Genomic DNA, 56,453 nt, shown 5'->3' with positions numbered 1-56,453 from the left:
CGATCAATTACTTTCACTTTCCTTAAAAACCCTAACGTAACTAAATGCATTGACAGAAGAGGAAGAAGCACCATGCGACATTAATTTTGTTAATTTCATGCTTTGTATCTTTTAAAAATAAAACTAACAAGAAATATGAAACATCTACAACAAGACATTGAACAAGAGAACTATATACGACAAGACATCATTGCAATCTTTTTGGCAAAATTTTCACTTTTTGGCAGAAATTAATATATATTATATTACATTTATTATTAATGTATGTTAAATTTATATAATAATCGAATTCGAATTTTAATTGAATTGGATCAACATGACTTCAAATTCAATAAACTAATTGGTATGATATACAAATTCAAATTTGATTGCTAAGTTTATCGAACCATTCGAATTCGACTCAATTACATCGGGTATCGAATTTAAAATTGGATAGTCGGATACCATTTACACCTTAGAGAGAGAGAGAGGATAAATTGCTAAAACTTCCTCTAAAGTTTAATATCGTTGCTAAAACCTTCCCTAAAGTTTGGTAATTGCAATCACCTCCCCTGAACTTTTTGATGCAATTGCAAGTAGACCCCATTGATTCTAACAAGAGGCACAAAGATGTCCAAAATAACCATGTTATTACTTTTGACCAAAATGTTTATTTTTCATATTTTCTCTTCATATCAATCACTACCCAAGCCCTTTCAATCTCTTTTCCGAAATTAAGTTATTTTTCAAAATTTTCTTTCATAATCATAAATTGCTCAAAGTTAAAACTACAACTTCAAATTCTCTTCTATTTTTTTTTTGTCATTCATAAAATTTATATTGTTTTTAGTGTATAAACCAGACTCAATAATAATTGCATGGGTATTTAAGACATTTTTATACCTCTTGTTAAAGAATTTTAACAAAGGATATGTACTTGTATAAAATTCAGGGAAAATGACAAACTTAGAAGGAGGTTTCAATGAGTAATACGACTAATTGTAACAGTTGAACCAAATGGCCCAGACAAGATAGACCAAATTTCATCTCAAACATTGTTTATTGATAGTTGATGGATGGCTAGCTGATATCATGGGATTGGTTGTGTCGGTTTGCTGTTGGCACTGGATTAGCCAGGATGAGTCTATTATTGTTATCTTTCGTTCGTTTCAAGTTCAACACAAAATATTAAAACAAGAGTGTGGGTGAGGGTCAGGGGGACGTTTGAAGGGTTTGTTGGTTTTGTCTTTTGAACTTTTGATGAAGAAGTCAGATACAAGTTTTTTAATGGCTGAAACACCCCTACATGCCATAATACCATCCAGTTACTAAGGTCTAAGGAACTCATGAACTCACCTCCTGCTTAAATGACCCCATCGCTAAAAGACAAGCTGACAACCCAATCAATATAATACTACTGCAAATTCCGCTACAATCAAATGGCCTTTAGTTGTTAGATGTCGACGAGAGTCTAGATCACCTGCTAATAAAACACGCACCAACCCCCTATTAATTGATCTCACACCATACATCTGATAAAATACGTGCTGTCGAGAAAAATGCATCATGTGGAAACAACTTTGACCAATAAACGCCTCTATGAGAAACCCCCTATAAAGCCTTTACTGCCGGGGTGTGGGGTGGAAAGATTCACATAAACTCTGAAACCCTAAAACCTCTATAAGAGTTTTGATAATACCACCTGGTTTATTACCATTTTATGATACCCATTAATTGATTATAACATTTTCAACTATCATAGTTTAACCCTTTTTTTAATGTGTCTTTAGCCCTTATAATAAGGGTGAGGTGTTATAGTCTAGACCCACTTAGTGGGTTAGTAGTGGTGATAAGAATAGGTGCATCGGCCCATTAGCATTCCCAAAACATTCAGGATGCCGAAAACCTGCCCTTCCACAGATTTTGACTTGTGTACTGAATTGAGGTAAGGATAAAGAAGAAACTGAATTGAGGTGGGATCTGGTCCCCACACAGGGCGTTTCACAGGCACATCCCACCGTGTATTAAGAATATTTTTTCTAAATAATAGCATACAAGTATGGGAAATATTTCCAATGCACGGTAGGATGTGCGTGTGAGGTGTTAAGTGTGAGAAGTAAATCCGGTCTCAATTGAATTACTAACACCTACCAAAGATTTCACTTCTCATCTTTCAAGGAAATCGGCTTCAGTCAGTGCAAGGCCCGTTCCAACAGCCTATACAGCCTTGCATTGGGAACATTTCCATACTTCTGTGCTTTATTTAATGGGAAGATATTTCCAATGCAAGGCTATAATTGCTGTTCAAACGGGTTCTGCAATGACTGAATCCAGTTTTCTCTTTCAAGACCCTTATCTCCTCTCAAAAAAAAAAAAAAAGTTTAACACGTTCCAACATGATCGGTATCTGCACATCTCATACATGATGGGTTCAAGTTTTATGATGAGATATGCATATAGGATCATGTTAGGACGGTTTTTGTTGGAAGGAGATCCCAACTCGATTTATTAAAGTTATTTAGCAAAAAAAAAACTATCTTTGGGAGAGTTTTTCTTTTGGATTTTGAAAGGGGGGAAAGTTGGTCAATGGAATTTTGATTCCTATTGACCAAAAAGTTAATGTTCTTTTTCTATATTTATGGAAAATCAGGAAAAGTTTATTTTTCTAAGTATCATGTCAAATAACTTTTTCACCTTTAGGGGGAAAATTGGTAACACATGAATGGAACAAAAATACCCTTTTTAACATAGATTTTTATGATTAAAATGATTATTGCAATATTTTAAGTGAAAAATAAAAAAACTTGTGTTAAATTATTAATCTTCAGCTTCATATTTTGTCCGCTTGAAAGAGAGTTTGGATCAACTGCGACAAAAAATCCCTCCCAGCACATTCCGATATTCAAATCTTTTTTGAATGAACTGTCTGTTCAAATCACATGAATTGTGTTTCTTTTGATTGGGACGGGATTTATTGATGATGTGCGGATTAATACGTTGAGTGGAGGAGTGGTATCTAATGTGTTCATGTAACTAATGCGCAGAAACTTCAATTCTTTTGATTGGGAAAGACCATATCAGCATTATTTTACCAGTTTTTTTTCTGGGAAATCAACAATTTCTCACGTTAGAAATTCAAGATCGGTGATTATTGAATAAATTAAAATGAGTTTTTTTTGGCATTCGATGATATGCACGATTAATAACTTTCCCTGATCTTTTTTTTCCAAATTACTGGTTGTGGGATTTGAACAAAGCAGCTAATCAGCTAACGCATCATCAACCAGTCAGCCTTCGATTGGTTATTGGTTAGACGAGTTATTGATTTTTAGGAATGAATTCCTCTTACCACACAACCCGAAAATCCAATGACCATCATACCATGGGCATGTCACACTGAGTGAGTGGATCTGGAAAATTTGTCTGCTGTGATCTCGGGTCACCAAACCATTTCACCAGGGTGGGTGGTGAGATGGATCCGGGACCCGACTATCCCTACCGGCTCATTTCGGGTCAATAGGAATGGAACATCCGAACCTATTGATCCGAAGAATTTGTCTATTGACGGTTGAGGCTGAGGCCTATGGGCTATGATGGTATTTTGGCAATTAAAGAGTCAAAGAAGAGCATTTAAGCTGTGCTTTGACTCTTCTTCGGGTTCTGGTCCCCCGTTTACTGGCGAATTCGTACCGGCGCCCCACACGCGCCCAACAGCACATCTATTGATAATATCTCCCGGTGACAACTATGGGAGATATTACCAACGCACGCTGAGATGCACATGTAGGGCGCCAGTGGGGCGCGATTATATGTAAATTTTCTATTGGATGTTTGAGAGGGATTGCTGAGCTGTTCGGTTTGGAGGTGAATTCAGTGGAAAGGGCACCAAATGCCTCAACCGTGAAAACGTGGATCGCCGCCATTAGCCTGCTTGCTCGACTGTAATAAATCATAGCTGAAGCTTGACCAGTTTGTCTGCAAACAAAGAAAAAAAAAAAGCTGAATAAAGCTTGAAATCTTAAATTATATTATCCAGCGAAAATAGGAAAATAAAATGGAAAAACAGAAAAGTGCATATGAATATGATACAGCCTTACATACGAACACGATTGGCACTTTTGCGGTAAGTGCTTTTCGAGTAAACATCTGGGAGGTCTCCCTATAGCTAGCTCTATTTCGCTCTCTGTAACTTTGCTTCATACAGGTATTAGTTGTCCAGAGATTCCAACTCTTTGCACTATAAAAAGCTTTCCAACTTTCGCAGGATAATCCGATCTGACTCGGAAGGTAGCGTCTTATTTTTCCCTTTTTCTTTTTCTGCCTACTTTTTCGTAATTCTTCTTCTCTCTGGTTCGCTTTTCTAGTTTCTTTTGCCACTCTTCCTGTTTTTCATTTGATTCTGATCTTGGTCTTTTGAACATTGGAATTGGTACAGTTCTTTAGTTTAATTTTTGGCTTGATTTGCTATATTAGATTTCTGTAAGATTACTGTGTTTTATGCAGGTGTTAGATGTTCTCATATCTTTTCATTCATAGAACTATGCTGAGAAAAAGATGAATTTATTTTGTTAGTTCTCTTGTTTGGGTAGTTTTTGCTGTCTCTGCTTGACGGGGAGCTATGGAATTACTTAGCACAAATGCCTTTACTTATGTACTCCAGTAGTATCGTCGGTTATGGGAGGTTGGGGAATAGATTCATTTTGTTGTTTTTTTCCTCCTTTCCTTCTTTATTTTTTGTTTTCCTTCTCCAACATTGGTGGTGGTGGAGGTAATCAAAAACCAAAACTTACTGTCAAACTTTAAACTTCAGTACATGAATCTAGAAAAGATATGTATAGAGGAACGAATGGAAACTGACATGAATGCAATTGAAGCCACAAAGGCTTAATATTACAGAATTAGTGAAGTCAAAATATACCATAAAAAAAAACACTAAATGTTACCAAGACGGGTCCATTCAGTAATCACACATACATAATTTGAGGAGGTTCAGTCACTCAACCTTTAGGCTACGAGATGTTTCACAAACTGCTGTGGTATTAAGAAAAAAGAGCAATAGATGCTAGATTCCATTTATTGGTTCTTCCCCTTGCCGCTAAAGAAGTGAACTTGGAGGCATGCCAGTGGAGTTTTGAAAATGTGATTCTATATTAAGTTTCTATCTAGTTCCATTTTGATCTTCTGGTTGAAGTTTAAGAAGCAATTAAATAGGAAGGTATCTGCACTCGAGGCACTATTTCTTTCCTTCCTATTTTTTCCTCTGTTTTACCCCCATTCTTTCATTCTTCTTTCCCATCTTCCCCTTTCTCCTCTTTCCCTTCCTTTTATTCTGTCTCTTGTTTTCTTTATATTTGGTACCAAAGTTTGTGGAACTTAGTTCCCTATACATAATATTTTTATGGACCTTGAAACTGGAAATTTTAGCAATTCTTTCAGAAGTAAAAACTGTGATGCTAAATGAAGGTCTTGATAGGTGTTTTAAAGTTCTTTCTTCTCATGGATATCTTGTATTTACATGTCCCTGATGCGTGAGGTTCACAACTCTTTGCAGAGAGGACTCTCGTTCAAGAATATATTAGAACTCAACTAGTCCATTGCATCAACTTCTGGGAATGATGTCAATGAAGATGGAATTGGCTTTTGTAGTTGTGTTGTTGGCTTCTCTGTATTCTTTTGTGGCATCTGATTCACAAGGTAAGAGATTGCATTTTTATTGTAAAGAAGAGAAAGTGGTTGTAAATAAAAGAAGGGTAAAATTGAAACCATATTTAAAATTAGATGTGATACTTTTTCTATTTTATATATACATATTTATCTCTCTTAATGTGGAAAAGTAAGAAAGAATGGTTAATTCTGATTTCTGAGAGATTGACAGTTAAGTAGGTATGTTTAGATAAGATTTCTTTCATTTGTTTTATGTATTTTCTTCTTCCATCTTCTTATCCTGAGTATAGTAGACTCCCTTATAGTTACTCAACTCAGCCTTAATCAAAATCTTTGTTGTAAGTGACACAAACCCTGTCCCACCATTTTGCTCTATCATGAGGCACACTTTCTCTCAAATTATAAGTCCTTAAATCATTTTTTTACCACTTCAGGCAACATTTTTCTTTGGCCTTCCCCTTTCTCTTTTGGAGCATTCTACTTGCAGCAATTCACTCATTCCTGTTGGTGCAGTCATTGGTTGTCTATGCACACCCCTTGTAATTAATACGTTACAAATAAATTACTCCTATGATCTAATATTTTGGAGAAACCAACTTTGTTTCACAGTTTATAATTAATATTCTCAAACATCTACTAACTAGTATTTTTTATAAAATGTTTCTGTGTATTATTATATATTAGAATGTATTTTCTATATAAGTTTATCTATATATAATTTATATTATTAATATAACATTATATGCTTATATATATGCATTAGAATCTTACAATAAATACAAATAAATTCCTCGTGAAAGACCATTATAGTTGATCTTTATGTAAAAGACTATTTTGTAATCTATTCTCTAAATAGAGGTCATAAAAGATGAAAAAGTAAAAGATACAATCCATTTTTCCTATAACTTTGTCTTCATTCTTAAAAATTAGGAAAGAGTAAGAAAGTTCTTTCTATTTCTCATACTCCAATCATTTCAATGAATTCCTATTCAAAGTTCAAGTTTAGTCTTTCTTTTCCTATCTGTGACATTTGTTGTATTGCCCATTTGGACTAGATTTTAGTGTTTTTAAGGATTGAAAAAGTCCATTTTAATTTAGTCTTACGCATGCATACCTAAAACATAAGTTGTAAATGGAAGCATTATGTTTGTTAAAAAAAGTAGAAAAACAATTTTCTTTTATATATGTTACTAATTACTGATAACCTTTAATAACTAATAAAATGCCTTGCCACCATGGTTAGTACTTATTAGTTACTAGAGGGCCTACTGTATCTTCATTTCTTGATGGTATGTTGATTATCTAGTAGTACTAGTAGCTCAATTGGATGATGACTGCTCCTAACTTTCGTTTCAGGAGATGCACTTTATGCATTGAGAACTTCATTAAATGCTACTCCAGATCAACTCATTGACTGGAACCAGAACCAAGTTAATCCATGCACTTGGTCCAATGTTAACTGTGACTCTAATAATAATGTCATTTCTGTGTAAGTTATGTCTGATGTTTTGTGTAAGTGAGTTGCTTCATCTATCTTTCCCATTTGTTTTGATTGTTAATTGGCATGTCATCTCATTTTGTTATATTTTACAAGGTTCATGTATCTAACAAAACATTTTATTGAGTGGCTATTTTTAATATGAAGGTTTTTGGCTTGATTTATTCTGATTTGTTGTATTTATATTTGTTTGCAGAACATTACCATCCATGGGATTTTCTGGATACCTGTCACCTAAAATTGGAGTTCTGAAAACTCTTGGTAGCCTGTATGTATGGAGTATGACAGTACTGGACATAGATTATTGACTACATTTAGTTTTCCCTAATTCATTATTTTCTTGTATATATATATATATATATTTGGTGAGTAATTGATGAAGTTAATCCATCAGATAAATTCTAAATTTATAATAGGAAGAGAGTGCAAAACCCTTATCCCAAGAGTTGGGGAAAGAAAAGAGCTAATACTTGCATTTCTTAAGACAATTAAGACTATTTATACATGGCATGTCATCTTCAAGCAATCTAATCTATTTATTTATTTATTTATATTTTTATTATTCATTTAAGCCATTATGAATTGCTTTAATAAATTGCTCTGCTTACTGTAGTATTTGTTTTACTTAATTGACACATTGGGCTGTAAATACCTCCCATCCCTCATCCACCCAGAAGAACAAGAAAAAAAGAAAAAAGAAAACAGAGACAAGATAGAAAGAATTCAAGTAAACTCAATTCAGTTCAGTAAAGCCTTATGTCAACCATATAGGGTTGGCTCTGTTCCTCTCTGTCGAGGGCCATATCCATTTTGTGAGCCTTCATATCATATCATTTCATTCATTTATTATTTTTTTTATTGGTAAAAATTTGGATGATTTCTCGATTTCTGCATGTCATCTTTGTGCAGGGGCCATCCTAATCGCCTAATCTTCTCTGTATCATTTCAACTCAAATAATTTCTGCTACTTTAATTCATGTTCTTTTTTGGCATGCCATTATCTCTTCTACACCTCTCAGCTTGCACCAGATCATATCTTAAAAGAAAAAAAAAGGGAAAGAAAGGAAATGATTTAGTGATGTAACATGCACACATTTTTTACAATATAATATGTTCAAACGTATCATTTTACTTATTTAAGAACTGTTTATTGGGTAAGTATTGTGTCCAACTCCAATAGATTAGGCATATATGGGCATTCAGTCATCATTAGATAACAATCCATCATCTCACGATAGAAAATTCTATTAAATCTTCTAATTAAGAAAATATTTCCATAAAGAAGGGGTGCAAAAGAAAGCATTCCATATGGTCTCTATTCTCTGGATCTTGGGATTCTGAGAAACTAATACTGCTTACTGTAGCAGTATAAGTGGGGTGGGGGATGGTAGGAAACAAGTGGGTGGAAGCAAGAGTTTTATTGCTTTACAGAAGATGCAAAAAAGTACCAGAGATACTAAGGCTGTATTTGGGATGCTTTCAAAACATCAATTCTGATGAATTTTGTGAGAATCACTTTTTTGATAGGTGATACTAAAAATCGCTTTTCAAGTTTTCTGGGCCCAAAATTCATTCTAATAATGAATCCTTTCAACTTTGAAGCTAAAAAAAATTGCTTAAAAAAGAATCATTTTTAGCTCAAAACTCATTCTTTGAACAGTGACTCTTTGCAGCAGAATTTAACCAACATAGCCTAAATGCATCTTAATTCCATAAAAGATACTTAGAACAACAGGACCAGGGATAACAGAAAACCTTAACTTTTGAGACAAACAAAAATGAATGTTAAAAATACGAGACCCCTATATGGTTTGTGTGGTTTCTCTTTACACTGAATACAATGACCATTTTACTTAAGTATACATTAGAAGATGCTATAAGACAAAAGTGTGCAAATACAGTTAGAATATCTATAGTTGTTGCCATCAAATTTTATTTGTGAGATTGATGACTCAATAGTAGATAATTTAATATGTCAGGAGCATATCATTGTCAAGGCAGAAATATTCCAATTTTGTACATTGAAATGGTCGTTATGATTCCTCCTTTAGAAATACCAGAAGTTTAAAAGACTTCCCATCCTGCGTCTTAGATTCCACAGTCATCAAAGATTTAGATTACTTTTGGAAAACGGAGGATTATGGAAAAGAGAATAATCTCTGTACTTGTGTCATGCTAACATGTAGGATATTTACTTTGCTTCTCTTTAATCTTTTGGAAAAGAGATTATTCTTCATCTCTTGATAATTAAAATTGAAAAATGAAGATTCACTGGCCAATTACTCAAAACATGGAAATCAAGTTTCAGTGCACTAAGAGGAGTGCCAATTCCTTGGCAGATTCACTGGCCAAACAAGGGGTGGGAAGAGTCAATATATTCTGGGCAATATTGTAAATTTAAATGTACCTTTAGGGAGGGTTAAGAGATTTTACCCCTCCTCTTCTCTTAATATATATTAATGAAAGTTTCTGTTAAATATCAAAAAAAAAATTAAATTGAAAAATGATAACTCAAAGTCTCCATGATACTGGATTTGAACCTGCAAAGTGGCAATATGGTCACTTTAGGTTTGTGTTTGATAGTGTTTTTAGTTGTATCTTAGACGTTGGATAAATTTTCATATTTATTGGCATGTGTTTGGGAAGACTTTTCAGTTCTTGTATTCCCTCTACTTTTTAATGATTAGTTATGGTTTCATTAATTGGTACCTATTATATGCACTTGTTGTGCAGGACATTACGAGGTAATGGCATAACTGGTGAGATACCAAAGGAGCTCGGAAATTTGTCTAGTTTGACAAACTTGGATTTGGAAGACAACCATTTAACTGGAGAAATACCATCTTCTCTTGGAAATCTTAAAAAGCTTCAGTTCTTGTAAGTAGTACTCTTGCATCAGTTGAATTTCATTAAACTATTTAATTTGTTTGAATCTCTTGTATTCTTCTCACTTAAAATTGTGATTCGCTTTATGTGAGCAGGATTTTGAGTCAAAATAATCTCAGTGGAAGCATTCCTGAGTCACTTACAACTCTTCCAAAATTGATCAATCTGTATGTTCTCAAAATTTCGTAACAAACTTTTGATAAATACGAATTATCGGATGAATGCATGAAAATGAGTTAGATTTCTGTAAATTTTATATGCTATCAGTGATATCTTAGTGCATGGTCTTTTAGTTGACCATCTCCCTTAAACAAGTATTTGACAATACTCAATTAAACAACTTTGACAGTCAGCTGGCTTCCAATGATCTCAGTGGTCAAATACCTGACGCTTTATTTGAAGTTCAACAGTACAAGTATGGACTACATATTCTGATATACCTCATTTTGTGATGGTCTTTATGCATATTTAGTTATTGGTATTCATGAATATTTAAATTAACTTGATCGGTATCTTAATACAGTTTTTTTTTTCTAATTGTCTCTTAATACAGCTTTACGGGTAACAACTTAAACTGTGGCATAAACTCTCCACACCTTTGTGTGTCTGATAATAGTGATTCAGGTAACTAAATGCTATTGTGATAGAACTTGGATCTAACCGTTTTTGGGGAATGCATTCTTATGGGCATCCAATTGTTTTCATCCTTTGGTAGGTATATTGCCTATATCTTTCTTTCTTTCTTTCTTTGCAGGTACTTCCAAGAAATCAAAATTTGGAATTATATTTGGAGTTATTGGATCAGTAGTTGGGTTCCTCCTTTGTGGAGGCTTGCTACTTCTTCTGTTGAAGGGAAAACATAGAGGCTACAGGCGTGAACTTTTTGTAGATGTTGCAGGTTGCTATTTCTTCTTAATTAATGAGCCAAAATGACCAGTTAATGTTGATCATATTGGCAAATTTATAGTGCTTTTTTTATCCTTTCATGCCTTGTTGCCATTTATATTTTAACACATATATCAAATATAATATTTGACCAGGATTATATTTATCTACATAGGTCATGTACACGTGTTGATTAGATATTCTGTATTTCCAGTCATTGCTTATTTGCAAGTTAGGAGAAAGGAGAAGATTTAAAGATCATGCCATATTTTCATGTCAAGAAATTTGCCATGACATTTGCAACTCTTTGTTTGATAGGTAACTGTAAGTGTCATTGAAGTGTAAAAGCAAAATGTTATACAATAGATTCAGAAATGATCCTCCTAATAAATTGTGAATCCCACAAAAGTCAAAAGCTGTACACAAGAATACTTAAACTACAGCACATCTCAACCCCCCAAAAGAGTACTAAAAGCATCAAAGAGAAAAGATCAATACCTCACAATTTCATCCCGTTGGTTCTTTATATCCATCCTATGCATGTCCCTGATTTCTTTAAAGATCAAGGCTTGGTTCACAATGAGAGAGCAAATATCCATACATATGCTTGGAAGTGGTCTTTACTTGGATTTGAAAATTTAAAAAGAGCATTCTATTCATAACATTTATAATTTTGAAAATTGGAACTGAAATGGAAGAAACATGGATTCCTATGCAGTATTCTTTTCCTGGATTATACAATGAGTATTAAACATGTTTTAGTTGACTATGTTAACACTGAAAATGTTCTTTTGAGGAGGTTATCTTGAAAATATGGGTTGACTAAATGAATCCTTTAGCTATTTCCACTCTATCAAGTTGTGAGTCGTAACCTCAATTCATTTCTTACTACCTTAAGTTGTGTCCTCAGATCACTAAATATGTTTGGTCATCGATTAGGTCCAGCACTGGATAATAGGCTTTGAGGAGGTTCTCCTGACTATATGGATCAGCCTCATGGTTCCTGTTTCAATATTCTTCTTAGATCCTCTTTTAAATTTTTCCCTGAAGTCATTTTCCTCTGCCTTGACCTCATGCCCTTTTAACCTTTCTCTAGATCTTCTATACCCATAAACTTGCATCAAATCACTCCTTACTGAGGGATATGTGGTCTTCTATCGGTATTGCATGGATGCCCCATGTTTGGAGGGGACTTTCAAGTCAACATATGTTGATAGTCAACTCATGTCTGATTCTCCAAAATACATGTCAGACTCAAGTATAGTGTAAACTGGTGGATACCAAAATGCCCACCATTCTGATTCTCCAAGTCATGAATCCTCACTTTAAATGCTTCTACTAGTATTAGTTTAATCATTTAAATTGTCTTATAGGGCACTCTAGTATTTGTGTTTTTCCCATCTACACATAACTTAGGGTCCATATTTCATTGTTTATTGAATCTTTTCCAATTAATGTCAAAATTAAGAAAGCAATGAAAAATAACTACTGTGGTAATGTAGCAAATAGGCAAGGGCTGTGAGTTCAATTTGTCAGTTGTAAAAGTAATTTAATTATTTAAGTTCTGCTTATATAGTTCTATGATTTTTTAAAGCAGTATTAAAAATCATAACATGCAATATATATAATAAAATATTATTTATGTGAGCCATACACATGAATCCTACTTTTTTGTGTTAACAAAGTGGGATTCCCAGATATGTGTCAGATTCTGACTCCTGTATCCAAGTCCATGTGCATGCTTAAACCTAGACTACTTCCTTTCATTTCATTGATCTTATCATATTCATCACTACTATGCTCTTTTTATGGATGTTTTGTTTCTTCATTGCCTGATACTCTGCTACGTACAACATTCTGGCCTTACAGCCATCTAACAAATTTCTGTTTCAATTTTATTGATATTCTTTGATTAAATGATACTGCAGATGTACCTCTCAGTTTCATTCATCTCATACCTAAAAAGATATTATTAAACCTTTTTCTGTGCTAATGCCATAAAAAAGGATCAGCTCTTTATTTATGAGTTGAAAACATTATATTGACAGGCAGTTTTGACAGAGACCTTCAGAATCTTTCCCATTTAGTGTGTTGCTAAAATCCTAAAACTGTTAAATAAATTAAAGTAATCCATGAAATTTCTGATCTGTCATAGCATTTATAGATGTAGGGAAATTGTTTAATGAGTTAATTATGTGGTAATATCAGGTGAAGACGATAGAAGAATTGCATTAGGTCAGTTGAAAAGGTTTGCATGGAGAGAACTACAACTTGCTACCGACAACTTTAGCGAGAAAAATATTCTTGGACAGGGAGGTTTTGGAAAGGTATATAAAGGATTGCTTGCGAATGGAACAAAGATTGCTGTCAAACGATTGACTGATTATGAAAGTCCTGGAGGAGAAGCAGCTTTTCTACGTGAAGTTGAGATGATAAGTGTAGCTGTTCACAGGAATCTTCTAAGGCTAATTGGCTTCTGTACAACTCCAACAGAAAGGCTTTTGGTCTATCCTTTTATGCAGAACTTAAGTGTTGCTTATCGTCTACGAGGTATTAGTTCTTTCTATTGGTGAACATGCACTATTATTTGATAGATAATATTTTATGCGGTATCATTTGATTTCAATGTCTTGCTTTTGGCAAATGGACCTTGTGCTCTAGTTCTAGGCACAGAAAAGTTGTTTCCAGGCTAAATCTGGTGCAGCTAGCAAAGTAATATCCTATTTTCCTTTTTCCAATAAAATAGTTCTCTTGGGTTTAGAATTCATGATAAATCCAAATAATTGAATCATGTTACAACTTCACTTGGCTGTCAATGGACTCTGAAAGTCCAAAACCTGATCTGATATCTGATCCAATTAAAATCTAAGTCTGATTAATATATGGAATATAATTATGTATATATGTAGGTATTATATACAACTATATAAAGTTTATAATTAATAACATTAATACTTTGTATTATATAAATTTATTATACAAGTTAAAATGTAATTTTTTTTTTAAACTTCTTAAACTTTTTTTCATTTTAAGCACAATATCCGAAGTCCAACATATCAGATTTTGGATCTGATTCGAATCTAACATTTTGATAATCGGATCAGATTTGGACGTATCTAGATCTGATCTGAATCCGACCTAATTATAGCCCTACACTTCACTAAATTGACCATTACAAGATAAAAGCTTGTTTTCCTTTTTAGATATTTACATTGTTAACTAGAGTTTTGTGGTACTCTAGTTAGATTCCCAACAATCAGTAGGATATCAGGCTGGACTGGGTCGGTGGCTTCCCTTAAGCATATGAGTGGTTTCTCTTGGTCAATGCTCAAGCATGTTTAGAATTGTAATCCTCTAGCCCAATCTGGGGACCAGCAAAGGCTGGAATTCAAAAACAAGTTGGTTGACCTGTGCCATGCTTCCCTATCCTCACAAATTGTGCTCCTCCCCAGGATGGCGTTTAGTTCAGATAGTCAGTGTTATGTAGGCCGTGGTGGATTATCCTACAACCAAGGATCAAAATTTCGTCACGTATCGGAGCCTTCCTGAGTAGACCGGCCTTAAACCGGCCCCTCTGAACCAGTTTCGAAAAAAAAAAAACAGTACCGATACAGGCCAATACGCCCTACCGCATATTGCCCTGTATCGATATTTTGAACCTTGCCTGCAACTATGTGTTCCTAGGGGTTCAGTAAAGAATGGTAGTTTTAGTATCAAAGGAAATGGAAGAATTTAGGGAAGTTATACATAGACAACATATCAGTGAAGTGATACCTCTGACTTTTGCTACACCATATCAGGGCAGTGATACATCTGACTTCCAGAATGAACTCCTTGTTCAGTTGGATCTGGAGACTGACTAATTTGGATGACAACTTGGCTAGGGGGGGCGGGGGGGTTGAAAGGAGGGTGTTATATCATGCCCAGAGCCCAGTTATTTGCGATTAGTCCCTTTGTTTATGGATCGATTGGTGTATTTTATTTATCTTTATATTGTTGGAACCTATTGTAGCAGGACATGCTGTGGGTCTTGTTCTTCACAGCTGACTTGTTTCTCTCCATTTGGTCTTATTTCTCCTTTCAAAGTTTATTGTTACTGATAAAAATATCATTTTAAACTAGAAGAAAAAAATGCTTTTATCTTTAAGGTTGCTGGGGCTTGTGAGAAGTTCAAATTTATCATATTTTTCTAAGGGAAAAATGCATTAGTTTTTCATTGTATTTCCTAATTTTGTTTTACATCATAATTATCTCATGATAACTCTTGGTTTACATGTTTTGCCCAGTTGTGAACCGTTACACTTGTATACTTTTTTACTTTTGATTAATACAATTTTGCTTTACCTATTCAAAAAAATGTTTTGCTCATTTACTTGTTTTTGATTAACAACAGCAAACTACCTTCCTCCCCAAATAAATAAATAAGAAAAACCTATACTTACTAATCCTTAAATCTAGAGGAAGAGGCTTGGGTGGGGGGAATTGATGTAGGGTAAGCTTGTGATGAACACACCTTTTGCAAATAGGAGTAAAAGCTATTTTTTCTTGATCAGTGGAATCAAGAAAATAAAAGGAAAGCCAAAATATGTAGTTAGACTGTTAAAAGTCACACCTCTAACATTCGTTGGGCTTTTAGTGTACCAATTGGCACTGCCAATCTACCAATGCAGAAATTATGGCTGCACTCAACTGTTATTTACATTGCTAGAGACGGGTATTTTGAATCCAACCATTAAACTCTTGAAAATACAATCAAGTGGTTAGGAGATGAGGGTGACCCTTGGAGACTAGCTCATTATTTAATTTTTTTTTTTTTGTATATGAAAATCTTTTTGTAAAACAGGCAGCCAGGCAGGGTATTTCTTTTTGGCAGTGGGTATTTTTTGTATATTCCTATTGTACAGCCTCTAGTTGTACATGGATACTTATTTTAGTTTAATGGAATTCTATACTTTTGCTTTTCTCAAAAGAATAAAAAATAAAAATGTTATAATCTCCTTACAATGTTAAGAAACAAACATAAAAAATTGACTACTTCTAATTGCAACCACAACACATTGCTGGCCACACAAATCCAGCCGCACGTTGAGAATATCGGTGACCACAACACAACTGATGTTCCATATGTGCAGCTGGGTGAATGTGGCCAGCAATGTGTTGTGGTGAGCAGATCCGGACTCATCACTTAGCTTTTATCATACTATCTTGGGTTGTTATTTATATGTAATAGACAACATCTAGTTACACTTCACCATAGTTAAGCCATGAAAAGTTTTCACCAATCAAGCCACGCATGGAATGTTAGTCCTAAGACCAGTCTCTCTGCCTTAGGATTAAAGTGCAAATAATTAGGGGTGGCGTTTTTGGGCTGTTAAGAGAGTATCCTTCCATGGGAATAGGGTATTGGGTATGGGAAGAGTTCAGTAAGTATCAACGTAGACAACGAGGATGACATAGAAGAAACCTCAGAGATCATTTAGCACAAGTGATCATCATGATGTAAGTAGAAATAGCCCCAAAGATAACTCAAGAAATGGTACAAGTCAACATAAATGAATTGGCAAAACCTGGGCCTCTGCAGGTTGCATCAAGTCCAAACACTTCCAGTGTAAATATTGAACTGGTACTCTCAATGAGTAGAAATTAGTGACTCAGTTGTGTCTTACGTAGGGCACTTACCCACAGGTCTTATTTTCAGAATAATTTTGTGTTCAAAATAGATATAACTAAATCTTGCCTGCGAGGATAACTTTTTAAGTTGAAGGAATCTAGTGCTTCATTATTGCTAATTGATGTTTTACTTTCATTTCCCCAAAATATCTGGGGACGTTTGACCTCCTGGATTGCATAGAATTTTCTAAAGTTTGTCTTGCATGGCCTTGGGCAGAAAGCTTCTACAAGACGTTGGACTATTTTTCCCCTCTGTTGCTTTTGAATTGTCATGTTCTACTTGTGTCCGTTTACTCATCTTTCTGACGGATGTTTTTCTGAAACAGAGATTAAACCTGGGGAGTCTGTGTTAGATTGGCCTACTAGAAAGCAAGTGGCTTTAGGCACAGCTCGTGGACTTGAGTACCTTCATGAACATTGCAATCCAAAGATAATTCATCGTGATGTTAAGGCTGCTAATGTATTATTAGATAAAGATTTTGAAGCAGTTGTTGGTGATTTTGGCCTGGCAAAGTTGGTTGATGTAAGAAAGACAAATGTGACAACACAAGTCCGTGGAACTATGGGCCACATAGCACCTGAATACCTATCCACCGGAAGGTCATCAGAGAGGACTGATGTTTTTGGGTATGGAATTATGCTTTTAGAACTTGTGACCGGACAGCGTGCAATTGATTTTTCACGACTCGAAGAAGAAGATGATGTATTATTGCTTGACCATGTAAGATTGCGCAACCTTGTTTAGTTACTATTTGACTACTTTATCTTGGCAAATACCTTTTCTCTTAACAAAAAAGGGCCTATATAAAATAGTACGAGTATAAACACTGAAGCAAATGGGTGCACATACCCAAATTGGTTTCTTGTCCGCTTTCTGTCATTCTATGTGATTATGAGCGCCATCAATGATAAATTCTTTTCGTAGTTACCAATTTAGCCGTTGGATCAACTGAGTCCTTTATCGTTGCTTAGTCATGTTGTGTTACTGTTGGTGTAGGTGAAGAAGCTAGAACGGGAGAAACGATTAGATGCTATTGTAGATCGCAACCTAAATAGAAACTATAACAGCCAAGAGGTGGAGATGATGATCCAAGTTGCATTGCTTTGCACCCAATCATCACCCGAGGACCGTCCAACAATGTCAGAGGTGGTACGGATGCTAGAAGGAGAAGGGCTTGCTGAGAGGTGGGAAGAGTGGCAGCAGGTTGAGGTTACTCGTAGACAAGAGTATGAGAGACTACAAAGAAGATTCGATTGGGGAGATGATTCAATGTATAACCAAGATGCAATTGAACTGTCGGGTGGAAGATAATAGGGATTGGACGGAACTGTTGTTTTTGTTGTTTGGTTCAATTTATCATTTGGTAGGTTGGCCTTAAGGTTAATTGAGAGCTAACTTGCATTGCAATGATATATTTCAGAAGTTGCAATTAGATTCATTTCTGGGCACATAGTTTCTTGTTTCATCTTTTCCCTTTTCTCCAGCGTCTCAGATAATGATATATACCGAAGGGACAGCCAGCATGCATCCTGTATCATGAAAGTTCTCCGAAATGTTAATGTGGGATGTATATTTTAAACGAGCTTGCATCAACTGCAACCACCTTCTCAGCGTCATCCTGCCTGCAACATCCAAGAAAACACGGGCAGATCTCCATGTCAAAATCAAAACATCAGGTGATGACTTTTGGTTGTGTTGCATGAGTGTGCGTGTTTTATCGGATCGTCTCAGGATTGATTACACAGTGATGGCAGCTGATGCGAACTTGTTTCCAAACGTAGTTTTCTTTTTTTTTTTTTTTACTTTGAGAATTGCTACTCCATGAGCAGTATGATTTTTGTTATTGTTCTACCATCATCGTTGATGACTTGTCCTGCTATTTAAAACCGTCAATTGGCGTTGATAGAAGGTTGCTAAAACAAAATGAAATCCTTACTGGTAAGATGGTCTCAATTCATCTAGCAACCTATCGTGAACAATTCATCTGGCAGTTTGTGTATCATTTTAACAACATTCTCAAGTTTCAAGACGCTACAGAACTTTGTTCATGAAGTCTGTCTCTGTGAGCTTTGGATATTTTGTCTTCCGTTTGGAACTTGCAACTGAATCTGTGGCTTTAATCTTCAGAAATACCTGATTCAATGTTCCTCCACGCAATAGAGCGGAGAAGAAGAAAAGGCATGCAAAATTGCAAATTTGTTATTTTGTTTGTCTTGGTAATGCAGTTTCGTTCTCTTATCATTAATTTGAGAATAGGGGTGTGCCCAAATCAGCCCCTTGATTTCTAAGCAAGTTATGTGAAGAAAAAGCGACGACTCCCTTGAAAGGAATCAATACCCCTCAACTCTCAAGTTTCAACCTAGAGAAGAGAAATCAAAAGTGGTTTCTAACTTTCTATTATTGCCGAAACTCAACAGGATTAGCTACCTCAGTCCTGATATGGCTGATGCAAGCTGAATTTTGTTACTAATTAGGAGTCTATAAAAAGTGAAAAAAAAAATGTCAAAGAGATGATATATTGCTCAGACGCTATTCGAAATTAATATGGAATCAAGCGAATTGAAGGCTGTTTGTTGATTATTTTCCTAATCCATTAATGCTTTTTAAGGCACCAGAACTTGGACATGTTTTCTTTGTCTCAAAGCCAAAGAAAAACAGTAGCGCTATTGGAAGCAACAGCTTTCGCCCAAGCTTGCATCCTTGCCTTGATTTGGTGCTGGGCGGCAGTGCTCCCCTTATGATCTACATCTTTTGTGTCTTTATCCTTGTTTGATCCTTGTTCTTGGAGAAGATACAGTGGCGCTGATGACTCCAAGTCGTTGCGTTCCCACTCTTCAAGGTCGATCCTGCACTCTGTATAGTCGACACCCGCCATTGCCAGAGCTTCAATAGACATGATCCCAAGACGCCCGGGGCGTTGCTTCATTGAAACATTCAAAGCAAAGATAACAAAATAAATGTTTGAAGTTTGAACTAAACGAGATGACTGCACCAGGTATTTATACAAGTCCTCAAATCTCTCTTTTTTCATGGCGTCAAGAGAGACACGGGCGTATGACTTGCAAATTGCAAAGTTCATATCGTTATATCCGTGATTCCACTGGCTTTTACAGTTTTACTCCCACTGTCTTTAACAGTTTCACTCTCTCTCTCTCTGAGATTGATCTGTGGCCCACCCAAGCAGTGTCTGCTGTGCGCCGTCCTTAACTATTATTTGGGTGGTTGAAGCCTGAAGGTGGGGGTGGAAAGAGAGAGATGACGTACCTTGCTTTAGCCAATTACCACATGGCACGAGCTTTAATAGAGCACTGTACAAGCAAATTGCATTCATGTTGTAAAACCCGTGAGAAATTCAGCCTTAGTTAGGACTTAGGACACTAGGACAATAAAAAAAAAAAAAAAAAACAGAAAGGGGTTTTAAATTTTAATAGTTCAGTCCACCCTAGAAATCTAGAGCTTTGTGTTTCCAAGCCTCACTGCTCGCTCCCTAGTCCCTACCAGCCTACCTACCTACCTACCTCCTTCTGAGAGTGTTTGCTCACTACAAGCTTAATTACTTGTTGATCAATCTCCTACCAACGCCCTTGCTCTCCAGCAGGTGAGCACCAATCACCATACGAGGTTCTGTTCCAACAACCGCCATCATACTCACATCTATGGGTTTTTTTGTTTTGGATGTCTCTGTTACGTTGTTACTTATGCACAGGTCTGTTCCAGTTCCAGCAACAACGGCGCTTCGTTGTGGGATATCCACATCCTTTACTTATGCCCAGAAAGGAAAGGAATCAAGGATGTCGTGTTCTAGGCCCATTGTTCCCTCAACCATCGTCTATATAATATCGCGTCTTTCTGTCTTTCTTCTCCCATAAGATCAATACTCTGATCTTCAAGTTATAATACCCTATATACATGGTGATTATCCCAAATGATGTATTGCCAATGCTACTCCGGATCTGCTTGCTACCCACAATTCATTCCCACATCACAGCCATGAAGAGAACAGGCTCTTTTCCATTGTGTGGTTTCAAAAAAATTGGTATGGTTCTGAAACCATACCACCCGATTAAAGAGATCCAAGATCATTCAGGTGGCACTAATTTATACGTAATTATGTAGTCATGGCGAACCTGTAAAGCAGCTTAACTTTTAATTAAGCACTATACCACATATACTACTATTATTGCACAAGTACAAAACTAAGGAAGCTGCTGGAGTTTACGTCCTTTACATGCCATGAAAATAAAATAACAAAAGCTGGCATCTGGTGCGAGATGCATCTTTCCTATATACGAGTATGACTAAGGAGGTTCAGTAATTAGAATCAAAGAGAATATGCAGCTTCAAATAATTAAGAGCAAGTTAGAGAAATAGGTCCAAAGTTGAAATCAGTAAAAGCCATTAATTCACAGGAGCACAGTCAGAGACTTCCAGGAGAAAGACTGTTAAGAAGTAAGTAATAATGGAGACCCAAGATAGAGCACTTCCAGGAGAAATCCATTCAACAGCTTGTCATCTCATCAATGGTGCCGCTGGTGATGACGACTTATTAACTCGCATCCCCTTTTTAATGGCGTCCGATCGAATTGTCATAACGAGCCTTGTTATTGCCTCTATCATCCTCGCGCGCTGCCAATATATTGCATGGATCTCAGGTGTCTACCGGTCACCTTCTTTCGATTCTCCACGGCTCTGCTCAAACGTCCTAGGTTTGGATGATGATGACACCCTTCGCCATTGTTATTCTCTGAGTAGCAAGTTTCTTCGCGTGTCAAGCTAATGGATGACTTGCTATGTGGATTCAGTAAGGAACAGTTGATGCGAAGGTCATATAATTCATTCATCTTCTTCTCTTCTTCAGCCAACAGATGTGGTGGAGGTAGTTCCAATTCTCCGTGTTCCCATTCTTTGAGATCGACACCGCATTCAGCGTAATCCACCCCCGCCATCGCCGGAGCCTCTAACGAAACTGACATGATCTCTGTACCAATCATTATTATTATTATTTATTATTAATATTCTTCTTGCTATGATTCTTAATATATTAGTAATTTAAACTGAATAATTGTTGTAAAAATAGTAAAGAGGGCAGAATGGAATATCGGTAATCGCTTTCCAAACCAAAGTTGCAGTATTGTGATGTTGTTGCAGAAACTCGAAACAGAGAATTGCAGGGAGAATGAGGGTTGAGTCGTGCCACTTGATCACTCTCCTTAAAACCGCATTTTCTCCCTACGGTGCAGCCGGGTGATCGTAAATCGATCACCAAGATAAAACAGCCCACAGGCCACTAATAGGCATGCACTCGCTTACCATACCTCCGTGAACCACAGGAAATATGATGCTCATATTATAGAGAAGACAAAGAAAAAGACTCTCGAAATGTGTGTGAAAACTGGGTCGACCAACATCCTTTTTATAGATTGGTCTCAGACCTGAATGGGCACAGATGTATCCTTTCAGACAGGAGCCTCATCAAAACAGTGCACCTATTCGAAGAGGCACAAGGAGGAAGGAGACACGAAAAAAGAAAACGATTTATTTTAAAATTAAATTTGAAATTGAAGAGACACATTTTAAATTGAAAAGATGTAATTCAATTAAAACAAAATGATTTAGTGCATCACGCGCCCGCACCCCCAACTGTGTGTGAAAAGCACCTCCAACCCCCCATCCATTGAATATAAAATAAATTCGAAATTGAAGAGACACATTTTAAATTGAAAAGATGTAATTCAATTAAAACAAAATGATTTAGTGCATCACGCGCCCGCACCCGCAACCGTGTGTGAAAAGCACCCCCAACCCCCCATCCATTGAATATCTATAGTGCTCTCCTCCTATGGGTCCCTACCCATAGAGAGAGCAAACTACAAATATACTCAACTTCCCCTCATTTCCCAAGCAATGTGGGATAAGGAGTCTTCCCATGCACTCAAGGGTGGGAAGAGAAAAGACAATAGACAAGAGACGGATGAGAGAGATTCTTGAAATTTTGAATCACCCTCCAACAATCCCTCACAAGATTCAAAATTACAAGAAGATCAAACAATCTGAGCATCGCAGGGAAAAAAATATTCATGGTGATGTCTTTTGGACTTCAATCAACATTTAAGTATGACAGGCTATGTTACACAGTATGGGTGAAATCAGACTCCTTTAACCTTTCCTTTTTGTCATAACTAGCTAACCGGCCAACCAACTCAACTCACCAGTTCTTTAGTGGTTCTTTTGTTTTGGAACACTTCAACTTTATTCCCCTCTTGGAATCATAAGTGTTTTAGAGTCAACCCTAGATCTCTCTTAGAAGTGGCCACACTTCACACTCAGGTCAGTTATTAGCGTGCATTGCACACACAATTCTTAACTAATTAAGAGCCTCATGCTCAATCTCCTCAAACTATAGTGAGCACTATCTTACCTTGGCATCTAAAATGATACACAAATTGATAATACTTTTCCAAGTCACTTAGTGACTCGTTTTTACCCATTCAACCTAATTCCACGAATCTCCTTTCACATAGGTTGGGTGTCCATCACTAGTGCCTTAGTAACGGGTTTCAGCCCCATTCCTATTGATGCCTCATAAACCACCTTAGAAGTCTGTGGTTTGGTTAATGAATTTACAAGGTTCTTTTCAGACTTTACAAAATCCAGAGCAATTGTACCTTCATTGAGGTATTGTCTTACCAAGTTATGCCTTAAGTGGATGTGCCTTCTTTTACCATTGTACGTCTGGTTCTTGGCTCTGGCTATTGCTGCTTGGCAATCACAATGGAGAGATATGGATGGAACCGACCGTGGCCAAAGTGGTATATCTGCCAACAAATTCCTTAGCCATTCTACCTCGGACCCCGCCAATTCTAGTGCAATGAACTCAACCTTCATTGATGAACTTGTATTGCATGACTACTTTACCGATTTCCACGATATTTCTCTTCCACCTAGAGTAAACACATATCCACTGGTGAAAGTACTATCCTTTGAATTTGAAATCCAATTTGTATCAGCAAAGCCTTCTAAAATAGGAGAAAAACTTAAATAGTGTAAACCAAACTTTATGGTTCCTTTTAAATATTTTAATAATCTTACTAGAGCTTCCCAATGTTCATTTCCGGGATTATGAGTATGCTGACTTAATTTTCCCACAGCTATAACTATGTCTGGTTTTGTACAGTTCATTAAGTAAGATAATGATCCAATTATACTTGCATACTCCTTTTGTAAAACAGGTTCTCCTACATGTTTCCTTAAGTGAATACTATAGTCAAGAGGTATTTTAACTGGTTTACAATCATAGTGTCCAAATTTCCTAAGAATACTCTCTACATAATGTGATTGGGAGAGAATAAAGCTCCCTTGTTGTTTATGGATTTTAATCCCCAATATTACATCAACCTCATCCAAGTCCTTGGTATCAAATTTGGACATTAGAAATTATTTTGTTTCTTTTACTACCTCTAGACTAATTCCCATTATTAGCATATCATCAACATATAGACAGATCATGACTCCTTTATTATTTTCAAATTTGCTAAAAACACATCTATCAGAATCATTTCTGCTATATCCATTAGTTACTAACACATTATCAAATTTTTCATGCCATTGTTTGGGATCTTGTTTCAAGCCATACAGAGACTTAATTAATGTACATATTTTATTTTCTTGTCCTAACATTATAAAGCCTTCAAGTTGCTTAATATATATTTCTTCTTCTAATTCCCCATTTAAGAAAGTTACTTTCACATCCATTTGATGAACTACTATTTTGTAGATAAATGCTATAACAAACAAAACTCTAATTGTTGTTAACCTTGCAACGAGGGAGTAGGTGTCAAAGAAGTCTACATCTTTTTTTTGTCTAAACTCCTTAGCAACTAATCTGGCCTTAAATTTATCTATTGTACCATCTGGCTTTAGCTTTTTCTTGAAAATCTACTTGCAACCCACTACCTTAGTTCTAGGTGGGAGATCTACAAGTTCCCAAGTGTCATTAGTGACTAAAGAGTCTATTTCATTTTTTATGGCTTCTTTCCAAAATACAGCATCAGGTGAAGTTATGGCTTCCTAATAGGTTACTAGGTCCTTGTCTACTAGAAATTGTGAACATTTTATCACCCAAATTTATTTCTCTTCTTTGTCTTTTCTCCTTAAGTCTGGTTCTTGCCTAAGTGAAGTATTGATTCCTTGAGCATTCAATTATTCTTGGTTTTTGGTTTGGTTTTAGGAAGGTTCCCTATTTATTGTTTCTTTTCTCCAAAGAAAGATGTGCTCAAAGAACTCTACATTTCGGGACTCTATTATTGTGTTGTTTTCTACAACATTTTCAATTGTTTTAATTACAAGGAACCGATAAGTCACACTATTTTGCATATCCAATGAACACACAGTCACAAGTTTTCGGTCCTAATTTCTTTCTTTTAGGTTCAGGTATTCTAACCTTTGCTAGGCAGCTCCAAACTTTTAGATAATTTAAACTAGGTTTTCTGTTATGCCAGAGTTCAAAAGGTATTTGTCCTTTCTTCTCGGGTGGTATTCTATTATATAGGTGGCAAGCCGTTAGGATTGCTTTCCCGCACAAATTCAGATGCGCACTTGAACTAATTAGCATTACATTCATCATCTCTTTTAGTGTTCTGTTAAGTCTTTCTGCAACTCCATTAGATTCAGGTTGATAGGGGGTTGTGGTTTCATGTATAATTTCGTTTTCTTCAAAGAATTTCCTAATGGTTTGTCAATCATATTCAATCCCTCTATCTATTCCAAGTCCTTTTATTTTCTTTCCCAACTGGTTTTCTACTTCAGTTTTGTAGTTTATGAAAGCTTGATCAACCCCATCTTTTAATCTAAGTAGAACTACTTTTGCATATCTAGAAAAATCATCTGTAAATGTTATATAGTATCTTTTTCCTCCACTAGTTTCATGACATTTAAGGTCTTCTAGATCACTATGTATAAGTTGTAACAATTTAATTTCTTTTTGTACACTTTTATGAGGTTTCTTAGTAAATTTTGCTTATACACATATTTGGAATTTTTTATTTATAAAATTAATAGGAATATTCAAAACTCCTAATTTACATAATCATTTTAAATAAGGAGCATTACGATGTCCTAGTGTAGCATGCCAAATATCAATGGATTTAATAATTATAAACAGAAGAATAAGCATTTTTATTCATAACAATATCAGAAATGTTCAGTACAAACAATCCTCCAACATTGTATTCTTTTCCAATAAAAACATTATTCTTAGTTAGCACGGCCTTGTCTGCTTCAAAAGTGAGCTTCAGTCCCACTTTGCTGAGGAGTGCTCCCGATACCAAGTTCCGTCGGATCTCCGGCACATGCAACACATCATTCAGCATTAGAATTTTTTCTGAAGTCAATTTCAGGAGCACATTTCCTTTGCCGATGACTTTCGAAGTTTGTGAGTTTTCCATGAAGACTTGCTCTCCTTCAGTCTGAGTTGTATACTCATAGAAGGAACTGCAGTCCCCACAGATGTGCTTGGTAGCACTAGTGTACAGTACCCACTCCTTCGGCTTATCAACTAAGTTTACCTCAGTTACCATGGTTGCGATAACATCCTCAATCAAATTGACTTTCGGTTTCTTAGAGTCCTTCTTCTTTCGGTATCGGCAGTCCTTCTTGTAATGCCCGGGTTTGCCACATACACAACAATTTCCTTTCTTTTACTGCTTCTTGAACTTTTGATCATTTTTCACATTTAGATTCTTCTTAGATTTTGCAGTCTTTTCCTCAACCAAATTGGTTTTGGAAAGTTGATCCCCATCTTTCTTTTTGTTCTTTTCTTCTATCTTAATTCAGACCAGTACTTGGTCCAAAGTAGTGTCATTCCTCTTATGCTTCATACTAGTCTTGAAATCATTTCATGTATGTGGCAATTTCTCTATGAGAGAACCGACAATGAATTCATCTAGCAGTATCAGGCCTTCTTTTGCTAGTTCCCCCACAAGAACCTAGAACTCATCTATTTGAGCAGACACATCCATGTCTTCTTTCATGGTGAAGTGTAGGAAGTTGGCAATTACATATTTCTTATTTCTGTCATTTTTCAGAGCATACTTATTGTCCAACGCATTCCAGATTTCATAGGCATAATTGTAGGAAGAGTAAACATTATATAATTCATTGGATAAGCAATTGAGGATATGGTTGGTGCAGAGGTGGCCGGTTGTAGTCCAGTGTTCTGCAACAACAGAACGGGTTGATTCCTCCATGTTTAGTGGATTCGGTTCAGTCAAGGCAAAGGCTACCCCTAACTGCTCTAAGGCAAACAGCAGGTGTTGTCTCCAACACTTGTAGTTGGTTCCATTGAAGGGTTCAATCTTAAAAAAATTGGGAACTGTTGACAGTATCTGGTTTCTTATGAAAGGGTTAGCAGAGATAGGTTCCATAAATGCGGTTTTAAGAATGTTGTAAAAATAGTAAAAATGGCAGAATGGAACTTATCGGTAATCGCTTTCCAAATCGAAGTTGCAATGCTGTAATGTTGTTGTAGAAACTCGGAACTAGGAATTGTAGGGAGAAGACAGAGAAGAAGATTGTCGAAATGTGTGTCAAAACTACAAATATACTCAACTTCCCCTCCTTTCCCAAGCAATATGGGACAAGGAGTCTTCCCATGCACTTAAGAGTGGGAAGAGAAAAGACAAAAGACAAGAGATGGAGGAGAGAGAATCTTGAAAATTTGAATCTCCCTCCATGGATAATGACTTTGTATCGTAAAAGTAAAACCGATAAAAGAACAGATCTGTCCTATCGTTTTTTTTTTTTTTTTAACTTTCAATGTAGAGGCTTCAAATAGAAACCACTCTGAAAACTAGCTAGCTAGGGAAGAAAGAAGGAAATTAAAGTAGACATATTTGTATCAATCAATATACCCGTGATCATGGAGAGGGGAATTTTCTCTCTTTTCTTAACTGTGTGACTATGTAATTATCAGTCAAAGTGCAGACGTACAAGCTGATGTAATAGTAATGGTGATGATAATGAGGAATGTAAAGACAAACAGTGCGACTAGAAATACAGATTAAAGCCGAGAACTAAAAAAGAATATATGAAAAAGAATTAGTAGAACCCTTCGTGGTATCTCTTGCTTGGAGAGCTTCAACAACCTGCAGCTGCTGCAGTGACAGAGAAACTTAAAATAAAAAAGAAACCCTGCTTCCTGCAATGCGATATATTTCAATTCCTCCCGTTTAAAGTTAAGAGAGAAATAAATACCTTTTCGGTAGGAATCCTTTACCCTATTCCGTATCCCAGCAGAAACCAGAATCCTACCCATAACCGAACTCTATTAAATCTTTAATTATTTAAACATTTTTAAAAAGTAGTGTCTGAAGAACAAAATCATCAGGTATTTCAATTCACAAGTTAATTAATTACCCACATTACATCTAGTGATTTCTTTTACTATTCTTCTTTTTCTTAAAAAAAAAAAATCTGTGTTTGACCAATGAAAGTTCGTTTGAACTTTGAACTTCCATTTGTATAACCCTAAGGTTGACCAACTGATCAACCCAACATTATAACAGCTAGTCGTACGTACCCGCACGAGGGTTAAAGCCTTAAGGGGGGTAAAGTCAAATCAAATGGTCACCTCAACTGACTTCAACTTAACTCTTTTATGTTTTAATTGTTGAATAAAGCGTTTATCTTGTGATTCTCAGAATCAGAGTTTGTTTGTTTAGAAATTAAATTCTCGTGTGCATCTTGGAAACAACTCTTCTATCTGCGACAACCCCAGAGCGCGAGGATAGAAAAAACCATTAGTCAATAAAAAGCCATATGATTCAGTTAACTAAAGCCGCATTAATTCTTCTTTTAATTTGCACCCCTGATCTTCAATTCCTGATAAGACCTTCCTATCGTACGTATTCGTAACGTGAGAAAGCTATAAATTAAAATTCTGGCATGGAGAATGAGTAGATTAATAGAGAGAACAAAATATGTCGATAGAAGCTTTAGCCATGGCGGGTGCTGATTATGTAAAGTGCGGCATCGACTTGGATGAGTTGGATAGCAGAGAGGTGGATCAGATACCGCGATACCTGCTGGTTAACGAAGAAACAGAGGAAGAATTCGATAAAAGTAGTAGAATGGATGATGTTAAGAAGCTGGATAATGATGAAGAGGTGAGGTCCCAATTGATAGCTTGGGCTAAAGATGTTGCTTCCACGATATCGATTAAATGTGCAAAGCAGCACACATGACTTGTTGCCATACTGATCGTTCACCAAGCGAAGAAATAGCTAGAGTGAAGGTTTCTTTGCCACCATTAATTACAGTGTAGCTGTTTCTGGTTCCGCCATCCAGCTCTATATAGAATTTCCGAGGCGTGTCTACTCTTGTGTTTGCTTATTCATTCATTAATTCTTTCATTTTTCTCATGTATATGTATGTATATTTCAGAAGGGCTTGCAAAAGAATTCATTTATGGCTTGTTTGTAACTGATTGATCAATTCTGTAACAAATTGACGATACTTACAAAACAATTAATTGGGTTTTTATAAGCGTACGTTTATAAATCCATTCTCAGTGTGTAGCGGATTCTCTCTCTCTCTCTCTCTGGTATCATCATCATCATGACATCATGCTTGGATCTTCTTCTTATATAGCTTGTTTCATCATTTAGTACTTTCAGTTTAGGATTTATGATCATAAGATGAGATTGCGAAGGTTTTAATGCCTGACAAAACCCTCCTTCTCCGTCATATCTTCTAGGCTGGTTAGCTGGTATGGTGACCAATTAAGCTCAAATTTAGAGTCTCAACTCAGGCTTGTCTTCCGAAACGATCGAGTTCCAACTCAGGTGCAGGCTAGGCTCATTGACACTCGACAGATGCCCCGATGAAGCGAACAGCCATCTAGAATTAATTACTTGAATTCGATTGGTCAGAAATGACAACTCCGTTCAACCCTAGCTAAAACATATAGTTAGATCGTAATTCTTCAACTTCTTTTACTACAAGCGATTTCAGAATTTCAAGTAGGCTTAATTAGCAGCTGGAATAGAACGCCTTATTCTTCTTTAATAATTAAAAGCAAACCAAATGTTATTGATCTCAATTTGCTACCTTATGTGGAAAAGCATTGACTGGTGGGAATGTCAACTTATTGGTTCTTCTCTCATGCTATGTCAAAAATAAAAAATGAAAATAATAAGCCACAGAGTCCAGAACAAAAGTTTTTTTCCTCTGTAATCTATAAAAAAACGAAAAAAAAAAATGTTTCCAAAGCACATGCATCAAGAAAGAAAAGCATCAAAAGACCTCTGAAACAGATATTACTGGTGGAAGAAGAGGCAACTGGATAGAGAAATACAAGGGGGAAAAGAGAGGTTTTTTGTTTTGATTAATGGAGGCAAATCTAGTACAACATTTGCGGCCATTAAAAGAGCAAATGGATTGTCAGAAGTGGGAGGTTGTTCTGGTTTTCGGGATTTTGTCCTTGAGAAGATGCAGAAGACTGACAAGGTGTTATTCAAATGTTTCATTTTAAAAATTTAAAGAAGCAATATGGGTTAAATAGTCCTTTCATCTTTCGTTAAGGGACGCTAACGGAAATACTAAATTATAAAAATGTAAAATAATAAAAATAAAAAATTATATGTTATTAAGTGCATAACTTAAATGAGTTATAGGTTATGTTATGGAGATGTATATTATACTTTCTTAAAGTTATATAATTTTCTAGAAAAAGGTATATTTTCTCTATTTTAGTAAATATTTGATGATTGTAATGCTTTTCTTCAGATGATCTATTAAAATGTACATTTTCATGTATTTATACATTATTCATAATTCAGTTTTAGATTTAATATCATTAATGTATTTATATAATTTGTATGCATTTCCCTTTCCCTATTTTTCATTTGTATGCATGTGTTTTCAAATATCCACTTCTTAGTTGTCTAGTACCATACCTGATATCAATACTTGAATCCTTGGTCTAAACCAATCAACCAATCAATAGGTCACCACTATGGGTTTAACTAGGTCATCAACCAAGGAACCCATCCATGTGAATGCATGAATGGAGACCCACTTCATTAGTGAAATAGTCACCTGTCCAATTCACGTTCATACCCATGGGCTGGGCTCAAGTCGGGCTTTGCACATCAGATAAAGGCTAGCATAGGCCAAGGCCCAGACCAACAAGCTCCAGGCCTAGTCGTAAACTTGTCTTTTATATGTATAATATTACATATAATGTATACTATAAGTGTCAATTATAATGTTTATATATAAAAATATTATATAACATAAAATAATATATATGTATGCATACATTATGTATAAAATACATGTTTATAAGGTATATTATAAGTGTCATATTATAATGAGCCACCTTCCTCTTCTGGGTTTGGTTGACTTGGGTTGTATCTCGAGCCTCCTAGGTATCCTTGATAATGTTTTCTTGGACCCTACTAAGTTGGACTCTAGAATTTGGACCCCCACCTCCATTGGATCATTTTCTTGTGCCTCTTTTTTCAAAGTCTTAAGTCAACCCCCTAGTCCTGTTGGCCCTCCCTTCCTGGTTAAGGAGGTTTGGTGCAGACCAATTCCCCCTAGAATTGACAGTTTTTGTTGGAAAATTTTTCTAGAAAGAATCAACACTGGTGATATGCTCCAAAAGAAAAGACCCAAGACATGTTTATCCCCTTATTGGTGTGCTCTTTGTAAAGCAGAGGGGGAGACTAGTTTTCCACTTATTGGTGACTTGCCAGTTTGCTAAGTCCATTTGGGGGTGGGCACTATCCCTTTTTGAGTATAGATGAAATCCTCCATCAAATTTGCAAAGCTTTTTTTTCCCCTTCTTTCTTCAAATGCCGAAGGAAAAGGGGAAGGACCGTGTGGAGATATTTAAGGGCTGCAGTATGTTGGGCCTTATGGGAGGAAAGGAATTCCATAATTTTTTCTGAAGTAGAAAAAAGCAATGAAGAACCGAGAGAATTGATAGATATAAGGGTAGTACAGTGGCTGAAATCCCCAGAGTAGTTTACAGACTTCACAATGGTTGATTTGTTGAGGATGTGGGGTGAGATTGCTAACTGCACCTAAACAAAAGCAATCTTGCGTGTGTCTTAGACTCCCCCACTAGCCGGCTTCTTAAAACTAAAGTTTGGTGGAGTAGTCGAAGGAATCTTGGACAATCGGGGATTGGAGGTGTGTTTAGGGATGAAATGGGCTTGTCTTAGCCATGTTATTCGGCCCAATTGGAGTGGGTGACTCTTTCAGGGCTGAAATCTTTGCAGTTTTGGAAGAAGTTCAAAGAGCCAAGGAAATGAATATAAGAAAACTCATCATTGAAGGGGATTCAGAGGTGGTGGTAGGGTGGCTGAATAAAGAAAACAGCAAATTATGGATGTACAATAACGAGAGGAGGAAATTTAGGTGGCTGGATCAAGAGATGGAAGTTAAGATTAGTTAGGTGAAAAGATCAGCTAACTCTTTTGCGGACAGGTTAGCTAAGCAAGGAGTCGAAAGGGAGTCAATGTTTTCGGGACAAGTGTAATTTTTTCCTTTTTGTTCTTGGGAGTGTTAAACTCCAATTGAAAGATAAGAAAGTGTATCTTCCTCTCTGTAATTACTTTTGTGATTAAATAATGAAATGTTGTTATTGATCAAAAATAAAATAAAATACATGCATGCATACATTATGTATAAAATACATGCAACTCGGGCCTGGTCCAACCTGAGGTTAAACCCAATTTTATCAACCCAAGAATAACCTGGGTTAAGCCTGGGTTATTCTTGGGGTCAAGCTCACGTTAGGTTGGATCAAGTTAGTTAGGCCGAGCTTGGGTCAGGCTTGGGCTTTCCCCAGGCCTCAACCCAAGTTTTCTGGCCAAGACCCAATTAGACCTTTTCATAGGTCGGATCAGACCAGGTTGGGGCCGAGCTTTGCCTCTTTATCAATAGAAAATGTCCAGGCCTGAGCCCAAGCCCAAACTGACCTTCGGGCCTAGATCTTGAGCCCAAGCCCAATCTACACATAAAATTCCCCCTTTTTTGTGTAATTTAATAAACTAATATTATATTAATTTAGTAATAATTTAATAAACTAATACATTAATTCATATTTCCTGAATAATAAATTAATATTTGATAACTTTATAAATAAATATATATTATATATAAATAATATATCTCTATTACATGTCATAGTATAGGGTCGAGATCAGGATCGGGCCTAAGCCAAGTTTATTGGAAAATGCCCGAGCCCGAACCCTTGAGTCTAAAATTTTATCCAAACCTAAAAAATATCAGGTCAGGCCAGGCCAGGCCATCAGACTACCCAGCCCATGAACAGGTATAGGCCCAACCCATGTAATAACTCAGGTTGTATCAAGTTGGGCTCAGGTTGAACCCATCCAAGTTGCACCCCTACTTGGTACTTCAGGCGTAGGGCCAAACACAAATCCTTGGTTGTATGGGAAATGGATTATACCAACGTGTCATAGCACTTCATTCTATAGGGTATGGAAACACCTAGGTCTACATTTCATGGGAGCTGAGTTGCTGAGGTCATAAAATGACACGTATGCCAATGAAAGAGATGTGTGGTCACAGTTCATTCTCGCATCATATGGAAGGAACAGTGCTCTCACAGGATAGCATTTGCCACTAGAACCCTAATTAAATTGTCAAGTACAAGATTCCTGGTCCCTTAATGGTTGAAATCTTCATGAAAGAGCCGGTAAAGATAAAGCTGAATGGCGGACATGAGAGAACTGTATTTCGATGGAAGAAATGATGGTGATTTAGTCATGAACGAACAAAACTGAGTTCGCTGGCTTATTGACCACATTAATCATAAAGAAAATTACAGTATAATGCTCGGTTTCAGCACTGATTACAAGGAGATGACATTTGATCAATGTCTCTCGCCCTCAAAATGTCAAAATTAGGGTTTTCTATAATACAAAAGTAGGAAAAAGGAGAGCGATAGTTCATCACTCGTTGATTTTTCCAGCAAAAATCGTACTCAACGTAATATCTTGGATCGACTTATCTCTGTATATGGAAATATACTGTAGTGAGACGGTTCCGGCAACATCAGCTTGCAAGTTTCCTTAATCTTTTCTCTGCAAGATTTGCAACCTTGTTATGTGGTTCAAGAACCAAGGCATGCTTGAAATCTGCACCAGGTCAACAGTAAAATAAAAAGCTTTCAGTTCAGAAAAACAAAGCAATTTTTCAGATAAGAAATGGTCCAACCACCACGTTGATTGACGGTCAAAAAATTATAACAGCAAAACAAGGAGCAAGTCCCACTCAAATTCGTAAAACGTGGAAAACAGTGTAAACATCACGGATGGATATAGTTTCTTACAAGGCAAACCAACTACCATGAAGACATCCATAAAAAATGTTAAAAGGCAATAATAATATAAGATCAGATCAAACTTCACACCTTCAGCAGCTTCTTTATAACGAAAAAGCGACTCTCTTGCTGTTCCTCGTCTTAGATACGCTTTCACATTCTGAAGATTAAAAACAACTAGATAATTCAGTATCACTGCATGTGATTTTGCTGCATGCAAAAATGATCAATAAATGACATTTTACAAGATTAGCAATCTTGTGGTGCTTGATTTCTGGAATGACAGCTAAACTAAATAAAATGCTAAAATATAATATCAATTTTGTATTTGTGAGAAAAGAGAAAACTATGCTCTTCATATATAACATGTCAGACAATGAAGTATACCTAGATAACTGTAAAGGGTGTGCTGGATTGTGTCGGAAACTTCAATTTTTCATGTAAATTCGGTATCCAACTATGTCCTTGACAAATTTCGGTAAAATAGCTTGAAAATATAATCTTATTGCATTTGTGTTATATTATTTGTATTGAGAGAGAGGATCCCCCCCCCCACGCACATACAGAATGGTCATTGACACAAGTATTTGGAACAAGTATCTATCTGCTTACAAGCATATCCCCATTTACATATATTCCATTTAACCAACAAAATCATTAAGCCATAAAAATCTGCTTTCACTGATTACAAAAATGATGATATATGAGACCTAAATATTCCTAGTTTCCTACTAAGGCTAACTGACCAAATCGAGTGCCTCTCCACCTTTCCTATCACACCTCCATTGGTGCTACATGATAATTTTACCTTTGGTAAACAGTAACTTGAACATGTAAACAACGAGAGAGAGAGAGGTACAGGATTAGTCAGGTATAACTAAAATTCAAAGTCAAAAACCTTAGACAATATCCATAAATTCCAGTAAAACATGGTAGACTTTATTTAATGAAAATTAGAATAAAAATTTCATGACCAAAAGTTTTGCATTTTCTATACATAATGTATGCAAAAGTATATTTATATGTACAAGGCTTCAAAATATATATATTTATATATGCACAGGAATATCGACTCAACTCAACTGAACAGAAACTTTGATGCGACCATATGGGACCAACTACATGAATTTTTTCTCCCATTCCACTCTATTCAGTGCATATCCATTGTGGAGTTACGGGCCCTCAAAATCATCTCACCACTTCAATCTATGTATTTTTCCACTTACCCCTAGCTCTTCTAGACCCCTTAACTTGGATCGGGTCATTGTTATTATTGATCACAACTAGCCTATGCATATGGTCAGACCATCTTAATCTACTTTTCCTCATTTTATCACCTAATGGGGCCATTCATGGTCATAAATTCCCAAGAACATACTCATTTCTGATCCTATCTTTTCTAGTCCTCCCCCAACCCCACCTGTTTGTTACTGGGTCATTTAAATGATTTTTGCTTAAGGCCAATACCCTATCTAGCTAAATAGCTCTAACAAAAGCTACCTCAGAAAAGTAAAGTGCACCTTGAATTGAAACCAACAAATACTGTGTTGCCAGAGTATAATTTTTGAAATTCATCAAAAAAAAGAGTATAATTTTTTAATTCTGTGCATCATCTCTTAACAAGGGACCATTGCTTGGTTGAAAAGCGTGGAACACAGGTTCAAAGTCTGAGAGCCACTTCGTGCCCAAGCGGCCAAGCCCAAAAAAAAATGCCAAAGGTCAGGTTCAAGCCTGACTGCATGATCATTTTTAATTCTTAAATTAGCCCCTTTGCTTCCCTTGAGAGTCTAAATTGCATATGCATCACATCCCCCAAAACAAATTTTGATTTCAACATCTATGATAATGTCATGAAATTTATGTGAATTGTTAATTCTGAGGTTTTTGTTCTCAACTTTGCAGGCAATATATTGATAGATTAAGGCCATTATCCTATGTTGGTCCTAGCTATCTGAGGTCTTGAGAGGGGTAGACCGGATAACGTCCTAACCTTTGGCATTTTTTGCACAAAGTGCCCACTCTCAGACTCAAGCCGACGCTCTCATACTTGCCAGCCTGAGATTTTATCATTACACCAAGCAATGGTCCCTATATTGATAGTTGATAATACTATTAAAATTATGGATGATGATACTTCAATTCTATAGTTAAATGTGATGGTTTTATTAATAGAAATTGAAAAAAAAAATGAAAGTTCCTAGTTTCACATACTTTTTCTTATTTATGGGATATTTACTATATTGTTTAATATTTTATTATTTTTAATTATTTATTAATTAAAATTTCCATGCTTAGGAGGCTTATACCTCCTTTACACTTCATGCCTTAGAATGGTGGTGTGCTTTACATCACACTCTGGATTTTAAATCATTTGAGGTATATATGTAACAGAACAGAATTTTTTTCAGAAAAGTTTCAAGTATGATGGTATTTCTGAAACGGGAGAAAGAAGCTCCCAAAAGAGTAACAATCTCAATAACCAATAGCAATGAGACTAAAGAATAGAAAAAGAGAGACGCGATCTCAATAAAGTAATAAAAGTTAAATGTCCTTTCTATTAACCTTCTTATCAAGTAATATTGCTTGACTGCAGTCTGCTTCAGCCTGCTGAAAGCTGCAAAAATTAAGAATTGAAATTAGTTGTTAAAGGGAATTCCTCGATACCATGCAACATTGTTTTTTGGCTAACTTGATACCAAGCAACATAGATTCCTAATAATCGACCCGGAAATGAAACTGTTTTTTCCATCTGAATGGTAGGTCAGCGGCAAGGATTAAAGTATCAGTATCAGGTATTGTATTGGACAACTTGGAAATCAAATGCAAAAAATCAGAAAAAAAAAAAGACAATTTATATGTAACCTGTTCTGGGTCAAATGGTTCAGCTGGTTGGGCCACCAGGTCATTGCTGCATCTACGGTTTTTTACAAGCAAGTAGTTTGGTGGTGAAATGGACCTGGAATCCTCAATGGATGATTGGTCAACTGGTCCAACTAGCAAATTTGACCACAAGTTGAAAAGCACATAAAAACCAATGTTTTAAAAACTAATTGTAACTGCATTTCCTCTGGGTAGTGAGGGTAAGCAGTTCAACAATTTAAGTCAAACAAGTGAACCTATGATGTAATAAATTAAAAATAAAAATAAAAATATAGAAAAAGTAAAGACAATTTCATAAAATTTGTAGAAAAATAGGGCATGTCTATGTAATGAATGAGAATTATCATCATCTGAAATTGCAATGTGCAACTTACTAGTCACCAAAATGTGACATACCATCCTAATTCCAAATAAGCTGCTGCTCGGTTGCAGTAAAAGGTTGCATTTGTGCCATTCAACTTGATGGCTTCACTATAGTAGCTAACAGCTTTATTCCACTGTCTTCCCTTAAATGCAGCATTTCCCTGCAAAACAACAAGAAAATAGTGAACAGAAAGCATATCAGAGGAAAATAAAATTCTTGTGCAAATGAGGTACCAGTGCCAGATGTTCTGATACTTGTCCAATGGACAAATATTTTCATTGTCAACAAGATATAGTAACATGTCAATTAAATTCTTAACCGAACTTGCAAACACGCAATTTATGAGTTTGTAAGCATGCAAATGTTGCAGTATTTAATTCAACATTCTCCTGAAACTATGGAAGAGAATTGGGATTGCAGAAGGAAATTGGACTAGTGGAGATCTCTGGCACAAAAAACCAAATTGAGCTGCATGAAAAAAGGTGTTAGGGGGTTGGCCCCCAGCTAAGGGGGGTCCAGAGGCAGAGCCCCCGGCCCAAACTTTCTTTCCTCCCCTTCCCTTTCCTTTTCTTTCTTTTCTCATTTTTCTTCTTTTCTTTCCTTACCTTTTCCTTTCCTTTGCTTCCTTTTTTTTCTGCCATTTTTATGAGGTGCACATGAAGTGTACACCTCTATCACGCCTCATGGACCTGCAGAGGGATCAGCGCCTCTGGCATATGCCTAAAGACGTTTTGGGGGCGCCTAGCCTGGAGGCTCCCATACCTTTTAAAACACAGTTTTTGTATATGATTTACATACAACTTTTAGCGTATAAAAAGAATGAGATGTTTAATGCCAAGATAATGGAAGCTCTTATTGTTGGATAAATAGTCACTTCAACATTTTACATACAACCAACCTTTTCTTTCAAGAGTTCTGAAGTATCAATGTTGCCATCAATATCTTGCATTGGCAATGAATTTGAGGTGATGTTGGCTTGTTCTTGAAGAGAGGAATATATATCCAAAATGGTATCAAGAAGAAACTTATCTGCCCCATGAGATGCTATAAATGAAATGGATATAGGACTACCATCATGCTTTCCTAATGGGACAGTAACCTGCAGTCAGAAACAAAGCTGTGACATCTATATAATTCCACTAACATAAAAACCATGGAAAAATGGAAGTTACTAAAATCCTTTTTCCAGAAGATTGATTATATTAGAATACCTGACAACACCCAGACATGCTCGCAATGCTCAATAATGCAAATGCCTGATTGTGGAACTCAGTGAACAGATTTTTGCTGGAATTAAGCTTTAGCATAGAATCTGGAATTGTTGGAAGTACTAATATTCCATCATCCTAAAACAGGGTAAGAAACAAACATGAAACAGGATCTCACAAAAAATAAATTACTATCAAATGTTTTTGTTAGAGTCAGCTGTACTGGGGTAGTTTGGCCATTTTATTTTATATTAAGAGTGTGGTGTAATGTCTTTTATATTCTGTTTTAAGTGTTATGTCCCATACTTAATTAGGGGCATAACGGTCTTTGTGACTTTTATTAGAAACACATAATAATAACTGGCCAACTAGAGAAAGTAATCTTTCCTCTCTAGTTCGAAGCAGTTTTTCTCTCCTACTACTTCTCTTCTTTCTCATTTCTTTCTCTCTTCTCTCTCTCTTCTCTGCTATTCTAGAGCTGAAACCAGTACAGATCAGATTTGTAACAGTTATCAAATCAATAAAATCTTAAAAAGATAGTAAGCTACATAGAAAAAAAAAAAAAAAACAAACAAACTAGAACAATAGAATTTATAGCAATTGTGCAACAATTAGGTAAGCCATGTTATTGCATATCAGACCTCCCATTAATCTAGTCAAATCCAAATGGCAAGATGAAATACGCTAACAGCTTATCTATAACCTCTTTTCATCAGATTCCTTCCAAAAAATCCGATACAAACACTGAAAAAAGGAAAACAAACCATGGAAGGAAGCACAAATCAAGTTTCTCACTTTCTCCCAATTCCTCCATTTGTCCCAACTATATGGGGTCGCTACATGAATCCTGCTTTCTCTCATTTTATCACCTTTTGGAGCTACTCCTAGGTTCCTTTGTATGACATCACTTCTAACCCTGTCCTATCAACAACCTTAATATGCTACGGAATATCACTGCAAGCATAACACTTAAACAAATATACAATCTCTTCTCTCTCAGAACAACATAGAAATAAACAAATAACAACAATATACAAATGTTTTCAAAAACCAAATTGAACCCAGATGACCCAGAAAAGAACTCAATTCTGATACAACGAAACCTAGCACAGTCACATATGGTTGAGGTTGAACCTCCTTGTTAAACCAGCAAAAAACCAAACTAGGCCCCTTCCTGGTTAAATGACTGATACAATTTTCAAGAAAATTTTGAAAACCACCAAAAGTATAGATAAGCATGAGCAAACTGCAACAGATATGCTTAGTCTACAAAAAAGAGGCTCAAAGATAAGATGTTGAATACCTTTAAGAGATTATGAAGAGCAGCACGCAATTCAATCCTGACTTTATAGAAAGTTTTAATGTTTTCATTGCTAGTGTTAATTGCTGCAAGAACACGACCAGAGATATCGGGTCCTAACTTGGGCTTGACTGTTTTAATCCACTCTTCATGATTTGTCTTGAACTCATATCTGAAAAGGTTATATGTATAACCGGTGTTGGTTAGTATGAAATTGGCAATCACATAAAAGGCATTAAGACCACCAACTCAAAGGTCTCTAACTGATATCCAATAAGAAATGGGGAAGAAAAAAGTGGCAATTTGCAAGTACTATGAAACAGTATACAAGGGCAAAACAGGGGATATCAACTTAAATTAAGACTTTGAAGCAGGAAAAAAAAAACTGAAATTAGGATGTCAGTTAAGGGTGAATAGAATAGAAGATAGAACAACTAGGGAAAAAAATGTGGTCCTCGCTTACTTCTAGAATGTAGGATTTATTTGAGTTATGATTAGAATTAATGAACTCTGTTTTAAAGAGAAAAATAAAGTGCTGAAAATCCAAGAAAAAAAGAGGGTATAACTGGGGGAGAAGGGTTGGCATTAAGAAATCTAAAGGGCTGAAGAGCAGTTGTTTAAGTCAACTGATGGGGAATTTTGGGTTGCTTGAAGTTTCTCTTAAGGTCTCCTAGATTTCTAAATAAGGCAGCAGCACTAGTTAAGGAATATGAATGTTCAGGCATGTGAAATAAAAAAAATAAGGAAACAATTAACAACAAAGAATGGTAAGAAATCTAAACAGAATATTTGAAACCCTAAAATGTAACAAGTTAGATCAAATAGGAAGGGCAAAACAGAGAAAGTAAGCGAAGTACTGTTACTATTATAACAGTGCAACTACATTTATATCATCATCATCATCACCACCACCAGAATCATCTAAGCCTTGTCCCAATTATATGGGGTTAGCAGCATGAATCTCATTTTGCCATTCTTTTCTTTTTTTTTTTTTTTTGAAAAAAAGTTAAAACAATGTATCTATACTATATATAAAAGTGTGGATGCAGTGAAATTTTTCTCGGACTAAAACTACCCTCTATTTCTTTGTTTGAGAAAAGGCATAAAAGTCATTTTATTTTAGTTTAATGCTAGCTTTAATGACTATTAAAATGGCCATATTTGTGTATTTAATCCATCTCTAATTGTAAGGGTTGAAAATTTAACTTCAATTATTACTTTCCACCTCATTTAATCCCCTCTCATTAAGTCATATTAAATCCCATTTTCTCTTATTAAATCCTATATTCTTAAGTTATTTTTCACTAATAAATGCTACTAATTAGATCTATGTCAGAATTTTTAACAATATAAACTCATATATTTTAAAACTTACTCAAAAACAAAAACCATTCTTTATCCAACTGGTGGTTGAGCAATTCAACCATCCAAATCAAATTGGTCAACCTATGAAGTCATAGTTAGGCAATAAAATTTTTCAAATAGAAATAAATATAGAAATTTACAACAAAATGTAAAAAACATTTATGATATTTTTATTAATCAAAAATTAGAAAAATAAGTGTAATAAACAAGAATTATTTTTATTCATAATGAAAATGAAATACATAATTTAGAACTGACCAAAAATGAAATATAAAAATTAATAATAAAAAGTTCAACTTTTGGGTCAAATGTGTTCACCTTTAATGTCATAAATAAATAATAAAAATAAAAATAAATAAAAAATACATAAATTTTGCAAAAAAAAGCATTCGAGCACATGTATTTATCATCTTAAACAAAAAGTAATTGTGACATATTAGAATTATTTTTACACAAAAATACAAAAAAAATATATAGAAGAAATTGAATGCATCTATAATTCTATATTTACACTACTATTAAAAATATAATAAGATTGTGAAACTTTCTTTTGACTAAAATCAAGGTTTTAAAAACCGACCCAGAAACGGAACCGCTTTGGCTTCCAATTTCCGGGCCAAGGGTTCAACCATCCAATTTGAGTGGGTCAAACTGGTAAGATGTAAAATATAAAGTAACTTTTTATTTTGAGTGTTAGATTAAGAATAGGTTAAAGTCCACTGTATATATACATTATTATGAGAAGGGAGTGTGAGACTTTGAGAAGGAAACGGCTGCTTAAAGCTAAGAAGTTAAAAAAAAAAGCAAAGAGAAGAAGAAGAAGGAAGCATCGCTAGAGGTGGTTGTCACCATGTTCACCGGTCGTTGTTGCATAACCATTTTGCCTTGAGAAGAAGAAGAAGCCGTCGGCGACTATCTCCATGTTCATCATCACCACCGCTACAGCATTGTTTGCCCTCTTCTTACATCTCTCTCATCTTTCTAAATCTATCTTAAATCCCAAATCATTTGCTTCATTGGTGACTTGGTGTACCTTGGATTTTAATACAAGATCGATGTTTAATCTCTCATCTCTTGCATCAATTTTTCAATTTCTTCATTGGAGTTGTAATTTTTTTGCTATTACAACTTAAAAAGATCACATAAATGAGAAAACTCAAAATCAAAATGGAAAAACTAAAAACCCTAACTAATTTGGGCCATCAGGAATAATTGAACATGAATATGAGATATGAAAGTTTTTTTTTCTAAATTATATTTTAAAATAAATAAAAAATTTGGAATTAGTTTGAAAGCAACCCAACACCTACTAATTGGGTTGAACATTTTAACGGTTAAACCATTCAAGTCGATAATTCTCTGACCATTTCAATAGTTTTTTTTTGTAAAATAGCGGTTCAGGGCTAAAATGGTTCGACCGTTCAGTCTAGTTCGGTTTTTAAAGTAGTGACTAAAATACACATTTTTTAATTTAGTTCCTATTTATTTGTAAGGTTCAAATTGTAAATTGAACTACTACTTTTCACCTCATTCCTTCAATTTAAATCTTACATTTTTTTATAAATGAATAAAAGAAAAAAGGTACACCAAAAAGATAAAACACTACAAAAATAAGAGTCTAGCCAAGCAGGTCGGCGTGTCAATGTTACTTGAAACTTCACAATTCAATCTAATTATCATGTATTTCGATGAGGTGTTTACGTAATCAGATTCGAATTTTGCAATCTACACCTGATTAATAATAAAAAACAAAAAATAAGAAATACATAAAGTTTATAGAAAATTTTGGATATATTATTACTATAATTATCATCATCTAGAATTACCACATGTGCACACTTACTAGTTAGACAAAAAGTATGAACCAAATCTGCACAAGGAGTTATGCAGTAGTGTTTTAAAAGTGCAAGGTGCAAAAAAGGTGCATGGGTCAATTTGAGCCTGAGGCACAAGGCGCAAGGCAAGGCACACGCCTTCTTGAAGCAAGGCACAACAATAAAAAATGCTAAAACTAAAAAATAAAAGTCAAAAAATTCAAAAAATCCAAAAAATGCAAAAAAAAATATTAAACATAATATTAATAAAAAATATAAAGCTAAATTTAAAAAAAAATAAAAAACCTATTATCTAAAATTAAAATACATAAACATAACATGTAAAGCATATTCTATTTGGTAATGTTGTTCATTCATTCGTCCTAATAAAATATCTTCTTAAACAGCAATTAAAATTACAAAATCATTATTTTTTGTGTGAGAACCGAGAATTTAAGACCCTAACATGGACTTGTTTGGGCTTGCCTTGAGGGGCATAGCATGGGAGACAGCGGCAGAGCCCCCAATCCAGCCGATAAGTTCAAAAAAAGCAAAAAGGCATCAAATTTTCAAAAGACGCACACCTGGGCTGAGGCGCAAGGCACACCAAGCACGCGCCTTTTGAAAGGGCTGCACCTAGAACCTAGGTGAGGTGCATACCCTAGGCACACCTGCTGTGCAGTGCCCAGTCAAAAGCTGTACATCAACTAAAAAGATTACTCTGTATGCATAGATACAAAAAGAGCTCCAGCAGTACAAAATGAGCGATAAAGTCTAATCCTGAACAGATTATGGGATCCTACCCCAAAAACCTTTATATAAATTTTCCTCTGAAACATACACATTTTCAAACGTTCTTTTGTTTCTTTCTGTCCATATTGTCCAGATCACTAAAGCTGGACCTGCTCTCCAAATGACCTTGCCTTCTTTCGAGAGACCTTCAGATGCCAACTCTGAAACACTGCTAGCACATTTTCTAGGAAACAAACTGCGCTTCAAACAGCCCCAAAAACTTTGTCCAAAGGAGCAACTCTGCAATGGATCAGTAAATGTTCTAACTTCTAAGTCATCGGATGCTTCCCCACACATAATGCACTTGCTAGGCAGCACGCTCATCCCTCTTCTGGCCAAAACCTCCGCTGTCAAACATTTGCCCAACACTGCCACCCATAATAAAAAAGCAACTTTTGGAGGGGCTGCGGGTTTCCATACTACAGCCTCTGAGAAATCCACCACCTCCACCTCCACCTTCGTGAGTTTATTATAGAAAGATCTCACTGTGAAAAATCCTTCTTTATCCCACTTTCAAATTCTCCTGTCTCTACCTGTGGAGCCAGGAGTTATACCAGATAGCTGCTGCATCAACTCCATCCACTGCCCAACCTCCCAATCATTTAAATTCCTTCTGAACACTGGACACCAAACTGCAGTATCTCCTACCCAATCAAATGCCTCTGCAACCATGCAGTCTTTGTTTTGACTTTTGAGCAATCATATTTGTCCATTCTTTTCTGTTCAAACTACATTTATATGCTACTGAAAAAAATGTGTAGTTTCCAATCCAAAAAACAGTCCTGATATAAAACAAATATATATTGCCCCACCACCAGATTTAAAGGACCCCTAAATGACAAATACTTTTTCCACTAGTACAGTGCCCAAAAATCCATGAAACCAATCAAAATTACCTCTGTAGCAACAGCATCACAGTAGACAAAGCTTTCAAAGTAGATGTTCCATGATGCAAGTTTGAAGATGGTTCATGAAATCCTTTTAGACTTGGTACATTTGAAGCAATATACTGACCAATATTCATGTGTTTGGGTGGCTGATCTGCAGAATTAATGAAACAAAGATCAAATGATGATTTCAAACAACATGGGCACATGAGCACATCAAAGACTTTTAGAGGAAGCCAAGCAAACTACAAGCATGACTTATTGATCAAGAAAAAAACTACAAGCATTACTATTAGGGTCATAAAATAAATACTTCTCTAAATGCTATCATGTCAGAAACAACATTATATGCATGCATACTCACACCCAGATAGGTTCTCAGTTGATCTGTTAACAACATAGACTGACTTTTGTTTAGGAACCTTTGAAAGTTGGAAGCAATCATCAGCGAAGATAAAGCGTCTGGTCCTTCTAAGCTCCACTGGAGATACCTGGAGTAGTATACGCCCAACATGGTGCAAAATAGATGGATCCCGGGCAAACCACCCTGAGGTTTTCCAAATCATGGAATGAGAAAAAAACTCAGAAACATAATGAGAATACTTTGGAGGAAACAAATAGCTGGGAAAAAAAAAAAAACTATATCCAAAGAGTTAGCATGGAGCTTAAGTCTTTCAATATTTCAGCATGCTTAGTATCCTTAGACTGTATCAACATTATATATCACTGAGACCAAATAAACATTTCATTAATAATTCTACCATGAATTTTCTGCTCAACTGCCATTCACTTTCCTTAACCCTTTACAATTTCCTTAATTATATATTACATTATATAAAAAGGGGATTTGAACGCCTTTGTCATCAATTATTACACTTTATCTTCCAATTATGACCTTCAATTTCTAACATATTATCCTTTCTACCTGCACTGCTCTTTCCTTCCCTCACTTTCTTGAGAGTCGTAGGCTATACAGGTCAAACCCAGACCTTATAACTTGCCTTCTTTCCCCATTATACCCTCTACCGTTGCCAATTCATTCCACGTTTTTGTCATTCTGCTTTTATCCTACTTCTATTTCTGCCCATCTCTCATCTCCATTCATTTCTTCTCTCTCTTCCACAATGATAGATGATGGCTTGGCATGCTGTCTATTTGGCTTGACTAAATCAATAGGGGTGTATAGAATACCATTCCATTTAGAGTATCTGATATTTTCTGTTTATTTAAGCTTAATCTTAAGGAATGCATGTTCATATCATTACCTTTGGTAAGTACCTTCTAAAATTTTCAGTTATTTATTGTCACCATATAGATCACCTTTGCAAAACCCACACAGTGAGTTCTGGGATTTCTCATTCTGATGATCTGATCATCAAGCTTTAAAGATCAGCCCTACAAGATCCAGTTGAGAACAGAGGATGTCCAAGGGATTCACTCCACCACCATGAGCAAGAGAATTCAAGCTTTAAATTGTCAAGAAGAATTGTAAGACACTTCTTAGCAGCTAGAAAAGAAGAATTGAAATTACACCAACATAATACAAATTATATTTTTTTTGGAAAATGGTAATGTAATTTATTCAGCACATTGAAGAGAGATACAACAAGACCCAGACCACTAAATGGATCAAACAGCAGCTAGAAAACTTAAAACTTTCCACAAATGTTGAAATGGTACAGAAGAGTTCAAGCTTTAAATTGTCAAGAGTTCCAGCCCCCAACGGCATAAAGAACAAATGTGCCATACCAACAGTGTCTAGACTTTGCGAGTTTGACAGAACTCCAACAGTTGATACAACACCATGAGAAGGTCGGAATCCAATGATACCACAACACGATCCTGGGATTCGTACACATCCAGTTGTATCAGTACCTACATTATAGGAAAGGCTTCACATGATCAAAAAGAATAGCAAAAGCAAAACCACATGATCTATGCATAATCTAGCGAGAATGGGTCAATGAAGGCCTTAGCTGGATAACAAACATGGCAAACAAAGTAAAAGATTGTTGCATGGGTAAGTAAGTATAAATTGTTAATTCAACTATAAAAAAAGAAGACAAGGATATCATTTTACAATCAGAAGAAGAAGGAATAATCAAAGAAAGAAAAAAAAAAAAAAACTAATGTTCAATTGATAGTTGGATAATCAATAACCAACAACTTAGTTATTAGCAATTCTTACTTAAAATGAATGAAAACAGTAAGCATATTCTGAAGCTACTACCAAATCAATGCAAAAGAAGAAGCAAACAGACTATGGAGGTTTGCCTCACTTAAGCGTGTAGCTTCTTTGTACGCACTAAATAATATTTTTTATTTTTTTCTCAGATTATAATAATAAAATCAAATTTTTTGGGAAAAAAACTAATATATTCATTTTTTGAAAAAGTAATAAAATAGGCATTATTGAACCAAATTATTCATTCTATGGGTTTATATACTAGTTTCTTTTTATTGTTTTTATTTGCTAGGGTTTAATCAACAAACGTGTTCATGTATGTTGTCTTCAACTTCAAAACCTGAATGGATAAGCAAGGAAGAACTTAAAATTTTATACAATCAAGACATTCTTCTTCTTTCTCTTCCACCCTTTCTTTTCTTGTTTTCCTAGGACAAAAACAGAGATTCAGCCCCTATAAATTTTATGTTTTCTTTTCTTTTTCTTCTTGTGAAGATGTTCACTTTCTATATCTTGATATGAAGTTAATGCTTATTTCATGAAGATTATTCATAAGTACAAGTTAAAGATGATTGTTGGTTGCAAACCTAGACGAAGATTATTCACCTAGGTGATGCTTAAGTGGGTTGCCTTGGCACCTAGGCTACACAGCATCCCCCTGTCAGCACCTTGAAAACTATGCAAAACAACGAAACCAAGAAAGGAAGAAAAAAAGGCATATTTGAAACTTCCCTGCATGTTGGTACAAAACTAACAACATGGTTACTCAGCTACCTGATAACATAGCAATCTTTAAACTTCAATATGATGAACTTTTTCCCCAAGAAGGCTAGAACATGAATTCACAGACTATCCAGGGAACAAACTCTCAACAAACATGTCAACATTTTCAATAGGCCAACCCAACATTGGTAAACCAAATTAAAAAGGAGTATACACTTATCAGCCTAAGTTTATATGTGATTAAAACTTTTAACAAAAAACCTATATTGCAGGTATCTTATTAATTTATTATTATCTACAAAAAGTATGCATTAATAGAAACATAAATAAGGGAGGCATTGCAATAGAACTGGGGAAGGTGTGTTTAAACTTTGCCCTGTGCCAAAACTTCTACATAAGGTGCACTGTTTCCATTCACAGCTTTAATTGTGCAGTTTCACTATTTGCAAGAAATTATGCCACCTTGTTAGTTTCTCAAAACATAGAAGTTGATGTTGCATGTATGATGCATATCTTTAAGGCCAATATAAACCTTAGCATCATTGTTTTGTTTTTATATAAACACTACAATGCTGCGTAAACAACACAAATACTGAGTTTCTGCGTTCAAAACATATGCAAGATCAATCACTCGGCCCAGCATTCCTTACCAAGAGCAAAGTCCACCAGTCCAGCTGCAACAGCCACAGCTGAACCACTTGACGATCCTCCAGGAACATGAGATGGCATTTCTGGATTATTCGGTGTTCCATGATGTAAGTTCTCTCCAGTAATCCTGCAAAAGAAAATACAAATGGGACGTACGGTGATCTTCAATTGTTCCTTAGGCTCAGTTTAGAAGGAGTACAAATATGTAAGGTTTTGTACAAATACATACAAAATAATACAAAATGTAAGGTTTTGCACTCTACAAATTTGCATTTGTACTCTTTCCAAACAGAGCCTTAATAAAAAGAACGCAGTAGCAATCGTACACTGTTATAAACTCAACCGGAAACAATCTGACACGACCAATGAGTCTATGAATCCAATTCAGAGACATAATTTTCCTTCAATGAGATGCAATTCCTCGTGAAACAATGAGTGGGAACTATAACGAATAAACCATTTCTCATTTGTTTCGTTTCCTTTATTTTATTAAACCCAGAAAGAAAACTTGCATGCGCATCCCATTAAAATCAAACAAGGACGATAAAACCCAAACAAATAAATAAGGCAGCATAAGCATCAGAATGCATACCCAAAAGCCAATTCATCCATGACTGTCTTGCCAATACAAGTAGCCCCATTTTTCAGAAGGGACGACACGGCAACCGCAGTCCGACCAGCCGGCTCGTGCGTTCTCTTCCAATCCGGATTCCCGAATCCAGTCACATACTCCTTGACATCAAAACTACAAAGTCCCAACGACAGCACGATCAAACGCAAAATTTTGCCAAGAAAAAAGACATAGAAACCCGAATAAAGACAAACCTTTACGATAACAAGAGGATACGAACATGTCACTAATGGCGAAATTGAGGCCGGAGAGAAGCTGGCGAGCTGCGGGAGGAGGGGGTTGGGGGGCCGGAAGGAGCTCGAAGCGTTCGATGAATGCACCAAAATCTTCCCTGGCTTCGGTTTTCCTTCTTCTTCTCCTTCTGGTCTCAGCCAGAATTATAACCCCGGCGACGCCGATGCCGATAATGATCCAAGCTTTTGTGGTAGAGACATTAATCTTCCCCAGTTTCATCGCCGGCAAACTTGATCAATATTTTACTGTTTCTACTTTTAGCGAAAATTATTGCAGAGTGGTAGGGCTTTTGTAGGGTTTTAGTTAGGGTTTGCTTCGAACTAGATCGTCATGGCAGTAATAAGAAGTGAAGAAGATTCGTTAACTTGCTCACCTTCTAGTTTTGCGATGGAGGGGTTTTAGTTTTTACTTTTTAGATGTCTGTAGTCTGAACCGAAGGGTAGATGGTTGGAAACCTGCGGGGGAAGGAGGAACGCTAGAGGCGCTGGCCGGGCCGCGAAAACTGATACTGGTTTTGGTGTAGACACATATATTTTAGGGCGTCGACTTTTATGAAATTACGGAATGCCCCTACAGTTGGATGATTGTGTGTCGTCAATATCGTTGGGTTTTGTGAGGAATATGATGTCGCGTAGGATGAAAGGTGGAGAATACTTCCATTTGCATTTGCAGCCTTTACAACAAAACACGACATGTAGAACCCATTTGGAAGGGCTTTCTGCCTTGCGTTGATTAACCTCCTTTGCCTGAGACCCGGATCACCTACCAACAAAACAGATTCCAATTCTGTACCAACTTCATCTCACACTGCACATGTCATACATGGCAGGTTCCACTTTTATAGTGGTTCCAATGTTGGTAGAGGGTTGGAATGCAAAAAATTTCAATTTGTTTTGGAGAGAAAGTGTAAACCAATGCAAGGAAAAGGTAGGGAAAGAAAAGGTAGGGAAAGAAAGGAAAATGCAAGGAAACCAATGCAATATTTATAAGGCTTCATTTGGTTTGTGGGAAGATTTGAGTGGGATGGGATGAGAAAGTGTAAAAATTTACCTTTCCATTGTTTGATTTTATATATGAAAAAATAATAGGAAAAACACTGTAACGGGTTGGTTCGTCGCCGGAGTTGAGAAAGCAAATCTCCATGAGTTGTAGCGGTGAGAGCTGCTGAGAGTTGAATAACAAAGCTCCATGAGTTGCAACGGTGAGAGATGCCAAGAGTTGAATAAGAGCTCAATGAGTTGTAGTGGTGAGAGCTGAGAAAGTAGATCTGGTGAATATGGGAAGAATAGGAGTGCCCCTCGTAGATCGCCACAAATCTGGTGAAGACGGGAAGAAGGTGAGGGAGAAGAGAGAAGAGGAAGATGGAGGGAGATCGTCACAGATCGTCGTTGCCCCTCGCACCGGCTCCTTTGCCAGGTGAAGAAGAAGGCCAGTAACAGTGGTTTCTCAAAATTTTTCACCGGGGTCGCATGGTTTTGGTGCAACCCCAAATCCACGATTTTGGGATCTGACATCCCACATTTTTCTCATCCCATCCTTCTATTTCCCTCAAAACAAATGAGAGAACTCATCCCCATCCCACAAACCAAACGGAGCCTTAATGTTTCCATACATTTTCCTTCCTTTCCCTACTTTTTCCTTCAAACCAAACATAGCCTTCTCAACTTAGGAGTACAAATACAAATATGTAGAGCACAAAACCTTACATTTTGTATTATTTTGCATGTATTTGTAATGTACATATTTAAATTGGTATTCCCTCCAAACTAAGCCTAAGAAGTAAAAAGTTGATTTTCCCGCTTATGTAAATCTTTTTTTTTTTTTTTTGTATTTAGTGACACTCCTAAATCTCCCATAGGGGCTGTTTGGAAAACATACCACTATACTAAAGAACCCCTCCCCAAAGTTGGTGGTAACAGGAATTGAATTCTCTCTCTACTAAAACCAACCAGCTAATGTACCAACTGACCCCTAGATGCCAATGTTAACCTATTTTAGGCTCATGTAAACATGGCTTCATGGCTTTCTATTGGACCACGACACATTGCTGGCCACATTCATCTAGCCACATGTTGAGAATATTGTTGACCATAATACAACCAATGTTCCATATGTATGGTTGGATGAACGTGGCCATCAATGTGTTGTGGTTAGTAGATCTGAACTCATTTGAGAGGGCTTTCGTGCTTTGGCTTCTAGTTTTAGTAACTCTGATGCATTTCGAAATTTTATAGTACATTACATCAAAATTTCAACCAATCACATTAAATATGTCATATAGTCAATTTACTTTTTCTCGATTCAAATTGTACAAGGCATATTTATTATTAAGGCTCAGTTTGGATGGAGTACAAATGCAAATTTGTAGAGTGCAAAACCTTGTATTTTGTATGTATTTGCATTGTACATATTTGTATTTGTACTCCTTCCAAACTGAGCCTAAAGACTTTAACAACGTAAAAGAAATTAGTATGATGTGTCACTTTATGATAGCAATGGCAATTTTCCCCATCCTTGTCGGGGTACTCAACATCGGGGATGGGGAATGAAGTCCTTGCCCTACCCCAACCCTGATTATATATATATATATACATACACATATACTATATTTATAATTATCTATTTATAAATATATTATATATTATATATCATTTATCATTTTATAATATAATATACTATGTATTTATTTATACAATACATGTTATAAATATAAAAAATTGAAAAACCGGAGAACCAAACTAGTAAAAAACAGAAGCCGATCAACCAGTTCACATAGGGGCTGTTTGGAAAACATACCACTATAGTAAAGAACCCCTCCCCAAAGTTGGTGGTAATAGGAATTGAATTATATCTCTACTAAAACAAACCAACTAATGTACCAATTGACCCCTAGATGCCAATGTTAATCTATTTTAGGCTCATGTAAACATGGCTTCATGGCTTTCTATTGGACCACAACACATTGTTGGCCACATTCATCTAGCCACACGTTGAGAGTATTGTTGACCATAATACAACCAATGTTCCATATGTACGGTTGGATGAACGTGGCCATCAATGTGTTGTGGTTAGTAGATTTGAACTCATTTGAGAGGGCTTTCGTGCTTTGGCTTATAGTTTTAATAAATATGATGCATTTCGAAATTTTATAGTACATTACATCAAAATTTCAACCAATCACGTTAAATATGTCATATAGTCAATTTATTTTTTCTCGATTCAAATTGTACAAGACATATTTATCATTAAGGCTCAGTTTGGATGGAGTACAAATGCAAATTTGTAGAGTGCAAAACCTTGTATTTTGTATTATTTTGTATGTATTTGCATTGTACATATTTGTATTTGTACTCCTTCCAAATTGAGCCTAAAGACTTTAGCAACGTAAAAGAAATTAGTATGATGTGTCACTTTATTATAGTGATGGAAATTTTCCCCATCCTTGTCGGGGTACCCAACGTCGGGGATGGGGAATGAAGTCCTTGCCCTGCCCCAACCCTGATTATATATATATATATATATATATATATATATATATATATATAATCATTATATATATAAATATACACATATACTATATATTTATAATTATATATTTATAAATATATTATATATCATTTATTATTTTATAATATAATATACTATTTATTTATTTATACAATACATGTTATAAATATAAAAAATTGAAAAACCGAAGAACCGAACTAGTAAAAAAACAGAAGTCGATCAACCAGTTAACTAATGATACCAGTTTGATTTTGATTGAAGAAATGTAAAAACTGGTAGGACCAATTCAGTTTTAGAAAAATACTTATGATCAAATTAACCAAATTGTAAGCACCCTTATATATTTCATCCTTAATGAATTTTGAAAGCTACTAATAATATTCCCACTGACCTTTATAGCTAAAGATCCATAAATGCTGATGTTGTCGGATTCGAGGTGTCTCGAACTAAGATCGTAGTCAGATAATCCTACCAAATGGTGAAACCGAGGTGGAAGAATGAAGCCACACACCAAGATCTGAAATCAAAAAAGAAAATCAAAGGGCTGACCACCTGAGGAGGTATTCCCCGTGTAGGCACTCCGATGCTCAAGTCAGTGAAACGAAGGGTATGAGGTCAGACCGAGTAGGCAAGAATATCGTTGGTCTAAGCAAAAGAGGCAAAGTAGAAGTCTAAAGATCCAAAAGTCCCTTATCTTGAGTGGTGGTTACCTATTTATAGTCGGAAATCCATGTCATATTCGGATGAGGCTTCCTGGATTGTCGGGATGAGGTTACCCGCTGAGGTCTTTGGGATGAGTCATCTCCCCCGACGGAGTTACCTTCCTCGTCCGTATGGGACTCTCCTTCCTAGTCGCGCTTATCTATTCCGCGTGGTACCAACGTGGCTGGGGAGATAAGATGGCCGCAAAGGCTACCACGTGGCATTTGGGGCTAGGTCAACCATAACGCAAACAAATGTCAAGAGATATGCAAACCAATTTTCGAGTGAACGAGGAAATACTTTGCCATCCCAACATGAGATGTAGAGAAACTAACATAGATGAATATAGGAATTAAGGCTCCTATTAAGGTCTCCACTATCAAGCAAGGTTAAAAAAGTTGACACATATCGGCCCGCATTGGTCGATACGTATTGTATTGGGAGCACCCCGATATGCCCCTACAGAGAGTGTATCAGGATTTTGACCGATTCAGGGGGTGATGTAGAACCTTGCTGTCAAGTATCTGTATATGTATATCTATGGGCATTATAATGATATAATCCACTAGTCATCCCAATTATGTCTTTCAGTCTGATACACGGGCCCAAGTGGTGTATCATATATGGTGATTGGCCAAGTATTAGGACTATGGTTGAAGACAATTCAAACTCATATATGGTGTATTTCTGAATTGTTTGTACTTGCAACAATTTGTCTCATAATTGTTAAAATTCCCTTTCAAGACTCCGAATCTTCTCCTCACACGATGGAATGTGACCGTGAGGAGCAAATCCCAATTCTGCCTTCAAACCATTATAAACTCAGACTCCCCTTAAATTGATACCTTACTAACTTGGAACCTATACAATCCATTTAGGGGAAATGAAAAGATGAGAAACTTTGTTTTTCCTCCACCGCTCAAGTGGTGATAAAAAGTTTTGATGACTTGGGTGCGTGTCATTAACGAGTTATACACTTATACTAATAAATCTGAAACTTCTTCAACAGAAAATCCTTACACAGGAAAGATTGTTACCAAGGTCCAATTATCCTCTCCTACAGGAATTTTTAACATAGAAATTAGATAGTAAGAATGAAGGCAGATTCTTATTATAGGCTAGATGTCAAACATCAGATTTGGTGTAGTAGGGTCATCAGTCATGCCTTAACCTTAACGCTCACGAGCGGGTGCTGGAGAGGAGTGTGGAGCGGGAGGGAACAAGTTGTTCAAGTGTCAAAACTCAAAATTGCGAAAAAAAAGAAGAGTATAGAATGGGTAGCCAGCCAGCCAACTTTATGAACGGGCCCTCCCCTTATGGCCTTAAAAGCTTAAAGCTGACGAGTCGATGCAGACATCAATTGAAGAAAAGATAGAGTTGGCGGTTGGCCTTAAGCCGATAAGCCTTACTTGGGAGGAGATGTCCGTCTCCATCCACCCACCGCCCAGTTTCTCGATATGGAGCATACAGACAGACGTACACCTTCTTCCATCATCAAGAACAAAACCATACTTTCCATTCATTCATTATCACAAATAAATGATAAATCCCTGTTTGTCCACTACACGTCCCCATGGATTTCATCGTGCAAATAGAAATTAAAATAGAGAAAAGAAATGAAAAAGATAACAACCAATTGTGTACATCCCATTGCTAACATATATGCTCAAGAAATCAAACAATATCAAAGCCCACAACCTAGGAAAGGAACAGAAAAAAGAAGAAAAAAAAATTTACAGCGGCTGGTGGAGGGAGGTAAACTGTGTTTTTACTCCGTACTCGTGAGTCGTGCTGGTGCTGGGTTTCACGACGACCAGTACCACCCTACTGGGGCAGAAGTCCCTTAATTGGTTTTGCCCATAGATTGGCATCCCAAAAAGGGGGACTACTAAAATATGTATAGCAGCTGCTGAGTATTAAATATCTCCTTTATGCTTCATCCCTTGAACCGAACAACAACGCAGGATATATCGTCTTTACTATCTCTATTTAATGCTTCAGTTGTTAGTTGCTTAGCTGCTTTATGAGGGTCTTTGATCTTCCTTGCAATATCAACTGCCTCTTGATTACCCATTACCTGCATAAATGACCAGATGGTGCATAAATGCATAGAGGTTTTCCACATGGAAACATAAATACAATGGAAAAAAGGTGCTTGTATCCACTACCCACAAGACACCTGCAGCCACAAATCAGGAACATCTATCTCCTTACCATACTTCGTCATATATGGGAAGATGTTCCCTATGTACAGATGTAGTGTCTTGTTGGTAGCAGATCCTAGTCCAGAAATTGTTTACAATAAAATGCCAAACCTTCCATAGACCATCACTTGCAAGGATGAGAAGTTCAGTATTAAAATCAATGTCTGCATTTTGAATGTCGGGATCCGAACGCAAGTGTGATTTTAAACTCTTGTCTCCAAAAGCACGAGAAACTGCCAACTGGCCATTTACTCTTGGGACATCCCCTGATTGAAAATGCCATAGATGTGTGAGGTTCACGGTTGCTATAAAATTATGAGCCATCAAGCCTATTATATATGGTTTAAAAACCAATAACTTATTCATACAATTTATTAGGTTAATATCAATGTAATTGTGTTTCCATTTGGAGTGGATAAGCTGAAACTGAACATGAACTCCTTGAAATTAATGCATTTCACAATAATGACAAAGAGAAAACAATCAAAACAGGCTGTAGAACTCTTTACTTCGTCTTGGTGCCACAGAGAGAATGAATTAGTAACACCTCCAATGGGCATAATTTAGACTAACTAAAATGGAGTTTTTTTTTTTTGAATCTAAGATACCTTCCTCCTGGTGTATTTTATTGGTAATAAATAAAAAAAGAGAGATTATATCCAGATCGGTGATAAGCAATCACCCAGAAAAGAAGAAGAACAAAACTCATAGCAACTTCTCTTTGAAACTAACATCAAGTTCAGCTATTTGAAACTTATTCCCAAGCACAACTTCTCTTTGTTTCTTATTTTTCCTTAAATATTCTTCTTTTCCTTAAGGTGTATTTGGAAAAAGGGGTTGTGGAAGGATGGTAACATGATGATTCTTTATGTTTGTTCCAGTCCCAATGGTAATAGGAACTCCAATAGAATGACAGGTTTAGCCCTACTGGAGAGCATCAAAGAGATCTAGATATATTCCTAAAAGTATAATCAGCTTAGGGTTTAGAGCACTTGGTTTGAGAGATTCAGCATGTCACAGCTACATTGAATTTCTCATCCAAATGGACTCAGAAGGTTGGGTAAAGTTTG

The 56,453-nt window shown here is 36.0% G+C and overlaps 3 protein-coding genes and 1 pseudogene across 8 annotated transcripts in view; 1 reads left to right on the top strand and 3 right to left on the bottom strand.

Annotated features, from left to right (window-relative positions):
* The first annotated feature begins 3,912 nt into the window (after nt 1–3,912).
* On the top strand, nt 3,913–18,631 carry LOC104604787 (putative LRR receptor-like serine/threonine-protein kinase At5g10290). 4 transcript variants are annotated; one of them, XM_019199000.2, is made up of 13 exons: nt 3,913–4,102; nt 4,184–4,266; nt 5,531–5,673; nt 7,000–7,132; nt 7,338–7,409; nt 9,875–10,018; nt 10,123–10,194; nt 10,377–10,442; nt 10,581–10,651; nt 10,782–10,925; nt 13,121–13,462; nt 16,909–17,303; nt 17,580–18,031. In XM_019199000.2, exons 3-13 carry the CDS (start codon nt 5,592–5,594, stop codon nt 17,892–17,894), a joined length of 1,836 nt encoding a protein of 611 aa, XP_019054545.2. In that variant the 5' UTR covers nt 3,913–4,102; nt 4,184–4,266; nt 5,531–5,591; the 3' UTR covers nt 17,895–18,031. The 4 variants fall into 4 exon arrangements, 3 of the variants coding, with proteins under 3 accessions (XP_019054545.2, XP_010267641.2, XP_088743924.1); XR_002023086.2 differs by adding an exon at nt 18,068–18,631 and having other exon boundaries at nt 4,036–4,266; nt 17,580–17,946; XM_010269339.3 differs by having other exon boundaries at nt 4,036–4,266.
* Nucleotides 8,005–8,116, bottom strand: LOC148791244 (U6 spliceosomal RNA; annotated as a pseudogene).
* A 14,744-nt stretch (nt 18,632–33,375) lies between the features above and the next one.
* TOC64-V (translocon at the outer membrane of chloroplasts 64-V) lies at nt 33,376–49,456 on the bottom strand. 2 transcript variants are annotated; one of them, XM_010269360.3, is made up of 13 exons: nt 48,957–49,456; nt 48,698–48,850; nt 48,108–48,232; nt 46,299–46,424; nt 44,914–45,096; nt 44,559–44,703; nt 39,695–39,863; nt 38,395–38,529; nt 38,082–38,282; nt 37,216–37,343; nt 36,502–36,553; nt 34,030–34,099; nt 33,376–33,754 (listed from the first exon to the last, which is right to left on the bottom strand). In XM_010269360.3, exons 1-13 carry the CDS (start codon nt 49,187–49,189, stop codon nt 33,672–33,674), a joined length of 1,803 nt encoding a protein of 600 aa, XP_010267662.1. In that variant the 5' UTR covers nt 49,190–49,456; the 3' UTR covers nt 33,376–33,671. The 2 variants fall into 2 exon arrangements, with proteins under 2 accessions (XP_010267662.1, XP_088744722.1); XM_088888596.1 differs by having other exon boundaries at nt 46,299–46,391; nt 48,957–49,450.
* Nucleotides 49,457–54,670: 5,214 nt separating this feature from the next.
* The window catches only part of LOC104604815 (putative protein phosphatase 2C 10), an 8,506-nt gene continuing 6,723 nt past the window's right edge, over nt 54,671–56,453 (bottom strand). The window contains exons 5-6 of one of the 2 annotated variants that reach the window (XM_088887734.1): nt 55,394–55,649; nt 54,671–55,256 (exon numbers count right to left, since the gene is read on the bottom strand). In XM_088887734.1, coding sequence (XP_088743860.1) covers nt 55,253–55,256; nt 55,394–55,649 — 260 coding nt within the window. In that variant the 3' untranslated portion in view covers nt 54,671–55,252. The remainder of the gene's footprint in view (nt 55,257–55,393; nt 55,650–56,453) is intronic. The other variant, XM_010269369.3, reaches the window with a different exon arrangement.

This window comes from Nelumbo nucifera, chromosome 5 (assembly GCF_055504915.1).
Source record: "Nelumbo nucifera cultivar China Antique chromosome 5, China Antique-T2T, whole genome shotgun sequence".
In the NCBI taxonomy this organism is placed as follows: domain Eukaryota; kingdom Viridiplantae; phylum Streptophyta; class Magnoliopsida; order Proteales; family Nelumbonaceae; genus Nelumbo; species Nelumbo nucifera.
Note: the sequence above shows the minus strand (reverse complement) of the source record. Positions and strands in the feature narration are given on the sequence as shown.

Bases quoted from the DNA above. Each gene is read 5' to 3' on its own strand.
- LOC104604787 (XM_019199000.2), top strand. From the start codon at position 5,592: ATGATGTCAATGAAGATGGAATTGGCTTTTGTAGTTGTGTTGTTGGCT. The intron at 10,019-10,122 runs GTAAGTAGTACT...TTATGTGAGCAG, and splicing joins CTTAAAAAGCTTCAGTTCTT to GATTTTGAGTCAAAATAATC. The intron at 10,926-13,120 runs GTTGCTATTTCT...TGGTAATATCAG, and splicing joins ACTTTTTGTAGATGTTGCAG to GTGAAGACGATAGAAGAATT.
- TOC64-V (XM_010269360.3), bottom strand. From the start codon at position 49,189: ATGAAACTGGGGAAGATTAATGTCTCTACCACAAAAGCTTGGATCATT. The intron at 48,233-48,697 runs GTATGCATTCTG...TTTCTTTTGCAG, and splicing joins ATGGATGAATTGGCTTTTGG to GATTACTGGAGAGAACTTAC. The intron at 38,530-39,694 runs GTATTCAACATC...ACCCTGTTTTAG, and splicing joins CTCTTCATAATCTCTTAAAG to GATGATGGAATATTAGTACT.